Source organism: Anopheles moucheti, chromosome 3, assembly GCF_943734755.1.
Source record: "Anopheles moucheti chromosome 3, idAnoMoucSN_F20_07, whole genome shotgun sequence".
In the NCBI taxonomy this organism is placed as follows: Eukaryota; Metazoa; Arthropoda; class Insecta; order Diptera; family Culicidae; genus Anopheles; species Anopheles moucheti.
In genome coordinates this window covers 15538841-15608909 of record NC_069141.1, presented here as the reverse complement: position 1 = coordinate 15608909, position 70069 = coordinate 15538841, and the positions used below count along the sequence as shown (strand labels likewise).

At 42.9% G+C, this 70069-nt stretch overlaps 5 protein-coding genes across 12 annotated transcripts in view; 3 read left to right on the top strand and 2 right to left on the bottom strand.

The window, feature by feature from the left end:
- Positions 1–1134: 1134 nt before the first annotated feature.
- Positions 1135–10789, bottom strand: LOC128303185 (augmin complex subunit dgt3). 2 transcript variants are annotated; one of them, XM_053040053.1, is made up of 8 exons: positions 10772–10789; positions 10559–10698; positions 10114–10480; positions 9740–10044; positions 9118–9672; positions 8874–9051; positions 8607–8800; positions 1135–1275 (listed from the first exon to the last, which is right to left on the bottom strand). In XM_053040053.1, the coding sequence occupies exons 1-7, from the start codon at positions 10787–10789 to the stop codon at positions 8627–8629; spliced, it is 1737 nt and encodes a 578-aa protein (XP_052896013.1). In that variant the 3' UTR covers positions 1135–1275; positions 8607–8626. The 2 variants fall into 2 exon arrangements, with proteins under 2 accessions (XP_052896013.1, XP_052896011.1); XM_053040051.1 differs by lacking the exon at positions 1135–1275 and having other exon boundaries at positions 8179–8800.
- A 6994-nt stretch (positions 10790–17783) lies between these two features.
- Positions 17784–19810, bottom strand: LOC128301148 (protein maelstrom homolog). Its single transcript, XM_053037482.1, has 3 exons — positions 19663–19810; positions 19389–19584; positions 17784–19330 (listed from the first exon to the last, which is right to left on the bottom strand). Exons 1-3 carry the CDS (start codon positions 19780–19782, stop codon positions 18222–18224), a joined length of 1425 nt encoding a protein of 474 aa, XP_052893442.1. The 5' UTR covers positions 19783–19810; the 3' UTR covers positions 17784–18221.
- A 763-nt stretch (positions 19811–20573) lies between these two features.
- LOC128301147 (HEAT repeat-containing protein 1 homolog) lies at positions 20574–27812 on the top strand. The gene is made up of 4 exons (XM_053037481.1): positions 20574–21733; positions 22318–22583; positions 22654–27382; positions 27502–27812. Exons 1-4 carry the CDS (start codon positions 20574–20576, stop codon positions 27692–27694), a joined length of 6348 nt encoding a protein of 2115 aa, XP_052893441.1. The 3' UTR covers positions 27695–27812.
- A 2223-nt stretch (positions 27813–30035) lies between these two features.
- Positions 30036–57545, top strand: LOC128301843 (proton-coupled zinc antiporter SLC30A2). 7 transcript variants are annotated; one of them, XM_053038490.1, is made up of 9 exons: positions 30036–30206; positions 32070–32275; positions 46967–47151; positions 50508–50612; positions 51054–51174; positions 52023–52202; positions 54797–55046; positions 56497–56644; positions 57290–57545. In XM_053038490.1, the coding sequence occupies exons 2-9, from the start codon at positions 32241–32243 to the stop codon at positions 57430–57432; spliced, it is 1167 nt and encodes a 388-aa protein (XP_052894450.1). In that variant the 5' UTR covers positions 30036–30206; positions 32070–32240; the 3' UTR covers positions 57433–57545. The 7 variants fall into 7 exon arrangements, with proteins under 7 accessions (XP_052894450.1, XP_052894448.1, XP_052894445.1 ...); XM_053038488.1 differs by lacking the exon at positions 30036–30206 and adding an exon at positions 30492–30510; XM_053038485.1 differs by lacking the exon at positions 30036–30206 and adding an exon at positions 30548–30719.
- Positions 57546–64691: 7146 nt separating this feature from the next.
- Positions 64692–70069, top strand: part of LOC128304106 (transmembrane protease serine 9-like) — a 6312-nt gene continuing 934 nt past the window's right edge. The window contains exons 1-11 of the mRNA XM_053041240.1: positions 64692–64803; positions 65004–65045; positions 65110–65317; positions 65378–65542; positions 65627–65712; positions 65777–66177; positions 66985–67077; positions 67331–67431; positions 67749–67874; positions 68566–69471; positions 69623–69784. Coding sequence (XP_052897200.1) covers positions 64707–64803; positions 65004–65045; positions 65110–65317; positions 65378–65542; positions 65627–65712; positions 65777–66177; positions 66985–67077; positions 67331–67431; positions 67749–67874; positions 68566–69471; positions 69623–69784 — 2387 coding nt within the window. The 5' untranslated portion in view covers positions 64692–64706. The remainder of the gene's footprint in view (positions 64804–65003; positions 65046–65109; positions 65318–65377; positions 65543–65626; positions 65713–65776; positions 66178–66984; positions 67078–67330; positions 67432–67748; positions 67875–68565; positions 69472–69622; positions 69785–70069) is intronic.

Genomic DNA, 70069 nt, shown 5'->3' with positions numbered 1-70069 from the left:
ACGAAATTATGTGCGATGCCTACGAAAAGCATAAATGCATAGCAAGCAACTGGGGATCTGACGCAAAAATATTATAAAGTGCTTCATTGTAATTTAGAATACTCATGTTAAAATGATATGTTGCATATGATCCAGATGGGAGCTGAACGCAAACACGACGTGACGTATATTTTTACGATACATTTCATTCGTGATAAATGACCAAGGTTCGGGACTTATCAACCACAAAGATCGAATATCTAAAACACGACGCAAGATGTACAGATCAGAGGAATGGCTATATCAGACTAAGAGAAGAACAAAGTCATCAAGGTTCAAGGTCTGTTAAAACCTAAAACGACAACAAAAGCTCAAAGTGACTTGGAATATGCTTTGCCAAATAGTTTTTATGAGTGCCAAAGGGGCCCGAGGTGAGAAATTTGATAATTTATTAAACTAAATAAAATAAAATTAACAATTTCCTCCAATTGGGAAGAAAACCTCTTTTTAAAACATCTTTGAGTTTGCGTACACAACAAAATTCTGTTGCATAGCCCTGTAACCGGGCCGATTAGCTAGTTTTAGTATCAAAATTGATTTTTTGTGTTATCTTTGTCCTATGTTTATGTTATGCCATATTTTCATGGCTAAGTGTTAGATCTTGTACAGTTATAAAACTTTTTTCTTATACACAGTTAAATATTTGGGACGAGGTACATCCGCACGAAGCATAAATAGGCCTTGAAGCAGACGGGCCTATCCTTACGGAATATGACCGGTCAGTGATGTATGATTTATGTCACAGCAACGACGCAGGATGGACGATGGAACGATGGAATTCCATCAGGATGGACGTCTTCGATTTTTTGGCCATAAACTAGAACGGATGCTGAAACGGGTTCATAGAAGACCAACTCAAACACCTTGGCATAGAGCCAGAGTGATGTGATGCCACGATAGTTAGCGGCTTCCATCTTGTATCTTGTGTGAAAGGAAGTCAGCAAAGGTCATCTTCAAAGAGACTGGGAAATTAGCAGCGTAAATTGACTCACGAAAAATCACGAAGCAGCCGTCACACCACCGGTCCTCGAAGATTGCGATAAGCTTATTAAGCGCACTATTGTGTCATCAATGTGTTTCTTGTGCTTATAATTAAATGCATCTGCACGATTTCGTTGAACTCATTCGACATACTCGTCACAAAGAAGGAAGCTTGCCCGCAGATCCCTAGACGAGGCCCACCAAATGCTGATGTGATTTAATAAGCCGGAAGAGTCAATTTCGCCATTTAGAAACCTGGAAATTAATAAAACATACTATCAGTACAATATCCAAAATTATTTCATACAACATTACATGCTGGAATTAAAGCCACTCCAATTGATGTATGACAACATCATCCGAATGATTTGACATATGTTTGCACTGGTACTTGAGATCGGAGAGGTTAAAAATTTGAGTGAACCTCAAGAAAAGAGATCACCTTTTCCGCACAAATCCATGAACAATGGGGTACATTCTAGCAATACCAAACTCAAACTCAGGACTTATTGTCGGTCTGGAACGTTCATTCATGCCCAATGCGTAGCTCACAGTGACTATAATTGCACTTAACTAGGAGGGGCTTGATCCGATAAACAATTATGTTAGAGCTACTTCTATAAATTGCAAGTTCTTCTCGCTGATAAACTGACACTCATGCCAGGGATACTGATGACTGCTATCATTCAAGAAGTTCTACAGCTCGAAACATTACGCCGGCACGCCAGCCGTATTGCAAATCAATCTAAAGTTCAAAATCCATCTTCGATGCGGCAAGTTTCGACTTCGGCCACAAATGGTGCATCAGCGTCGAATCAGCAAAGAACAAACGGGAAAGTTAAATGCTTTCGAAATAGTGCACGAGATAAACTTACGCGCCGGCGAGTAATACTCAAGCGGCCAGCCCAGTACGTGAAGTTACTGTTCCCGGTTGTGAGTGGGGCACAAGAATGCACAAGTCATTCGTAGCGTTTCGAGCCATCGTCATCCGGCCGATGGTGCGCATCTATCAGCCGACTGGCTGGCTGCATTTGCAACCGAAACGTATCTACACTTCACAAGAGTTTTCGGCAAGCGCGCCTCGACCCAAACCCGGAAAAACTCGACGCAACGCCATGGACGTCAACACATGCACACTCGGACTCGGTAGGGTGTGCGAAAGTTCCAGTAATTGCTTTCTAAACACGTTCCGAACCGAGCCACTCCGGGACCGGGTGGACACGGTAGACAGGTTCCCACCCTTCTCGATCCGTACATCTCTTTAGGCATCACACTGCGCCAACACTGCTGCCACCAGTAGCAGCATCATCCCTTCGGCCCGCCACACGCAAGACGCAAAGCTCACAATTCGCAATTTAGGACACGTTCCGGCGATAAAATTGGTGAACATTTTCATCAGCTTGCATAAATTTGATTAAATGAACTTCACTTTGTTGCCTTCACTTGGTTTGATAGCGCCGGCACACCAGCCAGCAGCAGCAACGGTAACGCTTAACGCTTTCGAGACGCACTCGAGAGCTGCTGCGCAAAGATGGATGAGATCCGCAACAATGTCGTTGTTGTTTTCGTGGCAGATCTTAGTTCCCGGTGCGGCCATGTGCGGGCGTGTGGAAGATGCTTTCTTTTCTATTTCCCTTTTTTGCTTCTACTGCCCGTGTACCAGCTGCACTGGACGCACGAATGATCCAGGATCGTATGTTTGATGGTGGTGCGTTCCGTTCGCTCACGACTCACTGTTCTTTTCTTTTCATTGGAAGAGAAATTTTTCACATTTGGCACGTGTTTTTTGCTATATTTTGGTAAACCCTTTGCTGCTTCTATTTTACTTCATCTTTGCCAAATTTAATATACATTAGTACATTTTATCATTCCATTGCTTTGTGGTTTCTTTGTTCTATGTCGCTTTCTTTATCATTCTGTATGCACTTTATTTGCTCTATTCCTTTTTTTTCTACTTCTATGTTCTAAGTTCTTGTGGCTTTACCTTACTTTAAAGTTACTTTGTTTATTTTCTTCTTTTCTTTTCTTTAGAAAGAAAATCATTTGATAAAGAGATGCAATCATAGTTTTCATGTTTTTTTTAACTCTTCTTGTTAGTAGAACACCTCTAACAATCATGTGGTGTTTGTTGTGTTTACCATTACATTTATTTAAATATCATAAACTTTTATTTTCCTTTCCAAAATAAACTCTACATAATCCTCAAGAGTTAAATCGCATCGTTTGCTCTTCCTTCGTTCTGCAAAATCGTCCATTTCCTGATGGATGTTTCCTGGCTCGTTATCGTTCGCTCACGTCAAGGATGCCCCTCCTCCTTCCTGCTCCCTTTCCCATCCAGTTTTCCTGGTGCTACAACTTCACACGGAGGTAAAACATGCTTGCCGCACCTTCAACAGGCGGTAGGATGCCCCACCCACACCATTAGAGCCCTTTTGTTCCTCTTCGTATACCCAAAAATCGGGAACTAACAGCCAACAGTCGGTGGCGAAAAAAAAAAACGATGTATCCGAAAATCCATCGCAGCTACTCAGTGGCTGTCCGAAATCGGGCCCGTACCGGAGAGCCGTGTGTCGACAAAATGGCAATCATTCGCAAACGCCAGACGGGCCAGGAACTAGGTGTGTGTGTGTTTTTTTTTCTCTTCTGCTTCTTCAAAAACAATCCCAAAACTCTTCGTCTTCTTCGCCCGTCTTGTGATCGCCTTTTCGGACCGCTGGGTGAATGAGGCCAGGGAACAGTATCATCATTTTCTAGGCTTTGGCAGTAATCTAATACATCATCTCATCACGTTTCTGTGCTGCTACAGGCACGGCCAGTGCTTATCCTCACGAAAATGAAATGAGAAGAAGAAAAAAAAATGGAACCATGAGTTGGCCACTTTTGGCCGTTGCGATGCGCTTCTTTTTTTGGTCCGTATCTTCGTCTTACCCCAAGGACACGTCGTACCGAACATTCCCCCTTATGGGATAACCATATTCCCGCAGGAATGGCAGTGGCGGTGGCCGTGGGTGAGAAAATGCGTGACCTGATTTACAATCAGCGAACCAGTGCCTAGCCCTGAAGCAATTTCATACCACCGACCTTAAGGCCAGTAAGAAAACAACGGGAAAATGCATACGCCCGATCCGATCTGGTGTGTGTGTGTGCGTCTGGTCTGGTCCACCGTTCGTTCCCAACTTCCAAACCTAGAATAAAATCTCACTTTCACCCCACGTCGTCCGTTTCATTTGCCATCACACACATACACACTTTGCTTCTATTCATGCCACCGCACGCGTATCGAAAGCAACGAAAGTGGCCAGCAGCGGATGCGGATTGCGAAATTTCCTGCCAAAAGAATGAAAAGATTACCGGGGGGATCATCATCGCCAATAGAACCGACCTGGGGGTCCCGGGGGATGGCCAAGTGGAGAAAGTAAGATGTAAATGGAATGTCATTCGCCGGGAGCTATATTGAGCCCCGATACCCATACCCGGTTCCCATACATTGCAGCCAGAGTAAAAAAAAAACCACCACCACCACCAAACACTATTATTAATAAAAATTGACCATAATGAATATTCAATGAACCGGTGGTGATGGTGGGGCGAATCGGAAGCACCCGGCCCACTGTCCGGGCAAGCGATAATATTAAATCGCGCGAATACTATCCAATCGGTTTCGGGTTTGCTCGGTTATTGGCTTCCGGGCGGAAGATGAACTTCTCCGGTGCCTTGTGTGTGGTGTGTTAAAGCCGGAACGGACCGGCTATTGGTAACACACGAACGATTTCTTGCAATCATTGAGATACCGGAGGCCGATGGTGATTTCCCAAGTCAAATTGTAGCCACACAAACACACCCACACACCTTAGTTAGGGTGACAATTTATAGGGTTTATATAGTGAGAACACAAAAAAAGCACAGTGAATGTCTATAAATATTAACCACGTTTCGCGTGTGAAAACTCATTAAAACGGTAATTGTGTTTGGTAGCGTATTAACTATTATGAAAGGGCAACATCATGATAGTCTCTCCCAGTTAATTTGAGGGAAATAAACTCGTAAATATTCAACATTACATTACAGATTACATCATTCACCATGCTGCTCCGAACTTTCGGGAGCTTTATGTTTAGAAAGAGAAAGCCTTTCGTAAGATAGAATAGATGATCGAGGGAAAATTGAATCAAGTCCAAGTAAACTAACCTTCAAAATCGAGAATTATATTTTAAAAAAAGCGTTAATTAACTCTTTTGTTAAATCTAAGCCCTTTAATTGCTACAATACTTAAGCTTTGATTGAAAGCGTCAATTCCCGGTTCAAATTCAACAAAACTGCTACCAACAATTTAAAGTTTATTTTAAACCACAACAGATAGCAAAACTCCAAAGACTGTTACGGTCTTGATAAAAGTCCTTTGGAGTATGTTGTCTAATGACATGAAACGCTTACTGCACAAGTATCACAAAAAAGGACTTCTTTTAGCAATATTTAATTGAATTTAATTTAGCCTTTTAGGGCAGGTTAGCTCCGGTTGTACTAGGCTTGATCAATTTAACCGCTCGATGAAGCGCCCTCTAACTTCGAACGATCAAAGCCAGCTGTCGCATTTGTATCGATCGTACAAAAGAAGAATATTCTACGCAGATGTTATGTGTTATATTTAATGCTATAACATCCCTTCTGTACATGCGAATAATCTAACAAAGCCTAAAGTAGCATTACCTGGTGTGATTCTCATGACATGATCAACGCGCTTCGGCAATTTGGAGAGTCAAATTTGCTGCAAAATTGCTGCACTTTCTAATTTGATTTGAAGGTGATACTCTGGTGACTCACTTAGAGTGTCATTTATCCTGTCCTATATTCTATAAATCCCATCGCCAACAGCACTATTCCCCAAAGGAATTTATTCCCGAGTCAACTTTATTGCGTTTAAATCCACACCGTTTGTAACATGTTTTAATTAGCGCACACTATTTACCTTCCGCGTTGTACTGTAAACAATTCCACAGCACACTAATCTACCGGCAATTCGTACAATCGAATGAATCTAAATTGCGGAGATACGTTTATCGACGCACTCATGACAAAACAAACACCTTTAATGTGCACCTATTAATACTCTACCCAACGATCATACAATTCCCCTTCAGCAAATCAATCATGTGAGATAAAAATGATGCCACCTTCCCCCATCGGTGTGGTGGAATGATCCTTCTATATCTGCACCATTTAACTTCCCCGGGGTTCGCTACATTCCTGCGGTGCCGCGCTCTAATGACGAATGACACGTCAAAGCGAATGGAGATGGAATTAGTAACATTATTTTATTAGCATACATAATGAATCCTGGCCGACAGTAATCCTTTCCTTCAACAAGTAGCGTGTTTCAGGCGGCGACATTTTTGTCCCTGGCTGGCAAACACGTGCGAATTGGCAACAAAACAAGGGGACAGTAGGTAAAGTTCACTACCGGATAACATCACCTCAACACTAGCTGTCAATCGTTATGTAAATGTATGCAATTAGTGCAACATCAATAACGTAACGCTAAATAACATTATTAATGCAAGATTGCATTTGTGAAAGCATTGCGGCGTTGGCAAGGGTGTGTGGACGCAGTGTTTAAATAATGAAATAGAATTGGAATTTTATTTCCGAGTAAAAAAATTAACAATTTTCTCATGGTGTTTTTTATAAGCAAATTTGAAACATTTGAATTATGAAACAAATTTTTAAAATATTAAATTTAAAAATACGCAACGTTACAGAGCGACTCTTGTACTTTACAACAACCTTACAGAAGTGTAGTAAGTGTTACTTTATCGCTTCTGGTTAGGTTAAACTATCATCTTACTTGTCGGAACGGAAGCTTTAAGATAATGGCACCGACACAAAGATTGAAAACCATAAGTTACGAACCTACAGCGCTCGTTCGCTTTCGCCATATACATATATTCGAATTTCAAACTCCTATCCATAACCGTAAGAATTCGACGAGCTAGCGGTTTTGAACCTCGGTGCCCACCCGATTTTCTCCCGAAATACGACCTCTTCTCGAGCGCAACTGCGATCATACACCCGAACGTGTTGGGTTTCATCAGTTTTCCTATTTGGAGTTGAACCACCATAAAGGGTTATACACGTCGTGCCGTTTATGCCGTACCGCACGCTAACCCCCATCGACCACCGGGAAGACACGGGTCGAGAAGGGGGAACAGTGCCGTTTTTCTCGCGAAATTCAACTTAAACTCAACGATTACCCACCCAAAATGAAAAAAAAAACAACCGAACAGACGGGACCCGGGCGCTGCCCGTACTCGTACCTCATACAAATACGAATTTATTCAAATTGGATACGAAAAATACGAAAGAATCCGTTCGTTCTGTGTGTGTGTGTGTGTGTGTGTGTGTGTGTGTACGCGCATGCATTGCGAGGGAGAATTGTTGCTTCAAACGCAATACCGCCCCAGGAGACCCGAGGACTCGTCGTCGCGTGCTTCTGTTTTCTGCTCCTTCCTTCCGGATCAGCGCACATTTCACAGGAGATGTGATACACAACAACCCACACCCAGCGCGGGTGGGTTTTCCGGTTTGCGGTATTTGCATTTATTGGTGGTTTGTGATGCGATGTCAATTTTAGTTTCACTTCCGACCTAGCACAGCAACACAAAAAACACTCACAGACGCAAATGGATCCGTTTCTTTCCGACATCCTTTTACCACTTCTGTGCTTTTTTTTTGTTTTGCTGTTTGGCCATGATAGATATTAGATTCTTTTCCTTTTGGGTCACATGCTTTCTCACACACACGCTGCACGAAGTAGTTTGGGATACTTCCACGGTTTTGGGATAATTCGATCTTCGAGCGGTGTCAAGTCGCGTGTCGGAAAGAAGACGACGCTGTCGCTCGAGACGAAGGTTTTGATAAAAATAACAACAGGCAGCTACACCGACTTGTAAAGCGAAACGGGTTGTGACCAATGTCGCTAGCTTAACCCCGAAACCCGAAATCGCTAGTTCTTTAACGCAGGAGCTAGTTTCGATAGTCGTAAAAACTCCCATAAAACGCTCCTTTCGGCCAATCGCTTTAGAGCGATAGCGAAGCAAAAATAGGATTACAATCGGATTATGGTACAAATAAAAACAATATTTTAAATCGAATACGGTTCTATTGTGATAAGGTGTGCTTAAGGCATATCGGGACTATTTACTATAATTTACCTATCCAATGCTCTGCATCCTGGACACGAAACAATTCGCTAGTTTTGCATGGTTTTAATTTTTTTTATATTAATTTATCTGGGACTATTCTTAACATTAAATTTCCGTACAGTTTTTCTTTTCATTACATGAGAAACCACAAATTTGATAGTTTTCTTCCTTCGTTTGACTTTTATCTTTTCTTTAAGAGTATTAATTATCGCGTTTATGTTATCCCTTCTTGATGTTCACTTTCAAGTGTGTTCTGCATATTTGTTTATGCGTTATTTATTCCTGGAGTTTACTTACAAACTCATTAAAATGACCCATTTTAAAGCACTTCATCATTCAACTTCTTGAACATTAAAACACAATACTTCCGCGTTCCGTTTAACTTACCGCAAACTTAGCTGAGCATGCTAAAACTTGGTATCGTTGACAATCGATCTGCACTTGATACCGGAGATACTTTTGTAGCTAGTCGTTTTGGACGCTTCGGCCGTTATTTCCTTAATGGCAAAGGTAACCTTCTTTGGTTCCGTTAAGAACCAAATCCAGAGACGTTGATAGTATAGCCAAAACTTTTGATTTTGCTACAATAGACAAAACACCCATTTGGGCATTAAAAAAATATCCCTTTATTTAGTGGGATTTCATTACACTCACCTTCGGTTCTTCGATATTTTGTACGAACTCTTTCCGAATATTCCGAAGGTGTCGCTCCACTTGACTTAAAGCGAATCCGATCTTTTGAAGCCGTTCCAAGTATTTTTGACCGTAGAATTGGGGATATTTTAGCGGTCCATCAAACACGAAGCGTGACATCAACATCTCTTGCTGGGTTCTGAAAGAGAACAACAAATAACTATGCTTAGCAAGGAATTATTATGATAACCCTGTTGTAACATACAGTTGCTTCAACAGTTCATCCGCATTTCGATGATATTTTCCTTTAGCAATCGATTCGTACAGTTTCGAAAGACGCTTGAGCAGACCGGAAAAGTACTGCACACATCCTTTCATTCGGTTGGATTCTTCCGTATTACCCACGGTGTCCTGTTTTACGAGTGCCGATAGCGGGCTTAAGTAATCACTATACACTTCCTCGGGCAGTGAATTCTTTTCGATCTGTTTCATCGTATCGATACGTTTAAAGCATCGCTTTGATTCACCATTCATTTCGTCCGCATTATCGAACCAATCGCGTATCTTCTCCAAATCGAGCTGCATCAGTATCCATAGCAACTCGGCGTTCATCAGCTCGCAGGAGATACTTTCGCACAATGGTTGTATGTATTCCAACCTATTGACGGCACGATCGAGTTTCGCACGATTGTTCTCGTACAGTACCGATTCGATCTTTAGCTCGTTCACCTGCCGGATGAACGTATCGAGCTCGTGCTTTAGTAGATCCATCCTCAACAGATCGTGATCATTTACGTTCTTCAGTTCGAGACACTGTTTCCTACGGAGAAAAGAATAGAAATCTGTCGAATCTCTTTTCAATGCCGTCGTTTTTTGCGAATACCCACTTCAATGCGGACACTTTCATTGGCACCCAGCTATGATTCTGCAACCGTTCAACAAGCTTCATCACCCCGGCGTACTCTCGCTTAGCCTCGAGCAACTTTAACTCCTCCGCGTCCAAGCGCATCTTGATGCCTTCTAGCTCATCGATCACCTGCTGATTATCCACATCATCGGTTGACTTTGAGCTATCTAGCCGTTTCACAGTGAAATGCTTCTTCACGCACATCTCCACGAACTTCAAAAACTGGTCGCCCTTTGCATCGAATTGTTCGATCGGCATCTGATAGATGAATATGGGTGGATTTTGCTAAAAATAAAAAAGAATACTGTATCCAAACCATCCAGCAGTTTGCCCTACGCTTATTTAGGCTCTTACTCGCTGATAGTAGCAATGATGTAAATCCGATATCTGCTGCTGGGTTGCCTGTTGGTTCTCTTCCAACTGTCTGGCCATATCCATACTGTTCGATGCGACCTTATCAAGAACGTATTCCTGTTCGCGATCATTCCGCTCCAGCTCGGACAGTTCCTTCGTGACAGCAATGTTCGTTTTCTTCGCACCGCTAAAAAGTTTTTCATACTTTTCCTCCACCTCGACAAGCTGTTCCAATTGTTGTTCTAATGTCTCCACGTCGCAATCCGTGTAATCGAGTATGCTCACGTACTCCTGGTTCAGTGCATTCAGATGCTCTTCCAATATCTCATCCCCCAACACGGTGCCGTTACGAACGAGTTCTTGATAGCTATACACCAAACAATAGCACCACAATTATTACTGCAGGAATATATTGTCCCACATGAACAATCCCAAAAGAACATACCTTTTGAGCAACAAATCTGTGACGAGATTTTCGTCGTCAAGTTGTGTAAACCATTCGAAAAATTCACGAAACGTTTCTGCGTGAATGATCCAGATATGACGCACATCGATAGCATCAATCTTTTTCAGTGTTTCAAGAACCTGCGGGAAGAAAAAGCGCAATCAGTTTTGTGCTAAGTGAACCTCTTAAATGGAATGGATTCCCTAAACAAACCTTGCTCGATTCCTCCATTATTTCAGGCAGAATATGCTCACTCCAACTCAAGGCACCACCGAAAACGAAAACACAACACACTGCAAAAAGTTCAACGGCAGTTTGATTCAACAATTTGACAGCAGCGCTACGGTTCCCAAGCAACATATTTTAATGCTGCCGTTTGCCTTGTGCGATAATGTTTTATAGCGGGAAAATTTTCAATAATTATCGTACAGTCAGTCCCCGAACTACGCTATTAGAGCGCACTGCTATAACCCGGGAACAATCCGCGTAACACGAATTTCCATGTAAGTCGATTCCTCGTGCAAATTCGTTTATACTAGTAAAAGATTTTGGTAGTTCCCCCCATAGGGTTTGAAGCAACCATTGACACAATTTTGACATGACACTATGGGTAGAGAGCAGTCATAAAAAGGACCAAATAATATTAATAATAAATAATACAAAGAAAAAAGAAACAGAAGTAAAGAAGTTACAGGCGTTTAAAGAAAAAAAAACCTTTTTGGAAAAATTTTGACCCTAAAAACTTGAAAAAAGTCCGAAAATTGTATGGTTTTCTATTGAAATCAGGTCAAACTTTGAAGGGTCTAGGACGCAAAATAAAGAAGTTACAGGCGTTTAAAGAAAAAAAAAATTTTTTATAAAAGTTTTGACCCTAAAAACTTGAAAAATGTCCAAAAATTGTATGGTTTTCTATTGAAATCAGGTCAAACTTTGAAGGGTCTAGGACGCAAAATAAAGAAGTTACAGGCGTTTAAAGAAAAAAAATTTTTTTTGTAAAAATTTTGACCCTAAAAACTTGAAAAATGTCCGAAAATTGTATGGTTTTCTATTGAAATCAGGTCAAACTTTGAAGGGTCTAGGACGCAAAATAAAGAAGTTACAGGCGTTTAAAGAAAAAAATTTTTTTTTGTAAAAATTTTGACCCCAAAAACTTGAAAAAAGTCCGAAAATTGTATGGTTTTCTATTGAAATCAGGTCAAACTTTGAAGGGTCTAGGACGCAAAATAAAGAAGTTACAGGCGTTTAAAGAAAAAAAATTTTTTTTGTAAAAATTTTGACCCTAAAAACTTGAAAAATGTCCGAAAATTGTATGGTTTTCTATTGAAATCAGGTCAAACTTTGAAGGGTCTAGGACGCAAAATAAAGAAGTTACAGGCGTTTAAAGAAAAAAAAATTTTTTTTGTAAAAATTTTGACCCTAAAAACTTGAAAAAAGTCCGAAAATTGTATGGTTTTCTATTGAAATCAGGTCAAACTTTGAAGGGTCTAGGACGCAAAATAAAGAAGTTACAGGCGTTTAAAGAAAAAAATTTTTTTTGGAAAAATTTTGACCCTAAAAACTTGAAAAATGTCCGAAAATTGTATGGTTTTCTATTGAAATCAGGTCAAACTTTGAAGGGTCTAGGACGCAAAATAAAGAAGTTACAGGCGTTTAAAGAAAAAAAAAATTTTTGGAAAAATTTTGACCCTAAAAACTTGAAAAAAGTCCGAAAATTGTATGGTTTTCTATTGAAATCAGGTCAAACTTTGAAGGGTCTAGGACGCAAAATAAAGAAGTTACAGGCGTTTAAAGAAAAAATTTTTTTTTGGAAAAATTTTGACCCTAAAAACTTGAAAAAAGTCCGAAAATTGTATGGTTTTCTATTGAAATCAGGTCAAACTTTGAAGGGTCTAGGACGCAAAATAAAGAAGTTACAGGCGTTTAAAGAAAAAAAAATTTTTGGAAAAATTTTGACCCTAAAATTTGAAAAAAGTCCGAAAATTGTATGGTTTTCTATTGAAATCAGGTCAAACTTTGAAGGGTCTAGGACGCAAAATAAAGAAGTTACAGGCGTTTAAAGAAAAAAATTTTTTTTGGAAAAATTTTGACCCTAAAAACTTGAAAAAAGTCCGAAAATTGTATGGTTTTCTATTGAAATCAGGTCAAACTTTGAAGGGTCTAGGACGCAAAATAAAGAAGTTACAGGCGTTTAAAGAAAAAAATTTTTTTTGGAAAAATTTTGACTCTAAAAACTTGAAAAATGTCCGAAAATTGTATGGTTTTCTATTGAAATCAGGCCAAACTTTGAAGGGTCTAGGACGCAAAATAAAGAAGTTACAGGCCTTTAAAGAAAAAAAAAATTTTTGGAAAAATTTTGACCCTAAAAACTTGAAAAAAGTCCGAAAATTGTATGGTTTTCTATTGAAATCAGGTCAAACTTTGAAGGATCTAGGACGCAAAATAAAGAAGTTACAGGCGTTTAAAGAAAAAAATTTTTTTTGGAAAAATTTTGACCCTAAAAACTTGAAAAATGTCCGAAAATTGTATGGTTTTCTATTGAAATCAGGTCAAACTTTGAAGGGTCTAGGACGCAAAATAAAGAAGTTACAGGCGTTTAAAGAAAAAAAAAATTTTTGGAAAAATTTTGACCCTAAAAACTTGAAAAAAGTCCGAAAATTGTATGGTTTTCTATTGAAATCAGGTCAAACTTTGAAGGGTCTAGGACGCAAAATAAAGAAGTTACAGGCGTTTAAAGAAAAAAAAAATTTTTGGAAAAATTTTGACCCTAAAAACTTGAAAAAAGTCCGAAAATTGTATGGTTTTCTATTGAAATCAGGTCAAACTTTGAAGGGTCTAGGACGCAAAATAAAGAAGTTACAGGCGTTTAAAGAAAAAAATTTTTTTTGGAAAAATTTTGACCCTAAAAACTTGAAAAATGTCCGAAAATTGTATGGTTTTCTATTGAAATCAGGTCAAACTTTGAAGGGTCTAGGACGCAAAATAAAGAAGTTACAGGCGTTTAAAGAAAAAAAAATTTTTTGGAAAAATTTTGACCCTAAAAACTTGAAAAATGTCCGAAAATTGTATGGTTTTCTATTGAAATCAGGTCAAACTTTGAAGGGTCTAGGACGCAAAATAAAGAAGTTACAGGCGTTTAAAGAAAAAAAAAATTTTTGGAAAAATTTTGACCCTAAAAACTTGAAAAAAGTCCGAAAATTGTATGGTTTTCTATTGAAATCAGGTCAAACTTTGAAGGGTCTAGGACGCAAAATAAAGAAGTTACAGGCGTTTAAAGAAAAAAAAAATTTTTGGAAAAATTTTGACCCTAAAAACTTGAAAAAAGTCCGAAAATTGTATGGTTTTCTATTGAAATCAGGTCAAACTTTGAAGGGTCTAGGACGCAAAATAAAGAAGTTACAGGCGTTTAAAGAAAAAAATTTTTTTTGGGAAAATTTTGACCCTAAAAACTTGAAAAAAGTCCGAAAATTGTATGGTTTTCTATTGAAATCAGGTCAAACTTTGAAGGGTCTAGGACGCAAAATAAAGAAGTTACAGGCGTTTAAAGAAAAAAATTTTTTTTGGAAAAATTTTGACCCTAAAAACTTGAAAAATGTCCGAAAATTGTATGGTTTTCTATTGAAATCAGGTCAAACTTTGAAGGGTCTAGGACGCAAAATAAAGAAGTTACAGGCGTTTAAAGAAAAAAAAAATTTTTGGAAAAATTTTGACCCTAAAAACTTGAAAAAAGTCCGAAAATTGTATGGTTTTCTATTGAAATCAGGTCAAACTTTGAAGGGTCTAGGACGCAAAATAAAGAAGTTACAGGCGTTTAAAGAAAAAAATTTTTTTTGGAAAAATTTTGACCCTAAAAACTTGAAAAATGTCCGAAAATTGTATGGTTTTCTATTGAAATCAGGTCAAACTTTGAAGGGTCTAGGACGCAAAATAAAGAAGTTACAGGCGTTTAAAGAAAAAAAAAATTTTTGGAAAAATTTTGACCCTAAAAACTTGAAAAATGTCCGAAAATTGTATGGTTTTCTATTGAAATCAGGTCAAACTTTGAAGGGTCTAGGACGCAAAATAAAGAAGTTACAGGCGTTTAAAGAAAAAATTTTTTTTTGGAAAAATTTTGACCCTAAAAACTTGAAAAAAGTCCGAAAATTGTATGGTTTTCTATTGAAATCAGGTCAAACTTTGAAGGGTCTAGGACGCAAAATAAAGAAGTTACAGGCGTTTAAAGAAAAAAATTTTTTTTGGAAAAATTTTGACCCTAAAAACTTGAAAAAAGTCCGAAAATTGTATGGTTTTCTATTGAAATCAGGTCAAACTTTGAAGGGTCTAGGACGCAAAATAAAGAAGTTACAGGCGTTTAAAGAAAAAAAAAATTTTTGGAAAAATTTTGACCCTAAAAACTTGAAAAAAGTCCGAAAATTGTATGGTTTTCTATTGAAATCAGGTCAAACTTTGAAGGGTCTAGGACGCAAAATAAAGAAGTTACAGGCGTTTAAAGAAAAAAAAAATTTTTGGAAAAATTTTGACCCTAAAAACTTGAAAAAAGTTCGAAAATTGTATGGTTTTCTATTGAAATCAGGTCAAACTTTGAAGGGTCTAGGACGCAAAATAAAGAAGTTACAGGCGTTTAAAGAAAAAAAAAATTTTTGGAAAAATTTTGACCCTAAAAACTTGAAAAAAGTCCGAAAATTGTATGGTTTTCTATTGAAATCAGGTCAAACTTTGAAGGGTCTAGGACGCAAAATAAAGAAGTTACAGGCGTTTAAAGAAAAAAATTTTTTTTGGAAAAATTTTGACCCTAAAAACTTGAAAAAAGTCCGAAAATTGTATGGTTTTCTATTGAAATCAGGTCAAACTTTGAAGGGTCTAGGACGCAAAATAAAGAAGTTACAGGCGTTTAAAGAAAAAAATTTTTTTTGGAAAAATTTTGACCCTAAAAACTTGAAAAATGTCCGAAAATTGTATGGTTTTCTATTGAAATCAGGTCAAACTTTGAAGGGTCTAGGACGCAAAATAAAGAAGTTACAGGCGTTTAAAGAAAAAAAAAATTTGTAAAAATTTTGACCCTAAAAACTTGAAAAAAGTCCGAAAATCGTATGGTTTTCTATTGAAATCAGGTCAAACTTTGAAGGGCTAGGACGCAAAATAAAGAAGTTACAGGCGTTTAAAGAAAAAAATTTTTTTTTGTAAAAATTTTGACCCTAAAAACTTAAAAAAAGGCCGAAAATTGTATGGTTTTCTATTGAAATCAGGTCAAACTTTGAAGGGTCTAGGACGCAAAATAAAGAAGTTACAGGCGTTTAAAGAAAAAAATTTTTTTTTGTAAAAATTTTGACCCTAAAAACTTGAAAAATGTCCGAAAATTGTATGGTTTTCTATTGAAATCAGGTCAAACTTTGAAGGGTCTAGGACGCAAAATAAAGAAGTTACAGGCGTTTAAAGAAAAAAAAAATTTGTAAAAATTTTGACCCTAAAAACTTGAAAAATGTCCGAAAATTGTATGGTTTTCTATTGAAATCAGGTCAAACTTTGAAGGGTCTAGGACGCAAAATAAAGAAGTTACAGGCGTTTAAAGAAAAAATTTTTTTTTTGTAAAAATTTTGACCCTAAAAATTTGAAAAAAGACCGAAAATTGTATGGTTTTCTATTGAAATCAGGTCAAACTTTGAAGGGTCTAGGACGCAAAATAAAGAAGTTACAGGCGTTTAAAGAAAAAAATTTTTTTTTGTAAAAAATTTGACCCTAAAAACTTGAAAAATGTCCGAAAATTGTATGGTTTTCTATTGAAATCAGGTCAAACTTTGAAGGGTCTAGGACGCAAAATAAAGAAGTTACAGGCGTTTAAAGAAAAAAATTTTTTTTTGTAAAAATTTTGACCCCAAAAACTTGAAAAATGTCCGAAAATTGTATGGTTTTCTATTGAAATCAGGTCAAAATTTGAAGGGTCTAGGACGCAAAATAAAGAAGTTACAGGCGTTTAAAGAAAAAATTTTTTTTTTGTAAAAATTTTGACCCTAAAAATTTGAAAAAAGACCGAAAACTGTATGGTTTTCTATTGAAATCAGGTCAAACTTTGAAGGGTCTAGGACGCAAAATAAAGAAGTTACAGGCGTCTAAAGAAAAAAAAAATTTTTGTAAAAAATTTGACCCTAAAAACTTGAAAAATGTCCGAAAATTGTATGGTTTTCTATTGAAATCAGGTCAAACTTTGAAGGGTCTAGGACGCAAAATAAAGAAGTTACAGACGTTTAAAGAAAAAAAAAATTTAGTAAAAATTTTGACCCTAAAAACTTGAAAAAAGACCGATAATTGTATGGTTTTCTATTGAAATCAAGTCAAACTTTGAAGGGCCTAGGACGCAAAATAAAGAAGTTACAGGCGTTTAAAAAAAAGTATTTTTATAGAAAATTTTACTTTTTTTAGATTTTTTTTTTTTATGGAACATTAACGAACCGTTGATAACACACCAACCAAATTGTACATAATTTATAAGTGTAGTATACTCGTTTTTATATATTCTGGGTGCATTCCTCAAGATCGTTTGAGTTTGCGAAAATCATAGTAGGCATAGGAGGCACGATCCTCCGTTACTTCTAGATCGTCCCCGTCAACTGAAACACTACTTCCAACCAAGGTGAAATATTCTGGTACTTTATCTTCGATGCATTGATCATTAATCCAATTCTTAAGTCCTCGCTTTTCAGTCAGATATTCGTTCCCGCGATGCCAACGAATTGCCGTACAGAACAGATGAACCGAACATTCGAGCTTCGAACAGCGAAACAGCCTAAATCAGTGATCGGCAAAGTAAAGCTTGTGTGCCGTATGCGGCTCTTAGGCACGTTCATTCTGGCATCTTCTCATGTAACATACTAAATACTCTGATTCTGTACAAAATACTCTCATTCCATGAGTATTTTTATGATATTTGGGTCTTTGCTCCAAGCAGTTCGAATACCTCTGGCCTGGAAGGCCACGTTATAATCGTTTTCCCGAGACGTTGATTTTTTTATACTCGAAGATGAAATTACTTTACCGAGCGCTGTCCAAACAGTTTCGATCGATAGATTTTGTGGTTGACTAGTTCAGTGAGTTTATTGTGCACAATTCAGCCTAATACCACTGGGAACTGGCCTTTTCTCAAATGAATTGTACGAATTACATGTCCGCACCTCTCTATAAAATTACTCAACAGCGTTGGGAAGGAAAAAGTTGTTAAAATAATCAATTTAAATATGTTCACAGAATTTGGACTTGCAGTTTATTTCACAGATTTATTTTTTGTTACTTCTAGTTACACTCATAATAGTTGTAATAATATTGATCATCGCCGAAAAAAAAAATTAAACCTAACAACGAAAACCCCTGAAGGAAAATGTTTTCTGTATTCTAACCCAAAAGCGTAGGCAGCACAAAGCATGCACTGTATTAAACTATAATTTATTGTAAATGTATGGGATTGCAATCGTAATTATTAAACAAGTGTTAAACACAAACTTTGGTGCCCAAGAACGGCAGAACCGTACACTATTATATCCTGTTTGTGTCAAGAAATAACGCATAGCTAGAAAAAAAGATGTTTGTTATAGAAGTAAAAAAGGGATAACTACATTTTGATTTTAGGCTTAAGGTTGAGAAGCGATGAGAAAATGTTAACACACCGTCGCCAACCTTAATTTCCACGTTGTTGAGCATTGTATCCACGTCCACGTCCACGTCCTCGCCCACGAACAGCTTGTTGGGAATTGTCACTAAGTTTTTCTGCATGTCCACGCCCTTTCACGGAACGTCCCATGGACTGAAGCAATGTGGGGAATACGTTTTCGTTGTTCTGCTCCTGTTCGTAAAAGGAGTCTGTTTCTAGGTTGATGCCGGTATAGGCAACAACACCACCTTTTTGTGGCATGTATGACACACTACCTGTGAGCGGTTTATAGGACGACTCATCTTTAGATGCAGATCGCATTTTTATCTTGTTGAACCAGTTTGGAGCCTGTTTCGAAGATGTTACTTTGTCTCCGGCAGATGCATCATGTGATGTTCCAGGTTTTTCCAGCGAATTTGATTCGCTTGTGGTCAGTGGTTTTGATGCCTTGTTGTCACCTGCTGAAGGATCCGGTGGGATATGCTTTCCGGGAACACATTCAATGCCCATGTGTAGGCAGCAATACTTAGATAGTGTATACGCCCATCGCGTAGCCTGGGACAAGGCACAGTTCAACACATTTAACTCTCTTTCGTGATATTCGCAGCTGATACCTAATGCGAAACCATAGCTATCCATTTTTAGTATATGTTGCGCCGTTAGGGCGGACGGAAAGGTCGCCTTTCCCTCAAAGTGTCGTTCCGTAGCTTGTTTCAAGCGACATAACAACTCTGACATGGGACACACGTACAGCATCTTGTTCTCGATGCAATCATCCAGCAAATCACGAAGCATACCTTCCACTATAGGTAATGTTTCTTCGTCCGTAAACAGCGGTGGTATTTCATTTTCCGCTCCCAAAAAACTAATCAATGCCACAGCGACTTCATTCTTGTCCGTTGTTCCCCAGGCGTCCGGTGGCAGCGGAAGTTGATGTGTTTCTTTCGTGTGGGTTAGCACTGAATGTGCAGCTCCTAGCGGTATTTCACCTGGATTGAAATACATGTGCAGCCGATCTATTACGCCACACTGCAAACTGTATTTAACCACGCCTAGTTCGGCCGGAATGTACTTATTTTGCATCGCATGGCCAAAATACGACAGTGAAATAATGTACACCACTTCTTTTGCCAATTCTGCAAATAGATTGGTGTTAGCATGCATACTGGTTCAGACCATTTCCATCGGTCTTACCTTTCCGAGATTCGGCTCTCGCTACCCGATCCGCCACGAGCTTGTTTATCATTTGGACATGCTCTTCCTTTGAACGCAGCTGTTTGTCAATCTCGGAAATTGCTATTCCTAAACTGTTTAACTTCTCCAAACCGCCTTCATTTTGGACAGACTTAGCCCGGTGGATGTATGGTTCACGTTGTGCGGCGTTCATTTTCTACAGGATGACAACATGGCGTATGTTAGGTTGAGGAAGTGTCTGCACAACTGGAATTTGTGTTTTGTTCACACTTACCTCCCAAATTTTACCCGCATCTGCAGAAATTAGAGCCAAACTAAGCACTGAGCGTCCATCCGCTTGTTTACGCTGTTTGTATTCCAGCATAAAGTAGAAGAATCCGTTCTTTTTGGGCATGTTTATCGGCCAGCGCTCTGAATCAACAACGGTGATATGTACAACAACATCGGATATGATCCACTGCAAGCCGTGTCAAATGTCAGCTGCATAGTTTGACACATCGTTTATACCTCGCATTCAAGGATCATAGCCCTTTTTACGCAATAAAGTTATACATGTTGAAAATATATTAAGTAAATTTGTATTAGAAATTTCTGTGCAATTGCACAGGTAGAAGTTCATCAAACATTATTATTCAAAACACTTAAAATGAGTGCATAAATAAATAACTAAAAATTTGACGCCTGTCCCATCTTGATCATATTCATCGATAATCGTCATAATTTTTCGAAAAAGATGTTAAGTTCTGCACTACTTTAGAATTACGTTAAGTTCAATAATGATGACAAAGAATGGGAGCTCTTTCAAGATAAGCTTAATTTTAGCGATTGGTGTTACTATTTTTCATACGAGGAACGTCGTTTTCCGTGCTCATCGGTACCCAATGAATTCCGGATGATGATGATGATGATGGCCCTACTCATATCCCTGTAGTAGATTGAGATAGTCGGATTATCGGATGATATTGAAAGAAGTTTTGAACATCAATTCGATTGATATTTTATTTCCGAACAGTTCCGAATTTTGTTACTTGGAATGTGACAACTGGGGCATTTCGGCAAACGTCAAACAACAATCACAATAACAAGCACGTGCGTAGTTTTGCCGCATGTTTACTAAACCGGATGGTTGCAGTGTTCCAATTGTTCGAATAAATTGTAGTGTGTTTTGGAAACCCTCCTGCGAAAATGACCACCAGTTTAGCAGCACAGCTGAAACGTTTGGCAGCACCCCAAACGTCCGCGAAGCCGGATTCGCGCAAGTGTGCCTCAATTCTGTTCGACAACAAAGAGGCAGCCTCAAAGGATCGGGAAATAATTTTCGACATCGGTGTTAGTGGGCTGACCGACCTCATTAAGATGCATAGCTCTTTTGCCCAATTCGAGGACACACTGTTCGACAAGAAATCGATCGATCTCCAACGATCGGTCGAGAACCAGGCGGTGAACAAAAAGCTTGACAGCACCATCGAGAAGTTTTTCTACTACCTATCGCCGTACTTTATGCTCCAACCGGCACACCAGTGCCTGGAGTGGTTGATACGGCGCTTCGAGATACAGAAGTACAACAGGGTGCAGTTTGCTCATCTCATACTGCCCTACCATGAGACGCGGATTTTCGTACGCTGTGTGCAAACGATGGAAGTCGAGGAGTTTAACGATCCGCTAGCTTTCCTAGCAGCAGTCGGCAAATCGGGCGTACCACCGTCGAAGCGCACTATCATCGATCACTGCATTCGACATCCGGTGTTTTTAAAACATTACGGAAACTTTATCAGGCATGCGGTAGATGAGTTGGAAAGCAAAGCGAATGCTTTACAGGCCCCGATTGCTTTCTACACTACAACGACGTTGGGTGTATTTAGCAATGTCGATACTATAACGGAAAACCACGTTGGAGCTGTATTGTCAATTTTAAGTAAGGGCATTGCGTCGAGAGCTGTCGATTTTGCTGCTGGTTCGCTTATGGTCTTTGGCCAGATGATGATTAAAACGAACCTGGGAGAAGCTGCGCTCGAGACCGTGTTGCGGCGTATCTGTAGCATTAAGAATCAAGCACTAACAACCGAAGCTACCCTGCTGGCGGTGTTGATCTTCCAAACACAACCAAGCATTACCCTAAGCGAGAGGCTGATGAATTCTGTAATTGACTGCGAATGGTTCACATCGACACTGTGCACCGTGAAGTTGGATGGTATCAATATAATGGTGCTGTACCGGAAGCTGCTGGAAAAGTGTCTGAACGAGATATGTTGCTCCAAAGAATCGATGATCGGATACAGAAAGTTCTGCGAACAGTTAGTGCTGGAGATTCAATTGGATGACGCAGAAGCGGAAGATGTAATACAGTAAGTAGGGGAAAATGGATTAGTTTTTGACCCCAAAACAACACGTGCACGATATTAAAACCGATATTAAAGCTGAAGTTTATATGCTTTGAAAGCCTTGTCCTGCTCTTTGGCCCGGCATTTACTGGAGTATTGGAGGTTTTTCAGCTCGTAAATTTCTCGATGGTTCCTCTTCATCCTTCCTGATTATGACTGGTCCAAGTGTTGACTGCTTAGTATTGGTTCCCTAGAAAATCCGCACTGCTTAGCTCAATCCATATTTGTTGCTTCCCTCTTACTCATCGATTCCGTTGCGTGTTGCTAATCGTTTTCAGCTTCCTCAAATGTTGCATTATGGTAGGTTGTGTAGTGATCACTTGGCACGTAGTCTGCGGTGTTTTAATTTGTCATCTCCTTGCACTTTCACTTCTCATTCAACACATTTTATTACCGCTTAAAATCCTGAATTCATTCCTTGCCCTGGTCATTTAGTTTCTTTTTCGAAAACGTATGCTCTCGTTTGCTTCCTTATTGTTAATTTTAACATTACTGTTGTGATTTAATCCTTACATATGCAATTATAAATAACTACTTTTTACCTGCAGGTGTGTGTTGGATTCGTATTTCCACAAGGGTGCTCGACAGGGTAACAATCGTGAACCAACGCAATCTGAACACGTTAAGGAAACAATTGATTTGGACACCGACGAGGAAGATTTTGTAAACAAGGACCAAAATGTGATCGATTGGTATTCAGAGTTTTTGAAATGCTTCGAAAGACAGTATCCAACTGCTTTTGATAAGATCGTGAAGCGTGTAATGAAGGGTCAATACTCTAGCAAAAAGCGTAACGCATTGCGAAATGTGTTGGGTGAGTAAGGAATTAGCTACTACAATAGTTTTTAATGTCACTGCTTACCTGTGTTTGTGTCGTAACCCAGGCTTTCTGCTGCAAGCATCGTACAACGAGAATGAGACGAGCGTGTTTGAAAATCTTTTCCACTACAACAGCGATCGACGCATACACGCGGTACAGTATCTCGTGGCAAATATGCATATTCTGAAGCAGAAAAGTCATGGCAAGATGGATCTTCTGCGTGACAGTGTGCGGGAGCGCCTAGACGACGACAGTTGCGGTGTTGTGGCGGAATTGCTCCAACTCCCTGCTACCGAGCTGAAGAGCATAGTTGGCGCTGAAGAGTTGATCAACAAGCTGAGCAATCTCGTGCTGAAGTGTGCCGCTAAACAGTCGGACTGGAAATATGTAACCCCTCGGCTCATCCAACTGCTAACCGATGACTGTATTTGCCGTGGGGCGGACGTAAACCGGCTGATCGTTACGCTCTATCCGCTACTGTTCCCGATCGGTGATCATCCGGTGGGCAGGAAAAATGCTGCCGAATTGCTATCATCTAGCTTTGGGCAACAATATTTGGCCACCCAGTTTTACGGAAATGAATCGAATTGTAATGCGATGTTGACCATTCTGCAGGACGCCGGTCAATGCACAAACCCCATACAGGTGTGCTTTAACGTGCTGCTGTTATCAAACGCACTGCCTAAACCATGCACCGTCGAGCAGGCAGATCGCGTGCTGGAATATGCGATAAAACAGCTGGCAAATAATCGATTCCAGTACGCTCAAACGTCTGACATACAGTGTTTGCAGGAAAAGAAACTTCCGCTGGATCTGATTACGGTCCCGATACAGTACATCATTGAGCGCGTCGTGTTCGAACCGATCGCGGTGATGAACTTTGAATGCCAGAACGTCTCGCTGAAGCTTCGTTTGCGCATATTCAACGAGCTGCTAAGCCATTACTGTGCGATCGATGCGAAGCACGACAAATTGAGAGAAATTTTCCATAATCTGTTGAAGAGTTTGCTCGTTCGGCTGTATCCGAAACCGGCAGATAGGATTGAATTCTTATCCAATTTCTACACGGTTCATCTGATAGAATCAGCTTCCAAGGATGAAACGATCAACTTTTTGATCAATACAAAGTTGCAGATACGCTGCCAGCGGCTGCTGCTTGTCATTCTGGAACAGTTGCCCGAAAGTGACTGCAAGATCACGACCAATTCCTTCATTAACATCATGCTTTCGCTCACCTCGAATTCGGCGGTTGTCCGCGAGTGTGGCCTAAAGACGATCGAACGCATTGTTGCGTTGCAGAAGGTTAACGGTCTGCCGAAAGCATCGAATAGTTTCCTGCAAAACTTGGTTAAACGTCGCGAAGAACTAACAATGGATGGTGAGCAGTTGTCGTTGGTGATGTTTGCAGAATTTTCCCTGGAGGATGAGAAATCGCTGAAGCCAACGTTGCAAAGCTTTATCGCGCGTACTGCGGATCCCAGCACACCAACCTACATCGTGTGCGGTATAATGGATTTAATGAAATTGCTCGACGATCCGCTGGTATTGGTAAACTCAGCCTCCAAAGGCGTTAGTATTGTGGAGCGCGTAAACGAAGACAATGATCGCATAGTGTTCGATGCGTACGAGTCGAAGTTGTTGCAATTGCTGATCGGGCGCTTCAATGAGGACATGATTGAGCATTTCGCGAAGAGCGAAATATGTCAGCGTCTTGTTACGCTCACATTGCGTTGCGATAAACTGTTAGTATTACCGACGGAACGTAAACTGTACACACCGGCCATTATGATGATTGAAGGTCTGGGAACGGAAATGTTCGAATTGCTTCCCAAACCGTACGCTAAAGAGCTCCTGCAGGGTATCGTTGAAGCGGCCACACTATCGCACCATCCGGAAACGAACGCGGCCACGAGTAAGTTGTTCAAAAACATTACTGTCGATGCGGAACTGGTGGTGGATATGCTGAGCGCCATGTACGACGGTAGAGCGCAGGAATCGTTTAGCAAAGGTAACGAGAAGGCTAAAACCGGTCGTAAATGCATCATTCCCGTGGCACCGTCGGAGCGCGTGCTTGTTTCGACGGTGTGGAAATGTGGCGTAACGCTGCTGGAACATTTGCAGAACAAGCGGAAACTGGAAAATGCGCACCTGTTGGTACCGAAGCTGTTCGAGTGTTTAAAGTATTGTCTCGATTTCGAGGAACAATCGGCTGTAGAATACGTAAAGCAAATCGTGCTGTCGTTGTTGCTGCACTGCATACAGAAGGTAGAACTGCTGGCTAGCGGTAGGCAAGGCGATAAAGCACCGTTTGCAAACGCGGCTAGTATGTTTCAGGTGGAACGGATTGTTCAATGCATTAGAGGCACACAGAATCCGCAGACGCATCATCATGCACTGCTACTGTTGGCGCACGTTGCACGTTACGTGCCGGATCAAGTGCTACACAACATGATGGAAATATTCACCTTCGTTGGTTCCTCAATCGTACGGCAGGACGATGCGTACAGCTTCCAAATCATATCGAAGATCATCGAAACCATCGTACCGACGATTGCTCTCGGTGGTGCTGCCGGCACAGTTACTAACCCAATGGAGCAGATTATTCCTATTTTGAAAATATTTTCCGACATCATACTGGATGTGCCGGAGCACCGTCGCGTCCTTCTGTACGTGAAGTTACTGCAAACGCTCGGTGCGAACGAATATCTGTGGGCATTTCTGGGCGTGTTGATTGAGTCGGACGTCATGAAAGGTGGCCGCAAGGCGGAAATACGGAAAGCAACGAAATCGCGAGCCGATACAGAGCTGTCGGGAAGTGAGCTTTCGAAACGAATGGAAGTGGCACTGCTGATAGCGAGTGAGTTCGAACCGACCGTTATCATACAGACGTGCACGAATCTGATCGACTATTTGCGCGATCTGCCAATGGAGATCGAAAAGCGCAAGACCGACACGGAGATAATGGAGGTGGACATTGTGGACTCTACAATTTGCAACGTGAAAACGCACACAGGCCGTCAGCTAAAGCATTTCAAATATTCGATCGTCCAGTTCGTCGCGGGATTGCTGTCGTCGGTGTGTGTAATCAACAAAATCGCCCAGCTAGATGAGACGGAAACGCTGAACATGAAGAAGTACTACCAAAATCTGATTGTTGGCATACTAACGTACGTGAATGCGGTTTCGAAAATGCTCGACAAGCTGAAGGATGAAAGCTCGGACGAAAAGATACCGCTCTACTGGCGGGCCATGTTGAACAATTGTTACGACATACTGGAAAGCACCATCTCGCTGCTCTCGGCCGATACTTTGATTATTGTCGTGCATGGACTGCTGCAGCACCGCTTCCTGATGGTACGCCGGAAGGTGATCGAGCTGTTGAACAACAAGCTGCAGTACAAGCAGGACTACTTCAACAGCAACCATTACCCGGGGCTGCTGAAACTATTCGACCCCCTAATGCAGCTGGTGCATCATATGCACGAGGAAGAAAATGTCGTCGGGACGTCGTTCGAGCGGATGGTGATCATACAGCTGAGCTATATTGCCGTGCGGCATCTCTCGAAGATACTGACGCAACACGACACCAAGAAGGTGCAGTCGGTGCTGGCGGTGCTGATGGAGGAGCTGCACGGTTATAAGAAAAACCCCAACCCACAGATACTGTCTTCGCTCATACTTTGCATCGGCGAGTTGTGTAGCAATCTGGGACCATACTCTATCAACTTTCTTCCACAGTTTATGCCGATGGTGAACAAGTTTCTTGCCGCACAGCTGCAGTCTGGTGATCCTTTCGATATTCTCACCTCCAGCATTGTACTGTTGACGGTGAAGATTGTCGATACGCTGGCACGATTCATTTCGCCCTATCTACGATCGATGCTCGTCGGTTTGACGAAGCTGTCCGCCATGATCGAGGAAAAGAATGATCCCCGGTTGGGAAATATGAAGTCGCGTTTGGTGATGATTTGGGATAATGTTTCGAGTACGATCGCGCCGCGTGTGTTGCTGCCAGCGATTGAGCAATGCTACCACACGCTCATTGAGGCCGGTGAGCTTAGCGCAATCGGTCCGCTGATGGCACTGCTCTCCACCATGTTCACCAGCATGAAGTCGAGCAATTTCGCTGCTATACGAACCGAAGTGACGGACCTACTCCTGACCGCGCTCCAGTTCCGGTGTTACAATTCGTCCAAGAACACGTTTGCGCTTACGGCAATCGATGCGGCCGAAGCGCACGTCATCAAGGCGTTTGTGGTGCTGATTCTGAAGCTGTCGGAAAGCACCTTCCGGCCGTTGTTTTATAAGGTGTTCGAATGGTCCATCCGCGAAACGTCCAGCAATGACCGTGCGATAACGTTCTTCAATTTGTGCTGCCACGTAGCGGATGCGCTAAAGTCGCTGTTCGTGCTGTTTGCCAGCGATCTGATAGCGATTGCAGTGAAGCTGCTGAACGCAACCAACAGCGCCAAGGTCGATGGGAACGAGGTGCCGGAGTTGCATTTCGCGGTGGAATCGAAAAACGTGACATTGGTCCGTTACGTTCTGAAGACGCTGTACAGCATCGTGCTGTACGACAACCAGAACTTCATCAATGCGGTACGGTTCGATATGCTGCTCGGGCCGGTAACGGATCACCTGGAAAATGCACTTATTATCGACGAGCCAGAAATTCGCACCCTGGTGATCGACTGTCTCGCTCAGATGGCCGTGGCGGTGATGGATGATTCGCTGTGGCGTCAGTTGAATTATCAAGTGCTGATGAAAACACGTAACAACGATGCACAAGTGAGGTAAGGCACGCCGGCAACGGGACGCTCGTCCACGTGACGACGGTGGCGTAAAAGTGGGGCAATAATCATTACCGTCTTTATTTTATTCCGTTTTTTTTTTGCCTTTCTTTCTAACGCAGACTGTTCGCACTGGAGGCATGTACAGAAATAGCGCGTAAGCTGGGCGAAAGCTACGCGCCGCTGCTGCCGGAAACTATTCCCTTCCTGGCGGAACTGATGGAGGACGATAATGAGGACGTTGAAAAAGCGGTTCACCATTCATGCCGTGAAATTGGCCGTGTGACAGGTGAAGATTTGCAGAAATACTTCTAAAAGTAAATGATTCGAAGGTTGAGGGTTGACTTGTAAAGGGCGGAAAGGCGTTTTCACAGTTTAAACTCTCCCCTGGAACTGCAATGTCGGACACAATAAAGCATCGGTTTAAATTCTTGAAGAAGGGTAAAGCTGATCTAGTTTGTGGATAAGGATGACGAATTAAAGTGCATACAGTGTAGAACGGCAGTGTAACAGCAGTGGATTTATGGTGAGTACATTCCAATAGCTGTCTATTGCGACTGTCCGTATAGCGAATTAAACTTTAATATTACAGCCGGTGGGCAAGAACTTTGTATATTTTAGCATCTTAGAATTTAGTTTACACCATGATCTGGATGTATGCCTTGGAAAGATGCCGTGCTATCGCACAATCTTCTTTTGCCCGAGTCCGAGTACTGCTTCTTAGTTCGGGTCCGGTTGCCAGACATTCCCGCCATTATCCATCGTCGTACCTCACTCCGATTCCTACGTCTTCATCCCTTACTCATGATAGCTATGAGGTAAACTCTCATGGAACATGGAACGACCCGGTTGTGAGAGCGATGAGAAGTTTGAATTGCACCTCATGTTTGTTCGACTTCCACATCTACTCCTTCTTCATCTGGTCTCGCCTTCGAAATTCCTGCACAAACCCTGCCGTTGCAGACCTATCACTTTGTGTTCATGCAATTGCAATCGCAATAGTTTTTGAGTTACGCTCATCGGGCAAAGAAGGTACTTGAAATTTATTGATATTAGACAGTTTCAGACACTTTATAGTGCTTTGATACCAGTTATACGTGATAAGTGATAGGGATTGGACTATATAACAGGTGGGCTGATAATTGTTTGGCCTATGACAGTAAAACACTTTTTTTTGGCCAAATTACTTTTTTGTATTCAACACACGTCCCTTCAAGGGCGATACACCGATTTTAGCGGTCTTTAAATTTTTCGATACCCTTTTTCTAGCAGTATTTGTCCTTTGCCTCAAGAAAGGCCTTAATTTCGGCGAACACCTCATTATCCGACGAAAATTTCTTCTCAGAGGACATCCTTTTGGGATCTGAGAAATGGAGTTAGTCACTGAGAGCCAGATCTACGAAATACGGTGGGTGGCGAAGCATTTCGTGGCCTAATTCATGAATTTTTGCCATTGTTTTCACTGGTTTGTGGTACGGTGCGTTGTCTTGACGAAACAAAACTTTTTTTTCTTCAAATGCGGTCGTTTTTTTTGACGATTTCGTCCTTCAATCGCTCCAAAAATTTGATGTAATAGTCGCTGTTAATGGTTTTTCCTTTCTCAAGACAGTCGATGAAGATTATTCCTTGCGAATCCCAAAAACCTGACGCCATAACATGGTAACATATTGACGCAAAAACTCGGATTTATTTCGCTCAAATAGCTCCAAACACTGCTCCGAATCATCAACTCGTTGTTGTTTTTGGTCAAATGTGAGCTCGCGCGGCAACCATTTTGCACAGAGCTTTCTCATATCAAAATACTCATGAACGATATGTCCAACGCGTTCCTTAGACATCTTTAGGGTGTCAGCTATCTCGATCAACTTCACATTGTGGTTTCTTTTAATAAATTTGTGGATTTTTTTAAATGTTTTCGTCAGTAACCACCTCTTTTGGGCGTCCACTGTGTTCACCGTCCTCAGGGCTCATTTTACCACATTTAAATTTAGCATACCAATATTTGATGGTTGGTTTTGGTGGAGCAGTATCCAAAGACTCTTCATCAAGCCAATTTTTGGCTATAACCATATGTTTCCCCTTCAAAAACTAATATTTTATCATCACGCGAAATTCCTTCATTTCCTTGATTACTCAAAGCACAAAAGTTGCGTCACACAAAATGCTCTAGCTCATTAGGTTGTGGCCCGAGTGCTGTCAAATTTGGACAGAATTCGTTTGAAGGTTAGTACAAACGAAATATGATATGGATAAAAATCTTCTAGCGCGATAAATGTGTTAGGTCAAACAATTATCAGCCCACCTGTTAATTAAGAAAGTGTTGTGTTAAGTTGTCTTGTTCTTAATAATATAATCATAGTTCAGTATGTATAATGACACTTAAAATATATTTCCGATTGCAACACCGTCAACATGGCAAGGGACCGCGTGTAAATTCACTCGGTACCAATGTTGTTCGAACAATTACTGTGTTGTACCTGGTTTTCTGCGCCTCGCAAGACGATGGCCTATACGATCGTACCGGAATGCACCGTAAATGATTCTAGATAACAGCTATCGTGTACGGCTTTGAATAATAAAACTCGTAAACGCTCAACCACAGCCTCCCCAACCCATCGGATCCCGGAGCGTACAGATAGCGCCTCATATTTGCTCTCGCGTCAACAGACCAAGCTTGCCCGTCGCCCGAAGGAGAAATGGCTGTCTGGCAGGAGGAGGACGTGTGTAAAAGTGCGTGCTGCTAAATCGTTCCCAGTTTGAGTGACGACGGTTGTGTATGCCTTGTGGCTTACACATGTTCATCCACACTGAACGTAGCCGTTTGTAGGTAGGGTAGAATGTTCCCAAGGTAAACGACACACGCACACCGTATTAGTGAACGTTTTGTCCAACAGCAGATTGGAGTTTTGTTTGCCGTACGATAATGTTGTTACAAAATTGTTCCACACTAAGAAACGATCACCGACGACAATGGGGATGATGGAATCGCGGGTACGGCGGGTAATCGCAGCCCCTACCGCAAGACGGCCACGACGTGATGCATGTAAATATTGACAAGGTTTAGAAATTTGACTACTAATCTTTCTCCCCACGGTGTAGTACGGTGCTAGCGGAACGGTTTGGTAGTGTTGGTTAGGAAGCTGGGCCTGGCCGTCACCGTTGTCGGTGTACAGGATTGAGCGATATCATTTAAGCGGCTTAGTCACGGTTCTGTGTTCGACCCGGTCGATTTGTCGTTGCGCCCGATGCGGTGGAGTGTTGCCAGATTCTAGTGTACATGTGCCTTTGATAAGCACCTGGTTGTGGATAAACTCGCTTAGTGTAACACACGAAAAAGAAGGTGCAAAATCATCCGATAAGCTGTGTTGTGCGCTTCAATATATCCACTGTTTAGAGGTTTAGATTCGCTTAGGACGGTGCTGCACGAGTAACAATCGCTGTGTGAGAGAGAGAGAGAAGGATGCCATGCTGACGAAAGTGGTTCCATTTTATTAGTACACGCTTTTTGTATAGCAATTAAGTGTCGAGGGTTTTGTCCGTTTTGCCAACTGGTGACACATTGGGATTGAAAAGATGTTTGCACAGCAATCGTAAAACTTGTGTTTGTGAGTTTGGTCCGCAAAAGAGTTGCTAAAGTTATGCCGCGTGTCCGTGTGTCCGTGCCGGTGTTATAGATTTCGTTCTGCCTCCATCGCGGTGTCGCGGGTGTTCGGGGGGGGAACCATTAAAAATAGATTAATATTTCCGAAAGTCCGAGTAACACAATAAAACACACTATCAAGGTTGGTCCAGGCTTTTGGGCACAGAAGGGACAAACTAATATATTTCCGCCCGGCAATCGTCTTCCCCGGGGGTTCTTTTGGCCCCCGTTTTTCGCGATCCATCTTTCTCACCTGCACCAACGGTGAGACCGGCCAGACCGGCTGAATTTGTGTGGCCGAGAGTGAACCATCCGTCCCGGACCGGTGTGTGGGTTTCGGTAGTGTGTGTTGTGTGAATGTGTAGTGTAGTGTTGTTTTTTTTTTCCTCTCTTGCTTTTCTTAACGTTGTTTTCCTTTGCTTTTCCGGTGTATTTTGTTTTGTTTTGCGCCCCAAAAGTAGTGCAGATGCTGGAGAAATTGCGTACCGGATGGGTCACTTGCAGTCATTACTTATGCGGCTCTGATATTTAAATATTTATTACTGTTTAGCAATTTATGGCCCGTAACTAACGCTAGAATCTAGGTGTGTAATGTGGCACCGGAGGTGAACGGGCGTATTAAAGACGTCCAGTGTGTTCGAGTTTTATAGTTGTTTCAAAATAAAAGCGTAACGTAACTTTAGAAATTCAAAAAAAAACATTTTTATTTCGTAATATTACAGTGAGTCTTTAGGATAATATTTTTTGTATTTGAATTTATTTCGTATAATTTTTTTTAGTTTAGCAATTAGTGTCGTGAAATATTACCTACTTTTATAAGGATTATTTTCTAAATTATTAAATTTTAAAGTAAAATATTGTTACACTAGGGAGTAGATTGAGTGACGTACTGTCACTTGAATTGGGGACAGCACCAGCAAGATGGAATTGCTCAAAGAAGAGAAAACATTGACGAGACTTGCGGTGCGACAGGAAGTCCTTCCGGAGCCTCACAAATAGCGACATGTGGTAATGTTTATATTAATTGTTGAACTTTCGTTCGGGTTTTAGGACTTTACTAAAATACATGTAGCGTGCGTGTGCGTGCGTGTGTGATCTAGACAAGTTTAAGATTGTGACTGTGTGCGCGCCGGAAAGTTTTAACGGTCTTGGGTTTTGGACCAGCACCAGCAAAGGTTGAACTGCTAGAGGCGCGGACATACGAAGACCGACTGCACCAGCATGGACAAGGACCAGCAGAAGCAACCGTTGGTTATGTAAGTTTCCTTCATCTACACATCCTTCCAATGTTCGACCGCGGTAGAGTAAGCGGTATTTGAATAGTTGTAAATAAATAAATTTTAATTAACGGTCCACTTCCACGGAACGTACGTAAAGAGTTAAAATGCGTCCAGATAGACCGACCCTGCGCCGCTGTTCGGAAGCGGAAATTTGGCTCTCTACATCACTAGACCGAAATCGGGGAAAGGAGACCCGTTGGAGCCGACCGGGGTCAGCAGGCAGGCAACAAGCGACAAAAGGGCACGGGATGGCGAGCAATGGCGGCTTTCAATCGATTTGCTTCGCGCCGGTTCTGCGAAAGTCGGCAGGTAGATTTTCCAGATTTGATGGTCGGTAAAGTTTTCGGTGTACCCGGCGGACGGCCGAAAGGCTTTGCCGAATGGATGAAGTTGCGAAAATTGTTTCCGTTTGCTCGCGCATTCCACGGTGCGATGGTATTGGTGATTGATTTTCATTAAAGTGAAGCGCATGGAACGCTGGTCGGGCCAAGCGGGCGGCCGAGTGAAATCGTGCAGCTCTAATAGGGGAGGGATATGTTGCTGGTGCAGTGGCGTTATGGGAATGGGTCGCGGAATTTTGGCCCGTTATTGGACTTAGCGCTTATGATTTGATTTTACCATTCCAGCACAAAATAGTTTCCACTAATGGTTGTTCCGATCATTGTGAAATCGGGTGTGCCTGGCTGGCCGTTGGTGTGGGGCAGGATGTACTAGAGAGTGTGTTGCTTTCGGGGATTATGATTTATAAATAGAAATTCCTTGAAACTTTCATTCACCACCGACGAACAACACTAATGCAGTGTAGAGCGAGCGTAAAGAGTAGTCTGAAAGTCATATAATTACGGTTTTGTTCTGCGAAAGCTGCGACCCAATTCGGGGAAGTTTCGAGCCGGAGAAGTTACGGTTAGGTTGTGAATCAATTCTTGAAATTGGACAACATTATACTCATCCTTTCGAAAATTAATTCACATGAATTCCTATGCGAGATACGGTAACATTCTAAGAAATATATTTTATTTGTATTGTCCCTACTACTATCCTAATGCTTCGAAATTTTGAAGAAACGCCAGCAAGCAGTGTCTCCCAGAAGGACATACAAAAAGAAAACAAAACAATAGCAACGAGATCCATCAAAGTGGCGTAAAACGCATTAAACGTCACAGACGAGCATTAAGTAAATCTTTAAAGATTTGAAAAATCAATGAAGACATCGACAAGGATACGATCCGCAAAAACGAGGGCAAAGGTAACAGAACATTGAAAAAAAGGAAGCTCCAAACGTATCCACCTGGCGCGCTGCATTCGAACGATCCAAATGGACCCTTATCAACGATAATTGATTAATCAAACATTCTTGACGGTGTGATGCCGATAGACGAAGGGCAATCACTTTAAAAGTCAGTGCGCGCCCCATCGCGCTCGTGTTCGTGTGCGAAAATCGTTGTAAACCTGAGGCATCACAAACAAAGAGGCTCTCCCGAAGGGTTTACGATACGTTGCGAAGCGAACACGGCACGGTATCGTCTACGGCCAGTTCGAAACCGGTCAATCGCTCAATCACATTTTCCAGAACCTCCAGCACACCACCCTTGGTTGGAGGAAACCTGTCCGCCAGGAACGGATGTTGTTGTTTGGCTGGATGTGTCTTTTACCCCGGGAACGGACAGACTAGGTTTGTCTTCAGTAGTTCTCTGTGTTTTCCCCAGTTTCAACGGTTGTCGCAAACGGTTTGAAGGAAGAAGCATTCAACCTTTTTGCAGCGTTTAGTTTCCAATGATTCAGGTTCCTCTGAACTCTGAACGAGTGAGTGCTAGAGCACTGCGGTATGTTTTTTTTCTGTTACCGTATCAGACAATGTGTGATGTCCATGGCAAAATACTTTTACCTATGAATGCGCCTTTTGGATTTCAACGTGTGATTAATGACTTGCGTAGTAAATTAGCCTTGCAATGCTATGGCAATGGATTTGGTACACAACCCGGCCTATGATATTGGAACTGGGTGAATTATATACACCTTGGTCGATCGCATACTCTGTGGTAAGTCAAGAAAACAGTTGTTCTGTTGTACCAACCTACGGTACGTAGCTCAGCAGTGGAACATCATTCGCACAGCTTGTCTAAGATGGGCTTTCTAGTGTGGTACATCATTTCCCAGGGTGTATCGGTTCCGTTTGGGAAAGACATCCATCCATTCGGCCCAGCAGTGTTCGTTTCGTTTCGCTCTAGCAACCGGGCACCGGGAATCAACAAAACCTCGCCCTCCAACACCCCGTCGTTTGCACCGCTTCCGGATCCGTCCTTCGCTGCCAAGGTCTTGGAACGAACTAAGCACAGCATTAATTACCGCAAAACTGCAGAGCGATAGTGTGAGCACTGGAGAAAATCCAAACACTTCAACACGATGTCGATGCGCGTGCTGTAATTATGCTGTAGAATTAAAACCCACCCCGGGGGGAAAACGCCTTGCGGGGGAGGGGGGAGGGGGAAAGATTTTCGTACTGCAGCACTAATACCGCAGCACTATCGAGTTTTGCCAGCAAATGTACTTGAGTGCACTCCTCAAACACCTTGTGTAGAATCCGGGTCCCGGTTGGTAAAAACCAGTTCATCAAAAATGCTCTCAAAGCAACCAGAGCAGCAACCGTGCCAGCATGGCTGGGGGTGGTGTTAGAAAACACAAGCGGAACTCGTAAATCTATCGGCTGCGGTGCAACGCCCACCAGAGGCGTTGGGTTTTATTTTCTTCCACAAACGTCCTTAAGCCGAACACAGAGAATCGAAAAATAAAGAATGGGAAATGGTGTTTTTCTTTTTCTCTTGTTTCAACTGCTTCTTTCGGGAAGTTTCGTCTCGGTGTGGGAGGAACGATATGCGAGTGTTGTGCATAATCCACGTGACCGACCTTGCTGAGTTGTATTCTATGCCGCAGTGTGAAGATGTGGAGATGGAATGTTGTTTCGAGCTCTTTTCCTGCTTGTTAGTTGCTCACCTATTACCGATGGTCGCACGGTGCTGCGATTAAGTCACACCGCTTAGTGAGCGGCCTCAAGGCACACGGCACCCACTTCAAACACTGCACAACACCAAGAAGTCATTGGAAAGTTTGCGATTCGTCGATGACCCGAACGTCCATGTGGCGCGGGAAGTTCCATCAGCTGCTTGCATCTGCTTTGAGGTTAGGAATGCCGCGAACCGGCGCGCGTACCTCAGCACACTACGACACATGGCTACGCACGGCAAACCACCCGGGCCCGGGGTTTCAAACTTTGCTGACCACAGCTAGCAAATAGACAATAGACGGAGCAGTTCCGAAAGTCAACCCACCAAGTCACTCACCACATAAATCACGCTCAACACCGAGACGCCCGAGCGCGCGTAACCCGTCGGTCGGGTCGCTTTTCGGTCGATATTCGTCTTTGTGCCTGGCGCATTAAAACTTATTGAACCGGCCATCGAAGGCTGCGTCAAACATTTCCGACAACCACACCGCACGGTACGGTATTAATTAAAGTTGTGTGAACTATGTTCTGCGACAGGGCGCAGTCGGGTCTACCGCATCACGCGCCGGTCTCGGTTGTCGGCTTGGTGTGGAGTCACACAAGTTATGCGCTGCCGAGACCGGCTCGGCAGGGTCACTGTGCCAGAGGCTGTGCAGATGGATGACCGAACTTAAATGCGGCGGTCTATAAGTGGGTGGAAGTATTTGAACTTTAATCATAAGAAAATGTGTATGCCAAACATCCGTTAACTTTATGGTTCTGCTATCATGAAACATGCTTCTATTACTTCTTTAGTTCTAGGAATAAATCGTTCTAATAGGTGCAGTGTACAGGGGACAACAATTTCATATTAATTGACAAGCATATCCATACTCTTTTTATGATGGCCGAGAAGTACAAACAAAAAAAAAATAAATACTTACAAAACCATCTAGAAATATAATGAATAATTCGCATGTTAATCTATATTCTTATATTTTGGGGTTTCTGTGTGTAGATTATTTACTATCGATGTATTCACATAAAGTGACATCAAGTTCTAGCAGTGATAGCCGGATTTTCTCATGTGATATCTATGGAGGCGCCCAGTACTTCATTAAAGTAGATAATACAGGGGTTTTCAAGTACGAACAGGGCAAGTTATAACTATTCTTTGAAATCCTTCAAGTTGAAGTGGAAGTTACGGTGGGTAGATAAGGAATCTTTATCACTTTCTCGCTGTTGGAGAAATCGGTACGAAACATTTACAACCGACACATCCACCATGTTTGAAAACTCTCCGAAAGTGTGAGTGATGACATCGCTTTACACAGCAACGATTTCACCCTGCACGGGAAACAATATAGATCTGCCTCAAAATAATTGAATTCAACATAAAAATATTTCAAAAATATGTCCAACGTTACTATTTCATTGAAATGTAACTTGTAATTCTTCTGTTAACTTTATTCCTGACAATCGACTATCCGGGTAGGCCAGGCGTTTCTATTCGCTTTTAACTTATTTTTTCTACGAATCGTAGCTGTTCAAAACTTGGAATATATGCGAAATTCACGGTAATTTTCCGAAAAATGATTGGGAGGCATTTTTTTTTAATTGTTTATCCACTGTTTTTCGATTATTTTTTTTTTGTTCAATACTCCTAATCCTGGCAACCGTGCTACACGGGTAGTTAGAAAGTTTGGAGGCTTAGAACTTTTGAAAACGTAATTCAATATCGCTGCAATGTTCAGAAGCAAATTAATTTAACTCTTCTAGTTTACATTGATATGTTCACTCAACTGAAACCCGTTTTCATTTTATGGCTCTTCGAAGTTGGCATGTTTTATTTTCGAACAAATTAAAAAAAAACGTCTGCGATGGGTGGTTGTTTGAGCTGTGTTCCACGCGTCTAATATAATTTTTTCAGAATCTTAATAAAAGTAAGTAAAAAGTTATATTTCACAATAAAAATTGAATTAAAACCGTTACTAATAATTCATAATTAATTATAACGGATAATTAATTTAATGGGTTAAAATTTAATTAGTTAATGAAATATATTCCGTACATAACCGTAACTATATTCAAAGAAAGCCTTAGATGAAAGGTATAAATTTCTTGAGGTTGTTATGCCACTGAAGAACATATAGATATATAGTTATTGAATTGTTCCCAAGGTAGAGAACATTTTTAATTGTTTATATACATTACAGTATGAAGATTAACTTGAGAACTTTAGAGGGAAGCGTTAAGAATACTTCCTTATTGGTAAATCGAGCTAGTAATGAAGCAAACGACATTCGACTCTCGCAAATTAATTAAAAAGTGAATATTTTAAAAAGAGCTTTTCTTGTTTATGGCACGATTGTGTGTGCACATATACAATCGGTATGACTTTTCTGTTGAGTGATGAACACAAAGAAAACAATGTTAATGTTGCTCGAATAACAGTAATGCAAGGACAATACAATCGCCACATAAACTGGCATGTTTGGCGTTTTGCACATGTTACACATGGATAATTTTATGTTATTAAAAAAAATACAGAGAAACCGCAGTAGGTTAGCAACCTTCTGCGCTCGGGTGAGTGGTGGCCACAAAATAAGAAGAAAAAAAAAACAATACGAATAATGGACATTTGCTCCCCAAGGCGAAACACGTCCTTTTCAATGGTTTACGACAGTTTCGTGTATCCGTTAAGTGCCTGTGCCTCCGCTGTGCCAGCAATGTGCATAGGGCCAAACCGACAGAATGAGCCGGTGCCGGTCGGAAAAGTTGTTTCGCCGCGCCTTCATGCACCAAGTGGCAAATGCAGTTTCCAGCGAAGTGCATCAGCTTTTCCGAGTCGCATTCCAGTCTCCGAGGGAAATGGGCAGGCAGCGAGAACTCATTTCAGTCGTTCACATTCGATGTATCGATGGAGCGAACGTACGATGGCACGTTCCCACATTGCAGCAGCGGCATGAGCTGCTTTCGGTTCGGCGCATTTTGGCGAGGTTCTGCGGTCGGTGGTAGAACACCAACCCAACAAGCAACAAATTGTACTTACACTTACTTCGATGGAACTAATTCCGCAGCGCGTTCCCTTTTGACTCGCAGGGCAAAATCAACTTTGCTGCATCTGGTGCTGCTCGGGGGCTGTTGGCACCCGGGCCGCTTCTGGGACGAGCTCGCTGTGCGCTCAAGTTTCCTTCTGTGTGTGCCTTCCTCGCTGCCAAACTCCCAAAGTAATGTAATGAGTAAATGAAAATGAAACTTTTCGTCCTTTCTTCGCTTGGTTCACGCTTTCTTCGCGCGGTACACGGTTCACACCGTTGCGAACAAAGAAACGCTACGGCACGGGATGGGTTTTTGGGGGTGGGACGGACGGGCAGAAACACGCGGCCAAATGCCAACCCGAATGCAACGGATCTCGTCTTCCGGTTTCGTTTATCCAGCGTTTACCGCTGCGGACGGTTGGTTTTCGGTTTTTCGGTCGAACTGTCAGGCGTTTCTGGCACTGTGTGTCCGTGCAGTGTGGGTCAGAGGAGAATCCTTTTTAGCGACGTCAAGGATCTCTGATATCACAGCGATACGCGCGGCAGCAGAAGCCGGAGCAGATTGCCGGAGCGTAAGCCGAACCGTGCCGAAGTTTTCAAAGTTATTTTTAATTTAGGACAAACGCAGCACGGAACATGACAGCGCATTCGGTATGGCAGGTTGTTGGGGTGTTTTTTTTTTTTATTTTATTTTGACCTTCTTTCCTTGGGAAGCTGGTGGGCGGAAAACTCTCGGGATCGAGGATGGATTAAAAGTTTCACGAACGCCAGCCAAAAGCGTGGTTGTTACTTGTTTTGAGAGTGAGGACTTTTTTGACAAGATCCGCTCGAAACACAAGCGTGTGGTTCCGTGGTCAACGGGTTATCGCGTGAATTTTGGTACCTCGCGCGATTGTATAGACTGTAGGCGAAACCATTTCGATCGAACCGGGGCCATGTGACTTGCACCGGGAAGTTGTTGACTAATGGTGGTGAGGGGTTGAAGTGTTTGTTCTAGCTAAAGTTTGTGGCATTCCTTCGGCCCCGGTTCGTGCGACGGCTGCAAAACCGAGATTGTGAACCAGTGGCGGCGGAAATACTAGCTGGTACTACTAGTACCAAGTATAGAGATAATGATGCGAATTGTTTCCATTCGTGGAAAAGTGTGATCGTCATCATCCGGACCGTTGTCGAAAGCAATTAAGCAATGGAGTGAAGTACACGGACATTACAGTATCTGAAGGGTAAATCAGTGAGGAGATTTTTAAGTTCCGCTTTGCGTGTTTGATGAAACATTTATAAAACGCACCCTGATGTACCTAATTTAATTAGATAGAAATTCATTTACGGTTACACGACCTTTGCTCTTAGGTTAAATAATAGAACTCTAAATTGATTTGAACTCTGTTTAGATGAAATCAGTTCGCTTGCAATTTGATTTATTGGTTTGTTCAGGAGATAGAATTGAATGATAATAACCTTCCATTGTAGAAGCAAATTGTAATTTTAGTTGATAACATTAAATTAACGAGTTGCCAGAAGTTAAAAGAATAGTTCCTAGCTTATGTTGCAAAATGTATAAATAGAACGAGCAATTGTTCAGAAGGCCTTTGCGGTCTGTACACATGTACCTGTGCTATACGTCAGTATATTTTCCGGGTAATTCTTGCTCTAGTATAATACAGCCCACGCAGAGCCCAGAGCCGGAAAGCTATTTATGAACAGTGGAGTATACGTGGAAGGGTCAAATAACAATTCAAGAAACAATTTCCGCACAAATCACTTTGATTCTGTCTAATTAAATTTCTATTCATTTGATGTTAAGTTCCTATTAATTTCCATTATTAATTAAATTCCTCATATGGATATTATTTTGCTTGAAATTTGCGGTCAATCATTACGTCGAAATGTAATGTACCTTTTAAATGAAAAACGTATTTGGTGTTTGTTTTTTTTTCTGTAGAAATATCATTGCTTTTTTGTCCTTATTTTTTGTCCTTGCTTTTGTGCAATACCGATAACGAATTCGAGCCGACCGATGGTCGAGTGGCATCTTGTACAATGTAAATGTAAACTATTTGTTTGCACTAACAAATCGCGCCATTCTTCACTTCGCTGCTAACATTCTTCTCACGTTCCATCGCTAACCATGGCCGCTGATGTTGGGCGAAACGCATCGAGCAGCAGAACCGATTTGCAGCGGACTTGCGTGAGTTACCCATCTGTTCCCTGTCCGTTCGCGAACGGAAGGGTCTCGGTTGTAATCTTCATTCGCCCACGGTTTACACTGTGTTACAACAAATTGATTACATTTTCATAAATTTGCTTACCAAGCACACTGCTGTGTCCGGCTGGTTCCGATAGGCTACCGACGGTAAGTGTGGTACCGCCGATTTCTTGGACGGTCCATTCGTCGGACTCCTCGGCGGTTGTTCGTTCGGACGGTATCGATGGATCATTTCACCATAAACCCGTCCTGCGCCCAACATCCGAAGGATAGTTCGTTTGGGTCGCTTTTTTTTTTTTGCTTCCCTTTTCTTTTCTTCGAAACAACTGCTCCAAAGACTTAGTTGCCTCCAGCTGTCAACACGTTACGCGATGGCGTATCTTTCGATCCCGAGAGGGCCATCTTTACCTTCCCATCATACTAAAAGGTTTATAGTTTTTGAAGAGGTTTTTGTGCCGAGTCCATGCCGAGTTTGCCGAGTTACCACTCCCTCCCTGTGTGAATCTCTTTTGTCAGCCCGTGCGAATCCATTTAGAGGGTTCCGCGGACGCACGGTGCGGAAGGTTGGTGGTGCACGTGACGCTTCGATGCGTTTCGTGCTGTGTGAGGACCTAGAGAAAAGGGACAACGTATGGGTTACTATTTTACGAGATTACGTAAACATTAGCATAAAACGTGAGCATCTGCAAATGTTTCTATTCATCTGCAAGTGTGCACGCCCTCTGCTACGGTGGTGCACAGGAATTTGGTCGATTTTCTGTGAGTTAGAGTTAGAAGTTTCTATTGAAATGTACTAATGGTAGCTTAATTACACACTTTACGTAGAATAAAACACAAAACGAAAGGGAAACGAAACTGTAAACCCGAGTTCCATTAGCAAGCGCTTTATAAATATGGTCCTCCAACGCTCTCCTGGACTGCATACGCTTATACGAAGGACATCAGTGTGTTACTCTCACCGACGACACCCCGTCGTTTGGCAGTAAGCCGAACGAGTGCACGGACTTCACGCTTATGACCCATCGGAGGGTATAAAATTCGGATAATCCTAAACAAATGCTAATAAGACTCTGGGTCAAACACTGGACTGGGCATAGAATGCTCCACCACCTGAAGTACCCTTTGCTGGATGTGTTGAACCGAAGCGCTGCCCCTTTTTTTTGTCTGGTCGTCGCTGGCAGGCAGGCAGCACCAGCAGCAGCAGCACGGCGCAGCAAGGTATTCGTGGCAGATCAGGCGCGGAGCAAACCCTTTTCCAAGGCGAATCATTTGAAAGCCATTTCCAAACGGCCCCCTAGAGGGCTGGTTGATGTTTTACATTCACACTGATTATGGAGGGTTCGGTATTTTACCGAGCTATATTGCTCCGGTCCTTCTGATTATGGTCGGCAGAAGAACTTACGATACCCTGATCCCGGGGCTACCCTTCGGAGGGCCGTAATTTGTTAGCGCACTCGACACTTGAATGGTGCTCGCACTGCGTTTCGAGCATCATTACACTGATGGGATTGACTCATAACCTCATTACGGGAGCATTAGATTTCATCTAGCACGAAGCAGTACGTATGGAGCTGGTAGGGAACTGAAGAAGATATGTCGGATAGTATCTATTCAGATGGTTCTGTTAGTCGCCGGACGGAGGGCTTGTGCAATGCAATGCATATGGTAATTCAATGAAATCTAGAAATCTCATTTGTGTTGATAAGGGATGGTAAGTACTTTGGGTAACTTAAAAGCGTTAAAAAGGAATAACTTTAAAATTGTTGATAAGGTAAAGGGCAAAGGTTTTTACAAATTTAATTTCATAGTTTAACATAGCAATTTGACACTTATGACAGTGTATCAAACACCTTCATTATTCAGGAATAAACAGACCTTTTTCAATCTTAAAGACCCTTAAAGGCATCTGATCTTCCTCATAGCAAGGACTTAGAACTAATAGTATTAAGCTTAAAAATAAATACCTTACTGACCAAGACACAATAAAGGAATAACACTCTTGAACACAGGAGGAATAAATTAATAATACAATTACAAATTACTAGTTTTAGTGTTTACACTTTACGAAGAAAAATAAAACACTTTACAAGGTATAAGGGAACATTTAGGGTATTGAACTTTCTTTTGGAAAAATTAACTTAATTGTTCAATTAAACAATAATATTGACCTATTTATGATATTCGGTCGATATCTGCCGCAATACGAGCACAAGAATTAAAAAAAAAAGAAAATTCAGAAAAAAATTTTAAGATTGTTCCATGTTTGAGGAACTTTCAAAACCGCACAACTTATGCAATTTTAAAAAAATTTATTTAATATACAACTCGAAAACATTCAGAACCTTTCTATGCAGTGGAGGATCAATCCCCTTGGAGGCCCAGGGCGGAATTTTTCAAGTGGGCCCATAATTTTGCTACGGCATTATCGGTGTTAGGGAGATGTACTTCAAACATGATGTAACAACACCAGCAAAGTCTTGGAAAGAAAGCTCCCTTGCGTACATCTCAGAGTTCTGTTGCGTAGCCCTGTAAACGGGCCTAGTAAGCTAGTCTCTATATATAAACGTTTGTATGCGCTAAGGAGAACGATAACGCCACTACTTGGATCGCCATTAGCTGGTACGAAATTCCATACAAAACCAGCTGTTTTCAGATTGCCGATACCAGGAGAGCATCCACGGAAGAGATAGCACCTAGTACAGCAATTTTGCTTGAAAACCGCCGAAAGGTATGCAATGTTTAAACACTAACTTTCCCGTCGGTGGAGAAAAATTTCTTCGAAAACTACCAGTTTCTGAATGTATAGTACCAGGAGAGCATCCACGGAAGAGGTAGCTCCTGGTACTGCGCCGTAAGGTATGCAATGTTTATACACTAACTTTGCAACCAACTTGCAATGCGCCGTCAGGTATGCAATGTTTATACACTAACCTTGCAACCAACTTGCAATGCAAGTTTGGTGCAAGCAAGAAACTTGCAGCAAGATGGCGCGCAATATGGCGCCCAACTTCGTACTTGCATGCAACAAACTTGCATGCAAGCTTGCATGCAAACTTGCATGCAAGTTCTTGCAAGCAAATTCTTGCATGCAAACTTGCATGCAAGTTTGTATGCAAGTTTGTATGCAAGTTTGCATGCAAGAACTTGCATGCAAGTTCTTGTATGCAAGTTCTTGCATGCAAGTTCTTGTATGCAAGTTCTTGCATGCAAACTTGCATGCAAACTTGCATACAAACTTGCATACAAACTTGCATGCAAGTTTGCATGCAAGAATTTGCTTGCAAGAACTTGCATGCAAGTTTGCATGCAAGCTTGCATGCAAGTACGAAGTTGGGCGCCATCTTGCGCGCCATCTTGCTGCAAGTTTCTTGCATGCACCAAACTTGCATTGCAAGTTGGTTGCAAGGTTAGTGTATAAACATTGCATACCTTACGGCGCATACCTAGTGTATAAACATTGCATACCTTACGGCGCAGTACCAGGAGCTACCTCTTCCGTGCATGCTCTCCTGGTACTATACATTCAGAAACTGGTAGTTTTCGAAGAAATTTTTCTCCACTGACGGGAAAGTTAGTGTTTAAACATTGCATACCTTTCGGCGGTTTTCGAGCAAAATTGCTGTACTAGGTGCTACCTCTTCCGTGGATGCTCTCCTGGTATTATACATTCGGAAACAGGTAGTTTTCGAAGAAATTTTTCTCGACCAACGGGAAAATTAGTGTTCTTGTACTGGTGCAATTTCGTTTATACTTTAAAGTCACAAAGTCGATATTCTTCTCTGCATTTAATTTATCACATAGAAACAAATGTTTTATATAACCAAGGAAGATATTTTTGATCAATTTTCTACCTTGTAAATTATTTTTTTTTTTGCTATAAATTAACTTTGTTGTAAAATTTTCAAAAATCGCACAATCGGCAAAATTTTTTTGGGGCCCCCAACACGGCGAGGCCCTAGGCGACCGCCTACTCCGCCTACCGTTTGATCCGCCGCTGTTTCTATGTTTATTAAAATGGCTGAATTATCATAAAAGCAGCGATGGGAACGTATTGAGTTTAAATTTCTCATACCAATAATAAAAATCACTTCTGAACGACAGAAGTAAAATTTACGACCACAATTAATCAGAACCAACGATTCCGGTTTACATTTGACAACTGTATGTCCGGCATATTCAAGTCTTTTTTGTCTGATTGCCGGGATAGCCATAAATGTGATAGAAATTAACGTGTGTTGAGTCGAAATGATAAAAAAGCGCCTGAATTAATACAAAAATAAATTGAATTCAACACAGTTGACAGCTCGACAGCTGCTCAATCCCGTGTGCCGGCGTACCAGCCCGGGACAGAAAAGTGTCATTCTTGGCCAGGAACGCTCAACCCCGATGCAGGCCAAACGTGTCACGATCACGATCAGGCGAATAATGCACACAGATTGGGGTGGCGTTCGCGCATGTTGTGATTGCGTGTTGCAGTTCATCAAAATTCAAACGATTGTTGAATTTGGTAATTGGATTTATTTGATTTGCTTTGCCCATTTTCCGATGCCACACCGGTGCTCATTAATGTTTTAAAATGATTTATGAGATACCACACGCTCCGGCCCATGCGGAACCACCGGGGCTGTGACTGCGTGAATTGCAGCCGCGCCCCCGGGGAGGGGGGGGGGGGGGGGGGGAAACGGCGCGCCGAATGGAATGGAATGATGCTCGAAATTAAAACTCGGAATGTCCGTTGTCATCAGCATCGGGTGGATGGAATAATCAGACGTAGAAAATAAAAACGTTCTCTTGGCCTTCCCGGTGCCGTTCGGCTGTGCAGCGGCAGTTTTGCCCCACAGCGACAGCGAGCGCAGCCCCGTACTGGAATACCATTAGCAGTGGCACCATTTTTACAATTCATTCATTTATTACCACAGCTGTGGCCAGGGCTTTGTGCGGATCCGCTGCCAAAGTCATTTCATTAAAAAGAAACGTCTCGATCGTGCCGCCCGGTATGCGAACACCCTCTCCCGCCGTACCGGAATGGGTGGTAAACGGTTTTTTTTTCTCTCGTCGGCATCCTCACTCTCGTCTACGGTCACGAGGCATTTGGGGAAAACTTATGGGCACTGCAGTAAATTACTGTCCATCCGACCACCCCGGAATGGGTTTTTGGGGATCGTTTGTTGAATGTATGCCGAACTGCATTCATTACATTTCCGGACAGTGCATTCAGGGGGGGGTTTTTCCCCCCGGTGGGACATGGGATGTTCTCTACCGTGTGTTCGTGTGTGTGTGGTGCCTCATTCGGTGGAGTGGGCACCACACAGCAACCATGCATGCATAGTAGCGCGGGTAACAACATAATTTCCCAACCCGGTACCACTCAAATTCATCGGCAGCAGCAAAAGCAGGAGCCCCAATGGCAGCTTCCATTCATTCTCCTGCCGATCCGATGCGGGAAGATGAAGTCGGCTTTTTTTTTCGAGCAAGAACCGGTTTGGCAGGTTCCGTACCCTGGGTTCAGAGTGCCCCCCAAAAAAAAAAGGGCTACAAAATTTACGATCGGCTTGCAGCCGAGGCCCGCGCTGTGCGATGAAATAGTTTCAATTTTTCTCTGCCCGTTAGAAAAAAAACACCCTTTTTCTAATCCATTTTTGGCAAGCATTCCGGCGAAAGTTCGCTTTGGGGCCGAAATTCCTGGCAGAAATGTTTTACTTCGAAAATATTGAAGGTTTTGTAGAAATTTAATCGGAACGTTCCCAAAAAAAGGGGGGAAAACGAAAGCATAATAAAAAAAATATTACAACACTAGCGACACAATCAGGAAAATGGTTTTTGGTGAAACAACACGGAAATCGCCGTCGAAAAGAATATTATGCACTTAACATAAATAAACGCTGATCCCGTACCAATTTGGCGCACAGCTTATGCAGCATATTTTCGCTTCAATTATAATGCTTTTGTTTGTTTGTTTGTTTTGTGCCTCGGCGCTGTTTGGGTCAGTGGGTTTTTTTTTCGAGTTAAAGATTTTACTTTAAAATTTTCCCCTTTGTGCGCTGTTTTGCTGTTACGCGTTACGCACGCATTTCATTTGTCCCAGCATGTTCTTTGTCTGTCCTCATTCTATAGACGATGCAAAGTGTAAAGTGAGCGTCTTAAACATGGAATGGCAGCGAGAGTGTAAGGCCAACCAGCTTCATTTTCAATTTATAACCGGGGCATGTTTGACTTCACTGTCTTGGCCATTTGCCCCGTGCAAACGCTTTCGCTGCAGCGCAGAGCGTTTGCACAAAACACGCGCGGCAACGCAGGAAGGAACCGGAGCGCCCTTTTTTTGTTTGATTTTAATTCGCTAGATATCGTGGCCGTTTCGTAACGGCCAGCGCATCTCGGCGCCCATTGTCGCAACGCCATAACTAACTGCTACTCTGCTTCTCTGCTTTTCTTTCCACCAGCGAGTACCGGAAAAACTATGGGACGTCTGCCAGCTCGCAACCGTTCCTGCCCGCGGCAACACAACCGACCGACGCGTCCGAGCAGCAGCTGCCACCTCAGCGGTCCATCATCTATTGCGTGCACGGACAGCTGGCCGATTCCTGCTGCGAGCTGCCAAACGAGCTCAGCATCAGAAAGATTGACTGTAAGAGTTGACCGTTAACTTACCTTCCGTTTTCGGTTGTAGCCCCCGGTTTTGTTGTGCTTGATATCTACACCGCATTTATGCTACTTACCGATTGTTTCCAGTCCTTACAAAACCTGCCAGTTTTAGTTTCATGATGCAATGCGGAATCACAATCGGCAGTGTATCTGTGTGTGTACTGTTGAAGGAATTGAAGTTTTAAAAACAAAAAACGCGAAGAAAACAAAACAGATTTTAAAGATAGCTTTTATTCTGCGTTATTCTGCGAACGTTTTGCCAACAGACAGTTCTAGAAAAATTCAACACATTGCTTTGTGTGAAATGTAACAAAAAGCACAGAGCTTTCCCTTCCTCTTATTCGCGTTACTGGTTCTTGAAATAGCGAATTAATTGAAAAACCTCAGACTGATGATGGTTTCGCGCAGGTGGACGGCCAAAATTTGACCTTTTCATCCGACGGACGACGGAATGTTGGTAAACGTAAATGCGTCTAAAATGTATTTCATTCTTAAACGTTCGGTAATTGAATTTTTATCACCCCCGAACTGGGCGTTCTCTCGCTCTCTCTCTTCTTCTCTATCTATTTCTGGGTTCATAATGCCCATTTTGCCTTCAGAATCATAGCTGCGTCTGTGCGTCTGATCCATTGTTTTATAAGCTTTCTTTTTTCTAGTTCTTTTCTTGGTAACGGTTTGTTGGGAAAAGAGAGAAAAATGTCCGACGGAGTGTGAATGAAGGACGACCAGCGCTGTGTTTCGTAAGCGTATTGAGTGGACAGTTATTGTTGGTCGAGTAGGCGTCCATTGTTGGATGGTAGCAGGATAGGCGATATGGGGTGTCATGGGCGATGGGAGGCGTGATGGACATGATGAGCAAACAGGCACCCGGACCATCGTTGAGTTTATCATTTGCTTTATTATTAGTATTCCCTTTTCTTTCCGCACTGCTAGCATTGATGCAAAAACCGCAAACACACAGCAATGCGATCGTTCTGTATGGCTACGATGCCGATTAATGGGGAAAATTGGTTTTACTTCGAATGGGCTAGACTAACACAAGTCTGCTAGCGCTAGACTGACGCCGTTTGCAAATATTTACGCACACACACACACACACACACACACACACACACACACACACACACACACACACACACACACACACACACACACACACACACACACACACACACACACACACACACACACACACACACACACACACACACACACACACACACACAGACTCGCACACGTAGATTGTTTGTCAGTCTCAGGCCACTTTCTTAGGATGCTTTCACGATTTAGTCAAGCGTCCACTTGTCGGACAGAGCTTTCCGCATCATAATCATCATCCCATGCTCCCTCCCCAAGTCAGCCCCATTTTGTGCTGCATGAGTGGTTTATTAGTTCCTCTAGGGGGTTCCCAGCCTAAGCTTATGATTAATCTCTCACGCTGACTTGCCCAATGAATTCTCCATCGTTCCAGTGGATACTTAGATCACTCGATGGCTTCGGAGATCTTGAGCCGATGGTTTGTGTAAGCACATAATCCATGCATAATCTTTTCAACGCACGGTTTGCAAATACTAGCGTTACGGCAAGCTGCATGTACCGTGCACAGGATCGGTCAGCAGTTGTCAGCTGCAACAGCTCAGCGGCAAACGGGTATTATCGGGAAAAAGGATACAACGGTTTTCTGTGTGCAATCGAGGATTTCTTACTGGTTTTATCAAGCACGGCTTTCAGAGAGTTTCAAGCTGATTGGATTAAAGGGAACGTTCGGAAAGTTTTCATTGTTTCCAACGAACGCACTGTAACGAATGCATTGATTTAAAGCCCGCAGTGCCGCACTACAAAACACAGCAGCACACAAGAGGGCAAAACACTTTCCGCAACTAAACTTTCCGCCGACTCGACAACAATAGTGTTAATTTGCTTCTGGTTATCTCTTTCCGCCCGGGGGTGGGGTTTTTGTTTTCCCCCCTTTTTTTTGTGCTGCTACCGAACAAAGTGCAACAGAGCAAAAGTTGCTTTTCCGCGCCACGCCGTGCGATGCAATTTTTGGTGGACAATTTTTTTGCTCGCTCGTTTACGATCGAAACGAAACGAGCTGTACGAAAATCGTTGCTTACCACTTCTCAAATAGGCGATTTTTTTTGCCGGCTAACCAAGACTGACGGGTAGACGCTAGATGACGACAATTCGACTGCCTTAACTACACCGGCGGAGCTTTCCTTCAAGCCGTTGTAGTCGACTTTTACCGGAGGGGAAAAAAACGTTTATTTGCCTCAAGAAGAGATTTCGCACGACGTATAGCGTACGGAAATAGATCTCGAGTGAGAGTGAGAGAGACCTACGCAAATGAAAATCAAATAGCACAACAAAAAAAAAAAAAAACCCCAGCAGCAGAAAAACTGATCGGTGAAAATCGCTGCCCGAAGACGATCGGAAAAGTATTTTCCATCACAGAGCGTGACATGGAGCAAAAGTTGGCAGCAATGGCAGTTTTGTGGAAATCACAGCACACGACAAAAGCCCCGAACGGACAAGACAAGCAGAGTAGTACTACCTCGCGCACAAACCGTGCCATTGCATATATTGGCCCCCCCGGGGTAAGCGCTAAAACGGTGCAATAGAAATGCAGCAACCGATCGAGATTTTGTGATTGAAGTTTTGGATTGCGGTTAAATGTGCACATTTGTATCTGTGTGTGTGGAAAGGAATTTTCGCCTTCAGTTTGAGGGTGTGAAGAATTGTGGAGAGAATTCTGGCAAGACGGCGGCTATCAGGCAACTGTTACGCTATGAGGAGGGAATTTCAAATCGCATTTTTTGTTGTTGCTGCAAGTCTTATTCAAGTTTTCAAGTGTGATGGTTTTGCTTTAATTACCGGGACAGTGTGGAAGTGGTTTAAGTAGAAAATTAAATTTTATATCACTCTGTTTTTATTTTATCAATCAGCTAAATCGCTTAACAAAAAACGGGCTATCAGTTGCGAGTGCCTAATGAGGTGGAGCTCTTATTTTAGTGATTTTTTAAGCGCCACTGACGTTTTTTTTTTGGTGCAGGAAGTTAATATCAGTAAAGTAATAAAACAACATTATTGTTTTGCGCATTTATGTCTCTGCTCGAACCTAAGTTTTCTAAGAATTCTACAGATGAGCTCGCATTAGTTTGTAATAGCATCGGTAATCGTAACGATATGCATACCTGAGTAGCTCAGCTTTGATTTATAATCCGTACTAATTCACCGTGTCAAACACATGCACCGCACTGCTAATTGCTCACCCATCATTGCACAACCCACCATCGTATCGCCCACTTATCTGGCCGTTCTGACCTTTCCTCGTTTCAGCGCATTGTCACAAACCACGGCCGGAAGGGATCGATAAGATAGCACGGAAGAAGCTCATGCTGGCGAGTGTGCTGTGCGTCATTTTTATGATTGCCGAGATAATAGGTAGGAACTAGGTTGGTGAAGCTCGTTTTTAAAGGACCACTCGGCTGAGAACTCAACTGCATGCACTACACACACACACACACACACACACACATCGACAACGAGGGTGGAGTCTTTTACTGCAAGAATGTACGTTGCTTCGAAAGGCGAATGTGCAACAGCTCAAGCCACGAACCCAAGCCAAAACCCAAATCGACAGAACGACGATGGTTTGTGTTCGACGGAAATGCTTTATTGTTTCCACTTGTTGGACGCAATTTCTGGCCAGTGCACGTCGGCCGACGAACGCAATGCTGAGGCCGAGCTTAAGCGCAAAGAGAGAAAAGGTTCCCAAAATGCACTTCTACCTTCACCCTGATTAACAGCAAACGCTGGCCTAAATTCACTTGCTGCGCCCCGTTTGAATGGAGGTACCCTGGACTCATTCGTTTCCATTTTCAGGTGGTATTTACTCGAACAGTCTCGCAATCGCGACAGATGCAGCCCATCTTATGGCGGACTTGGCCAGCTTTATGATATCCCTGTTTGCGCTATGGATAGCGGCAAGGCCGTCGACCAAGCGGTAGGTAGTTTGTAATGTTCCGGGCACGGGCAAACTCGTGCAGCAGCATGGTGCTGTGAAAGGAAAAACTCTCCGCTGGCCCAAGTGGCTCTTGTATCAACCGGACAACGTACTCGGGGTTTACTCGCCACCCTCAAAGATGGGATCGGGGTTGGGAAAAACTTTTAATAACTTTCCTTCCATCCGCTGCGCTACCTTCGTCGGCCTGGGTCAGTGCGTCGTGTCTTGTTGACGGTGCCGGACGGTTCCGCCGGATCAAAGCGAATATTATCCTCGGATAGCAACCGTGGCCAGGGCACCGCCAGTTCGGAGTACGATCTTGGGCAAGTGATAGATTTTTTGCCTGGTTGATTTTGCCTTAGTGACCGAAACTCGTTGTAATATAATTAGGGTGAAGTAGTCTTCCCGTGGCCTTTTCGGACTAGGGGTGTAATAAGCAATGATACGGATCGGTGGCGGTTGTGCACTGGTGCTGGTGCGCATCCAGTGAATGCAACCGGCGAGAAGTTTTGCAGCTTTTTTTATTTGCGCAACATCAAAGGCACAACAACAACGGACCAAGAAGAGATGCATTTAACCCGCTCGGCAGTGATAAAGTGAAGCAGACGCTGCGAAAGTTTATTGTCTATACAGAGGAAAACTTTGAAATTGAAATATGTTTTGCAGCAAAGTTAAAATCTCTTGCCCGGGTTATGAGTTCCGAATTCGAATCGGTACATAAAATGTTTGCTGCAAAGTTGTCAAATGTTGCCAGTTTTGTTGTTTTGTTCCCTGTTTTCCCTGTTACAATTTACCCAATCGGTGTACATTTGCAACCGAACCTTATTTCATTCGCTGTACAATTTTAGGTTATCTTTCGGCTGGTATCGAGCGGAAGTGATTGGCGCGTTAGTGTCGGTGCTGATGATTTGGGTCGTAACGGCAATATTGTTTTACCTGGCAGTGCTGAGAACAATCAGCAGAGACTTTGAGCTCGATGGGGAAGTAATGTTGATAACATCCGGCCTGGGAATATTGGTAAATGTGATGTAAGTATACGTGTTGCTATATTTGTTGCGTAAGTCATAATAGTCTGTAGTCGTGAGTATACGTGTACAGTATTTGATTCATTTGTGAGAAGTTTTATTTAGACCATAAAGTTGATTGTCAATACTTGTTTTAATTGAACTTTAAAAACAATTTAAACCAGTAACTGCTATAATATTTCATTAAATTAGAAATTTATTGTATTTTCATATTTCATAAATAATATATTGTATGCCTCTGGGGTTAATTTGGTTGCCTCTGAGGTTAATTTAAGGAAAACTGACAACAATGAAGTAGAGAATCTCGTGAAAGGAAAAAGGAAACAGGGTAAAAAGGATAGAAAACTGAAGAAACAAAAGAGAGTAAAAATCAAGAAAGAAAGAAAGTAAAAGAAAATAAGATAATGGATAGAAGATGGAATAATTGAAACAACAGCAGAAGACAGAAATATGGCAAAAATGGCCTCTTATGAGAAGAAAAAATAGAAAGAGAGCAGAGCGAATGGAAAAAAAAGAAACATTAAAATCAAAGGAATCGGAGACATCGTTGAATCTTGTAGTGATTGCATATGAATTGTTTTAAAAGTTCATCCTAGGTAATATTAAACAATATTTTATGTTGTTTACAAACCTGAAATATGCTTATTGAGAAAATGTTTTGTAATTAAGAGATAGTTGATTGGAGTCGCAGAAAATCTAATTTGGCTATACTGTTCCTATCATTTCGCTATAGTTGTTCTTATTATGGCTACACTTTGTAAAGAACTGAGAACTGCAACTGCGTTTCAAGCGAAGCTACACATGAAACATTCGATTCCCTGAAGTTTGGGTGTTCCAATTGAGGACATACATTGAGAAATTTTGCAATTTTTATATCTTTAATAATAAGAAATAAACTGGTTGGAGTAAAGACAACTGTATTTGTTCGACAACATTCAAAATTTTTGAATGAAAGTGGTTTCCATCAGATCATCAGATCCCAAACGTCCAATTTAATTGAGTGTTTCTTATGTGCCACAAGCATTGAGAGCGGATTGTTGATTTATCAACCTATTTGTAGGTTAATGTGTATGAAGTAATGCATAAAAACACATCGGTGCAGTCGACTCATATAAGCACGATGATTGAAACCCAACTATGATAGGACGATAGGACCTATAATCCGCCATAAATCCGTGACAATCCTGGCTAGTTCCCTTATCGTATCATATATCAATTTGCTAGTGCTAATCACATTAAATCATTTGCGGTATCAGAAACAGCTACAACGTCGACTACAACCGTAGCGTCTTGCGGTTGCTCGTTCTTCGATTTTTATCGCCTTTTTTCCCACCACCATTGCAATAGCGCTGGTGGGGTGTTACTCTACGGTAAGACTTTACTCACGTTGCGAACACACAGTGCAAGCGCAGTGCTTCGCAATGGCGGTACATTTCTTGCAACGGTGGCCGATTGGTGAGCTGAAGTGCTCGCAGCCAAAGACAAGACCCGCGTAATCCCATGTTGCGTCAGTGTCATTTGATTGTGGCAGATAATCCTTCATTCGTAGAATTAATGGGTGGCATTATCCTCCATCTTAATCCAGCGCAGTGGCGTTCTTTCTTCGCCGGTACAATCTGTCCGCGCGAAGCACTGCAACTGGTTTCTCGGGTTGCAGATAAAGGCGATAGGAAATAGTTTCGCCGTGGCAGAGCGTTTTCCTTGGGTTCGTTAGGCGCGATAGGCGCAATAGTAGCAATGGTGCGACGAGTTTCCAATAGAAGCAGTGGAATTTATTGGTTACGGACAGGTTTTACACCGATTGCGCTGAACGACTTACCGGTACCCCGGGTTTTTCTTCCACTCAGTTAAGCTGCTTGCAAAAGGTTGCCTTAATTCGTTGGCAACGGTCACCGTCGCCAGCTGGATAATTGAATTGGGTCGCTCCAGAGCGTTTGAAACCCCGCTGGAATTGAAATAGAGGTGTACGTGGAACTGAGAAAAGAGTAATTCCAAGCGCAGGAATTCCTCTGCCGCAGAGGTGAGTTATTGATTTGGTTCGTGTTTGCTTCTGTACGGTGCCACAGCCACATCCGAAGAGAAAATCCTCTGTGAAAAAGCGGTGTGGTGGGAGTAGTTAAGTAGCAAATTTCATGTGAGCTACGTAATAAGCTCAGCGGCTACGGTGCAATGGCGTGCTTTCTTTAACGCTTCAACCTACCACTCATGGTGCTTCTCGGTTTGGTACTAAGGCCGCGATAATCGGGTCGCATAGACGATATGAAGATCTTCGCCTTTCGGAAGGCCGAACTGCTTCTTCGGTAATTGTTTGCCACATTTTTACATCTAAGCGTTTGTCACGCTTCTCTTCCACTGGGCCACATTATGAGTAAGGCTGCAGCCTTAAGAGACACCGCCTGCTTGAGCACAGGCATCTCCTGTTGATGCAGGCGGCAATGATCGCGTTGCTCTGCGGTGAAGCAAACCCCATTTCGCTTCGATGCACGTGTTCGAGCGTGTTGTTTGCTTTGGATTTAATTTCTCGTAACGATTCAAGGTTTTCACCAGTCGGATGACGTTTTGCGGGATTTCTTTTCTCGCTTCTTTCCATTTTGCAGCATGGGCGCAACGCTACACAACCATGGCCACAGCCATGCGGGCGGTGGACACCACGAGGAGGAAAACATCAACGTACGGGCCGCATTCATCCATGTGCTGAGTGATTTCGTGCAGAGCCTGGGCGTGTTTATAGCGGCGTTGGTGATTTATTTCAAGCCGAGCTGGAACATCATTGATCCGATCTGCACGTTCGTGTTTTCGCTGCTAGTGCTCGCCACAACGATTGCCATCATGCGAGATGCAATTGTGGTAAGTATGGTTTCGCAAGAAGACATAAATCACGCTATGTTTAGCATTTTATGTGGGTTAATGTCTACATCGCTATCGATAGTTGTTTTGGATTTCATCAATGACCAGGCGTCTCCATCGGTTAGTTTGTCTTCAGTAGTAACTGGGTGGGCTTTCTCCACCAGGCGCCTCCACCGTTTAGAGAATTGATTTAATAAAAAGGGAATTTTAGGTGTTTGATATTTTTGAACTGCTATTCGTGTTATTGTTTTAAAAGAATATAATTTTCTTAATTTTGATTATCAGTTTTACGAGTAATTTTTGTTAATTATTTGCTTGATTGACGTTTAGTGTTATATGCTTTAAAAAAGATTTTGAAATTGATTTCTTCAAAAGCAAGAATAAATTTTGAATTAAAAATGAGGAGAGTTACAAAAAGTTGTAAATAACGATGATTTTAATTTGCAAGATTTTCAAATAATACTGATTGAATTGGGCAAGATTTCACAGTATTTACCGAAAAATGCAGTTGAAATTGAAATTGCATGGAAAAGCCTCTTTTCTTTGAATATTTCTCACGGATGGAACGCCACAGAAAAACACTACCGTATCACTTAATTCGTTCGTAACTTTCCCGATCGGTTGGTATATTATTTCGAGTGATTTTATCAATCGGTTAGTAAGCCGTCAGGAATTGCGATGGAAGTGAACACCGGCTGCCAAATGCGGGGGGTTGGTATGAAATTACTTTAACACACACCCAGCAGCCCATCCTAATGAATATTGTATTTCAATTTGAAACAGTTAAGCCACCATCTTGGCTTTCGTACGCGCTTCCGCTCAAGCTTCATAATTTTGCTTTAGCCTTTAGCACATCCTTCTGCTACCTGCGCTATCCACCGTGCGGAAAGCAAACGTCCGGAGAAAGGCTCAATAAAACGGGAACCGATTTAAGGTTGCACACTTACTTACTGATTTTATTTCCCTTACCCCGGGCCATCACGCTCGAAAGACGCACCCCCGCACGGGGGAGATGATTAGAAGATGGCGGGTGGAGCGATCGCGCGCTCGCTTCGGTGGAACTTTTTCTTTCACCAATTTTTCGCGCTCGGCCCTAGTTATGTTTCTTTACTGGCCTCCAGTGTCGGTGGGGTCTTATTTTTACCCTTGCAACCATACACTCCCAATGCTTTTATGTGCGCCATACACGAAGGATTCTTTAACCACTTTCTGGAATCAGCAGCAGCAGCAGCGTTCCATTCATGCAAGCCGCACCGGAAAACACTTCACACTTACTCACGCACTTTATTTGTCCGCCCGGTTTGCCTGCCTGGTGCCACCCCTTTGCCAACGCTTGTTTTGTGACGAGAGATATCGTCGGGCACAGTGCGCTATTATCATAGCCTTCCTGGGTTTTTTTTTGTTCTGCTGTTGTTGCCTGATCTGAAACCGTATTTACTCCCCTTCACAGGTTCTTATGGAGGGCACCCCGAAGTATCTCGATTACACCGAAGTTATGCAAACGTTTCTGCAAATTGAGGGCGTCGTAAGAGTACACAATCTGCGCATTTGGGCTCTCAGTATCAACAAGATAGCACTCGCTGCTCATTTAGCTGTCGGTAAGTAACAGCAACAACAACAAAGTGTGATCTTGTGTATTTCGCGGCTGCTCCTTATTGTGTGCTGCGTGTGTATCTAGTAGCAAAAAAGGGGTTTTTCTGTTGTTGTTATGGTGCCAGTTTGTTGGAAAAAAGGAGGCTTGCTGGCACGAAAGTTTGTGTTGTTGTGTTTGTTTGTGTTTTGCAAATTAGCTTACCAAATACTGTTCATTAACAGGAGGAGTGTGTTTTCCGTTAAGCGTGAAATAAAATTAGTTTTTAACACTAGAACTACCAAGCGTTTTAAGCGTTTATTTGTTGTTAATGGTTTCTTTATGTACAATTTCGTACTGCCGGGTTATGTTTAAATGTGTTTTGAGGATCTGTTTAAAAAATATGTAAAATTCATGCACCAAGAGCATCAAATGTTTATTAAAAAAAATTGAAGTGATTTAGTGAAACATATCGGAAATTTGATGGTTATTAATACATTAAGCTCCTATTTCTCAAAAAGCGGTATGAAAATGTTAGGAGATAATTTATTATAACATTTTTGCGGACATTTAGTTACTCGTTAACGTAGCGGAAAAATCACAAACAAAACTGTTTCTCTCATGATTTTTGTTGATGTCTTCATCGGTTTAATTTGATATCGTTTCTTTACAGAGCCAACCACCAACACGGAGCTTGTGCTGAGGGAAGCCACACAAACGGTACACGCTAAGTACAAATTTTTCGAAACAACACTGCAGATAGAAGAGTTTCAACCCGATATGGAAGATTGCAATCAGTGTTCGAATCCAATTTAGCGCGCCAGAGCGCCAGGGAGAGGGCGAAGTGAATCTCGCCCGCACGCAGCACTGCTGGCAGAAGGACAAACGTTAGCTATCCGCGTTAAAATAAAACTATAAAACTGTCAAAGACCCTGAATGTTGTGTATTTTTGTGTTGCCTATATGATTTTGAATACTGAAAAACAACCTTTAGTAACCTTACGTTAACATTTTGATTTTATGTTAAAAAAATCGTAAAAAGTCAAAGATGCAAAACGATCAACAACAAAAAAATACGAAACAGAGATTGAAGGAAGAAATTCCTTGATTTCCATCAACCTCCCGAAAAATATGCGATTTGACCCTTCCAGCTCGTGGTTTGTTCGGAAAACAACATTTCCACAAGTTTTGGCTTGACGCTTCCGGGAAGGAGCATAACCGATTCCACCAAACACGGCCTTTTGTTTGAAGGAACATGATTTTTCCAGCGAACGAAGGATATGCTTGAATATTTATAATGTCTGGCCAGGGAGTGAAGGAATGGATAAAATTGACAGAATGGAGTGCGGTATGCGAAATGGTCATTCGCTTTTTCAACTTTTGCCCCCGGTCCCCCTAATTGGTGGCAAGAGATTGGCATTTCGTATTCAGCACCAGGCCACACTGGCTGCCGGCCCGTTTGTGCAATGCTCATTTCTCAATCTGAATGATTAATTTCGCCTATTTGTGCGCTGGTATCTGTCGGCTGGCATTCTGTTCGGCTCGTCCGCCAATTTCCGGCCAACGCTGCCAGCGGCGCCACCGTCTAACAGTTCTGCGATTATACTGACCGCGGCGATATAAGAAGCACATTGTCTTCACACGTTTCGTAAGTTGGGTCATTCTGAAGATTGTTCTTTTGTCGCTGTTTGCTACAGTTTGCCCATCGTTCTCCGTTGGTGGACCCGGAGCAATTGCCGGACGAAGTTTGCCGGAAGTTAATGGAAAAGTAGTTATTTTCAATTTGCTTAACTACCGAATTCGGACCACGATGATGCGGGGGGGGGGGGGGGGGGATTGGATGATCGTTAGCGGATGAAGTGTGACGAACGGAGGTGGAAGCTTTTATGCAAAAAAGCTGCCACTGACAGAAAACATCACGGTAGTGAAATCGTAAAAATGGCATTCTTATGTTGATGACTGTTTTTCTCTGGAAGCGGTACAGCTTGTCATAACCGATGCGATTGTTTCATTGGATGATATCAATGTTTTTTTTTGTTGTTGAATAAGTGAGCTTGTTTATTAAAGAAGGAATTTAAAAAAGGACTGATATTCTTTTGGCTGCACACTGCCCGCTATTCTGTTAGTGTAGTGAGGTTAAGTGAATGGTTGAATATAAAATGCGCTTTATTGGAAATGACATGACTATTAATATCCTTCTTTTCAATAGTTTTATTTTAAGCTGTTAGAGTTTTTATCTAGAGTTAGAGAAGAGTATTTCAGAAATTGTGGCAGGTATCACTTGATCTTGGTCTGAATATTTGTTTCTTCTACTTTGACTAGATTCGTCGATCTTGGTTGTCTAAGACTATTTGAGATTTTAATTCCTAACAAATCAGTAGGGCGTTTTGATAATCTGTTAACCTTCTTAATTAAAATATTAGAGAAGGTTTAGACACAATTTTTTAGAAGGACGTATTGAAATTTGTTATAAAAATGTATCTCAAAGATCATAAAAAAAACGTTACTTAAGTTGTTTTGTGGAAAGTTTTATTTTACCTTAGTTCTTTCCGTTTACGCAACAAGCTGAAACTGCTGCAATCAACCCAAGCACAAATACCCTCGTGCTGCAGTTGTGGCATCGTTGCAATCCAAAAACATATAAACGACAGGAAACGCGACGCAAAAGTGTAAGAAAATTGATAGCGTTTCATCTTGTTGCGATAAACAAAGTTTCTCCTTCTGTCGCACGACTCACGGCCCCCCCCTCACCCCTCCCATTACCAAGCCACGGCGGGGAGCGCAACTGGCAGAAATTTGCCAGTGCCACGAGGACACGATCGGTTTCGGAGCGTTTCGTGAGTGCGATAAAATCACTTATCACCGTTGTCAGTCACGTGCCGTTGTTGCACGTTCGTGTGAAGCCCGTCATGGGAACGAAATTGATTCGATTCCTGATAGCGCGACATTCGTCCCGAGATTAGTTGCTGCACGGTTTGCCGTGGTACGCGTGGGACTCACGTCCACCAGCCGTGAGCCGTGAGGGTTCGATTTGTTTTGCCGATTCCACGCTCGACTCGTGCAGCGCATCGGTGGAGTGCTGTTATGTCTTCACGTTTAGAGACGATTGCATTGATTGAAGTTACCGTGGAAGATTCACAATACGGGCTGATAACTGGTTGGCACGGGGTAAAATGTTTCGTTTGAAACAAAGATTTCCTCCACGACAGTTCCTGGACCTCTGGCGCATAACATAAAAAAAGAATCGACAATCCCAGAAGCAATCTGCAACGCGAGCATTTCGTTATTCACCATTCGACGATCGTCGGGCGGTAGTTGTCCGAGGGTTTTCAAAGCGGTCCTGCGACACGTTGCATAGATTTCGGACACCTGTGGGTACTTGCAGTTTGGAGCGTTGTTCGCAGGATGAGGAAGTTTATGAGAAACAAATTAATTTTCTATCGAACAGAATCGATCTCGGGTGCGCATCGTTGCTGCCCAAAACTTGGACGATCGAACCGGTTCCGTCGATTAGCTCGTGTGAAGTTCAAAGCGTCTTCGCGTTCCTGTACGTTCATCGAGCGAGCTAATCAAAAGTTACTCGTTCGCAACACCGGCGCGTCGCTCGGGGAGAGGATCGCGATACAGGTCACCTGCCACGACGATACGGTTTCGGCTCCTTTGCGACATAATCAACTGGCTGGTCGGGATGAGGCGTTGCGATATTCATCCGCGGGTCGCACACACTGTCCCACGTGCAAGCATTTGCTCATTCGTGATTTTCTAATAAGGTTAAACATTAATTGCAATTCCCTCTTCCGACCACGGGCCACTGGGTGGGGGCCGTTTGCTGTTAAACGTTTGCTCGTTGTGCAGCGTCTTCCCGTGGGTGGCACGTGCACTTCCGTGCACTGACGTTGCAAGTGGTTTCGCGTGCCCCTGCCCCGTGGTGGAAGGAAGAATGATGGGCGCCGAAGTGTTGCCAACAGAATGGAACAACTTATTAGGGCGGCCAGATCTGTTCCGTGTAGAGCGGAGGTAAACTAATTGAAGGAAACACAGCACAACAATGTACGTACGACAAGGCCACTCGGTGTAGTCACCGATCTTCCATGTTTCTTTCATGGCTCGGGTTGGAGAGAACCCATCACATTCGTTAATTCAGCAGCAAACATGTGTGGTTGTTTTGCACGAAGGTGTTGTCTTGTGTGAAGTGAAAACAGTTTCTTGAGAAAGTTGGAGCAGAGTATGCAGTCTGATTTGAATGTGTATTCAAAATGAAATTGCCTTTTACAATAGTGGCCCAAAAAAAAAAACACAGTAAGACCTGACAGATCTGAATATATATCCAGAAATTTCAATTACCGAGGACACCCAGGTAGCTAGAAGGACCTTGTGGACATTGTACTTACATCACACAACGCCTAAAAACCTTGACAGTAGGAGAAATACTCCAATAAAATGTTTAAAGTATGTGCTTTAGTTTTGCTTTATCGGGAATTTTTCATCTCGGCAAGGATTATACACCTATCTACAATCTACGGAACCCTTCCACGTTGATGCTGAGATTGACAAATTGAACAGAAAATTGATGCGTCTAGAAACACATCACCACACACAAAAAAAACCCTTCATCACTCACGGTTGAACACTATCACAAATGACTTTACTGTGCATGCAAATGTTTTGATGCACTAAAGTGGCCCCGACTGTACGTGAGGCACCTTTAGTACCTTTGTCCGTACGAGAATCGAGCTATTCGAGCCGCACTGTCTCCTATTACTCCACTACACTACAGTGTCTTGGTCGCATTGTGAACAATATCCTACTTGTACCCTTTTGCAGATGAAGTACACAGCAAAAAGGTACTTCTAGTCAATGCGACACAGCGCCCCCGTTCACTGTGCATTCTTTTCGGTCGTTTCACAACTCGCACTCTCCCATCCAGGCAACCAGGGCAACAGCCATCTCAACAGTGACAGATGAAACGCTAAGCTGGAAGAGCAATTTGATTCCATTTTGCTACGAGGGCTACGGTCGCGCAACACACGCGCCACGTTCTTCTGCCTAGCGTTTCAACGGTAAAGGGCCGTGGGGAAGTTCAAGGATAATAAGAGATACGTGCAGCATTCGGGCGGAAAGTGCATCGTTGTGTGTACGATGTTTTCTTTCTATTCCTGTTGTGTGTGTGTGTTTTTTTTTTGCTGTCATATTCGGTTTCGCAAGGCGCAGCACCGTACGGCGGTGTGTGTACGTTTCAAGGTTGCGGTCGGCATCATGCCAAGCCACACTTGACTTACGGTATGATATATACGAGAGGCTCTGGAGATGGAACAAAAAAAGCCACCTTTGCACTTTTGTTACAGGACATAAGCTTATTATTTCCTGTCCGAATACGTGCAGTTGAAATGAAATTTATATAAATTGGATGTTTGTTGTGTTTTTTCGTATGGTGAGTGCGTCAGATCTTTATCGTCTTATTTTTCATATGGAGTTTTCCGTTTTTGTTTTATATTTTGCGGGAAGAAGCTCTTCCGTTGTAAATACAAGCTTTAAAAAACTCAAGTTGCACTTATTATATCAAATATTTATTTCATAATAAAAAGTTCTCTTTATCCTTCTAGTTTAAACAACACCACTAGCGGAATTAATCATTTAGTATGAAAGAGCTGTAATCAAAAACTGAACAAACAATCTCAAAAAGATAAAATACTGCTGTTTAAATATAACGGAAATTACTTAACGAACTTTGTACTAGATTGGGCAAATTAAACACCTTCCTTTCTGACGTATGCCTCGTGCAGCATTAAGCACCTGCACTGGAAGCTGCACCAGTTTCGAAATCGCTTAAGCATGCATATGCAACGATACTAAAGTTAGAACCCTATGGACGGGGGAGTACGAAACAAGAATGGCCAGAACCGTTTCGCAACACAGTACATCTTACGTTCATTGACCCGTTTTGCTGAACCTTGCGGTTTTCAACTTTGATCATTCTCGCTCACAGCCTTTGATTGCCAGGCAAGTAATGAAGGGGCGTGCCTGGTAGTATTCTGTTTCCCACCGGTTTGACCTTCCAGTTTATCCTCGTAAACCATCACAATACCGCACAGGGACTCGCCGGTACGTGCCACTCGCATCGTACCTGGCAAATGGTAAATAGTTTCCTTCCCTCTACTCTCACGCCGTTTTTGCCACCATGTGCCCAACCAGACTGGCTGGTTATTCTTTCTTCCGCAGTTTCGTTTAACGGGTCCGTCAAAACCGGGTTCGCCAAAGCTCCAAGGATTTCTATGCGCTAGATATTGCAGGTGTGTGTGAGTAGTGTAAAGCAATCAAGACAGAGAGAGAGAGAGAGTAAGAAAGGGAAGAAGATCAAACCAAAACTGAGCAGGGAAAACTGGCTTGAACGAAAAGCTCTGGTTGTGCCACCCGTTCCACCCCACAAGCCGTAACCGGAAACAACATCTGATTGTGGAGTGGAGTTCCTCAAAAAACCTTCACCGCATCCGACAACATCTCGCACACCATGCTTTCGCTTCCACCGGCACACGCTGTGGCGCTATGTAACTATTCAAACTTCAGCGAACTTTGGACGGAAATCGGCCAGTGTTTGTAGCGCACGAACGGAAGTGAGCGTGTACTAGTTGTACCGCAAGGGGGTCGGTGAGCGCTGTAGTGAGCGAACTTCTTTTTTTTTTCCTAGTCGTTCCGATCGCCCAAACCCCCTACGGTGCGGTTGGTTGGCGCGTTTCGTCACTAGTCTGGTGGTGGTAGTGTCCCGTTTCTCATGCACGGCATCGAAAAATCACTTTTCTGAAATTAGATTCCGGTTTGAAAACAGCCAACACCGGTGCTGGCCCGCGACTGGGGTGTGCGGGAAAGCTCAAGGATACAAAAGGGGTGTGAGACCATTGTGCCTGTAGTTCCCCTGCTGCCGGTGGTGTAAGAAGCAATTGCGTGGCATCACGTCTGCCGCTACGACATGCTGGATAATTCATGTGGAAAATTGATTTCCCCTGTCGATGTTAAAATTACAAGGTACTTTTTAATTATGGGTATAGCGCGATAAAAAAATGAAAGTGATTTGCAATGGAGTGAACACTTATTTCGTAACGCCATTGTCACTACACTACTAAAATGTCACTACACACTTCTCAGAATGCTGCAAGGTTTTAGAGCAGTTTTTCATTTCTATCCTTAATCCATTGCCTGGTTTTTTTTTAATTTATATCAATTTCTTGGAAAAAGTATTATAACTGCTTGTAAATAATGTTTCAGTAGAGCTGCCAGTATACTTACTTTAATAATGTTTAATAAATATGAAAAAAGTTGTAAATGTTATAATAAATTGTTGGTATTTTCATGTTGGTGTTTTTTGTTGTCTTATGTAGATTTAATCTAATAATATTGATTTTTTCCTGAATTGTAATAGTTACTATAATTTTAATGAAGATATCTTTGTAACTTGGTAATACTTCGAAATCTTCCATGAATATAACTGTTGTTCCTTGAGTGCTTCATCGAAGCTTCGCCAGAGCAACCTCGAAGACATAACAAGAATCAATTACCAATCGACCTGCATAACTTAAATTTACAATGGCTTTAGTCTAAACTTAATTAATTCTAAAAATATAATGATAAGGTAAAAAAGAGATTAATCTTTAAGAATTAATTAAGAAGAGAACACAACTTAAAACAAAAACAAATTGCATGCAAATGTTGTACGACATTTAGCTTGTAAACACGTCTTTTATTTAATTTTTCTCCTAATGTTGCACTACACAGCATGGTTCAATCCCTCGCTGCAGCAACGTATCGCACGGTCTGCGCACCGTGCGATTTCGGTTCGTTCGGTTCGACAAAAGTGAAAGTAAGCCGGCATCGAACTCTCCTTCCCCGTACCGACGCCATGATGGCTCGCGCGCAGAGACTTGCCGATCGGTGTTTACAACAACAGACAGCGAACCCCCCGCTACGATTGTTTGGTGTGCGTTTCGTGCTTTGGCGTTATTTGGCGTTCGCTTCTCACCAACAGTACAGTTACATAAGCTCGTGGTGTGTGCGTTTTACGCTTCGTACGATCGACCGGCACTCAGTCGCTTCGATACCATGCTGGAACGCGGAACGGTAACGCTACTGGTGCTGGTCGTGATCGCATCGTCAGCTGATCGGTCGGTTGTGCTGGCATTTCGCAAATCGTTTGAAGGTTAGTTGGTTGGGGCTAGTGCGTGTGTGCTTTTAAGGTGGTATTACGTGCGGACAAAGCTGGCGATCCGATACACTGTTTGAGGAAGTGAAATTGGCAAGAATTCATAACGGCAGTAGTATCAAGGTTATGGCACGGTGAATGTCTAGTAATTCCGTATGTTTCGTTGTTGTTGTTTGTCGTTTCTGTTCCAATTTCAGAGCTTAGCGTCCATACACTTCCGGATTCCGGTTCGCTAGAGGGTAAGTAGCAGCATCAATGCCAAAGCAATAACAAACATTAATGAAGATCCTTTCTCGCACCCAGATTGTTCTCTTCGTATGCAAAAGTTGGCTCATGATGAGCCACCAGCAGCACCATTGCAGGAATTCCCATCGTTTTCGCGAGAGTTCGCTCATCTGGCAGCACTAGGATGGAAGTCTCCAAACGGAGCAGATATTGAGTGGCGTTGCAGTGGAAGTCTGATAGCGGAGGACTTTGTGCTTACTGCTGCACACTGCACGCAGGATGAAGGGTAGGTGAAAGATCAACGTGGGAGAAATAAGTCTGTATGTCTTGTTGTATGCCCTTACAGTGCGGAACCTACGGTCGTTCGTGTGGGTGATCTCGATCTGTACAGCGCCAAGGATGACCGATTTGTGCAGCAGATCGAAATAGCCGAGATAATACGCCATCCGGAGTTTAATTTTAACAGCGCATACCACGACATAGCGCTGCTGCGGCTGAAGAAATCCGTGACGTAAGTCAAGACGAGGGTGCTCGGGTAACGCAGAGCAAACCCATTAACCGGTTTTTCGCTCCGACTGGCTGTGTCGTGTTTCAGTGTCACCGACTTCGTCACACCGGCATGCCTGTACACGAACGATTCCTTAACGTTCGACAAGCTGCACGCAACGGGCTGGGACTTTTGTGAGTAAAACCAAGGGCCGAGTGGTTCAATTTAACCTTATCGATGCACCTTATCGCTTTGCAGACGCCGAAGTATCGCCACCGATCGTTACGACGCCGCTCAATCCGATCAATCAAGATCGCTGCAAGTTTTGGTATCGTGACAATAAGGAAGCTTTCCGGAAGGGGATCAACCGTATGCTGATGTGTGCGGGCGATGAGCAGCTGCAGAGTTGTCCCAGCGATACGGGCGGTCCGCTGCAGGTGAAATTGCTGTCTAGCTCTCGCTACACGCCGTTCGTTGTGGGTGTTTCGGCGCTAGGTGTACCGTGTGGGGCAACGACGCCGGGCGTCTATGCGAAGGTGCCCCACTACATACTGTGGATCGAGGCCGTAACGAAGCTCGTGTATCATCCGCCCGATTGCGTTATACGATACATTTCCAGACGGGAGTTGGATGCGGCGCTGGTACCACCGGAGTTAAAGGTGAGCAGAAGGGTGAAGCCCGGTGAAGCCCTAATAGACTGATGAGGCATTCCATAATCACCAACAGCCTGATGTTTAATGCTGTACGGGAAGAAGCGTAAACCAAATGCTAGACAAAATGGTTATTTACTTTAAATAAGAGCACTCCGGCTTCACTCCAATGTGCAAATATGAATGGAGAATTCTCATCTAGCATGTTGCGCTCCGCTTGCCGTAAGCTCTTATTCGATGCAATTCTTTATTATGAACACACAATGAAACGTGACTTCGGAACTGATTGTTCCCTATCGAGCATCTCATTTGCTGGAACTGCCACAATATCCTGTGGCAAGACAACACAGCCCTGTTGGCAGATTTGAAGCTTTTCAGGCATTAGATTCAATAGCAGCCTGTAATTAATTGAATTTATTTACTTCGGCTCCAGACATCTACCAGCAGCACAATGAACGCAACGCAACGACGCACGGGAGCAGCAGTTTGTTGATCTTTAATAGACAGCATGCTCAGCAAAACAGCGGTGGAACAGCAGGAAGGGGCAGGCGATCGACGAGAATGGGTGCTGTGTTTGATTCACAGTGAATACTGTGTAAACGATAAGCAAACGATACGTAACAAATCGATCCCTTCGTTAACAGATTTAATGCTCGTTATGTTACGCTTCTTAAGCTTCGGCTGTCGGACCAGTGCAAACGGTGGCGTTACCCCTTGTGTGTAGCCCTACACATATGTACGCGCCCACTAGACACTTTACGGCTTGCATGTACACTCATCGTATTCTGCTCGTTCGTTTTTTTTTCCTTTTTGCAGACCACCGCCCTGGAAACCCATCTGACCGGCAAGAAGAGTACGGTGGAAGCAAATCCGTTGCGTGCTAAATTGCACGTATTCAAAGAATTTAAGGTTAGTTAAACAACGATATTTACTTGCATTGGCTTACCAGCAGTGTGCACCCATACCGGGGGGTGGTCCTGCAAAGAAGGTGCAGCTTTGCACTCCACTGCTGCATCTGCACACTCCGGTCGGCCGGTGTGTCTTGAGCGTTTTGCTAGTAAGGAGTTAACGAGAGCATCTTTTCGACTTTTCGTTCTACGATTTTTGGACCATCGCAACGTTCACCCGTACACGGACATCCTTTCCGTTCCGTTCCGTGCAGTGTGCCGTGGGGAAGGATGGCGAGAATGTGGAGTGGCTTTGTGGTTGCACAATTGTTGCACAGGACTTTGCACTGACGTCCGCCCGGTGCGTCAAGGATGTGTAAGTGGAGTGGCTTCGAGGGACCGCAACCGAATCTTGCCGGTTCCCGGGAATGATTTGCCGTTGGGTTTCAGCTTCATCCCATTTACCCACACCCACTCGGGAATCGATGCTCTGCGGAAGGTTGCGAGTGTGTGTGTGTGTGTGCATGGGGGGGGTGAAATGGTGGAGCTTTAGCACAACGAGGGGTTACAAATGAAAATGTTAACAATTTTATCTACATTCATTTCATCCGTTCCAATGTGGTACCGCCCTGTGGATTGACCGGGCCCTGATCCTCGAACGGCTTTCGCCCGAACCGGGAAACACCGAGACAGTGATGTCGATGTGGTAAACTATCGCAACGACTGGAAAAAGATAGCCGAAGTAATCTTCCACCCGGAGTACGACAGGAAGACACTGTACAACGATCTAGCGCTGATTCGGCTGCAAACCGACAACCGGTGAGTTGTGATGTTGCTATATTTATTTCCGGTTCGTTCTTCCGTTTTGCTGCACCGTATTGAACTCCGATTGTTCTGAGTGGCTACTCACGGTGGACGGTCCGCGTTGTGGGTGCTCTTTTTGCCCAAGCGGACGAGGTACGACAGCCAGGAAGCAGTTTATTGATGGCGATTATGCTGTGCACGATGTATGCGCTGCTTTGATCGTATTATAGGCAACGACTTAAACGATTTGCTGGGAGTAGCATTTGTTATTCAAGTTTGTCCTTTTAACCAGCTTTCGGAGCAAAATTTGGAAATCAGATTAAATGAACCTTAAAATATTAAATAACTCTTTTTGGGTGTCAGTTTGAAGAAATGTTAGAACGTTGGAAATAAGGAACATTGTGAGGATATTTTCGAAACTTTACAAAATATTTGAACTACCTTACATTATATTGGAGAAAGATAAATATTTTGTTTGTTTTGTTTTAGGTTTCGACCCAAAATTACGTATTTTTAAATTAGTAAAAGAGTCCTCGTTTTGCTCAACTTTTTTGTGTTAAAAATGGAGTTTCTTGGGGGTTGAGGGTTAATTTCATAGATCGATATTTATCAAAATGTATTAAAATTATTCTCATCTAAAACATCTCAATTACAGAAATTGTATACGATGTCTAATGATGGCTTTTTTTATTTATATTTTTTCCAGTAACCGATACGACTGGAAGGCAGTGTCGTGCATTGGAACAGCAAACGAGGACGATCAAAGAGAATCGTTCCTTTCGTTCGGCATCGGGCCCTACAATCTGAACGACAACGGGCTCACGGACGGCAACTCAGACGCGACCGAGCGGTACGTAACGGCCACCCTCCAGCTGGTGGCAAATGCAAACTGTACCGAATCATACAAGGGTTACGGCATTCTGAAGACCGGTCTTAACGAAACCCAATTCTGTCTCGGCTCCGGCGAAGATCATCTCGTGCCCGGTGCGTGTGAACCGTGGAACGGTAACGAGGTACTCGGTGAGATTCGCCCATCGGTCGATACGAACCCGTTCCCGGAGGATCTGATTGGTGTGAGTTCGTACGCGCCGGATTGTGGGTTCGGCCGGCGGCCACTGGTCGCCACGAGGGCAATCGCATTTCTCGACTGGATGAACAACGCCGTCTACAAGACGATGGCGGTGCACACCGTGCCGCAGGTGCTGATGGAGAAGGAGCTCGCGCTGGACTACATCTGCGAGGCGTCGGATCGTGAGGCGGGTGTGTGCGTGCACATTGACCACTGTTCGCACCGGGCGCTGGCCAAGGATGTGATCAAGGTGTGCACCAACGAGACGGCACCGATTGTTTGCTGCCCGGTGAATTCCTTCATCGCGACCGCCCACCTGCCGCTGCTGACCGAGTGCGAAGCGAACTACCAGCGGTTCCGGAAGAAGTACGCCGACTTTGTCGGTGAGCGGTCGGGCCAACCGCTGGTAGCCGGTGACCATCCGCACGCGGCCATGATTGGCTGGAAGGTCAACAAGACGGCCACGGCTTGGCACTGCATGGGAACGTTAATTAACCTGAACACGGTCCTCACGACGGCCGGTTGCGCTAACAGCGTGCGAAGGTACGTGTCCTGTCCCGGGTCGAGCGGAAGGGGTCCGTCGCCCGGACACTGCCAGCATAAATCGTCGGGTCGGGAATCGTTTTTCGCTCGAGTCAGGCGATGATAATTTAATTACGCTTTACCGTACGCTCTCGTCCGGGGGTTCTTTTAGACGCAGCCCGGAAGTGGTGAGCATCGGTGAGACGAACGTCGCACGGATCTACGACGGTGCAGCGCAGCTCGTACGCGTAAAGGAAACAATCCGCTACCCTAGTTACAACCCCAAAACGCATGACAATGACATAGCGGTGCTGAAGCTGGAATCGGATGTACTGTAAGTAGTGCTGCAGCTCGTTCGTAGCGCAGGCAACGAAGCGAACGAATGCAATATCAATGTTGGTTCAATCATTTGCTAATAATACGGCTTAGATAGCTGCCCGGGGTGTAGGGAGAGCAGTCGTATCGCTAGTGATTGGTGCACACAGTAAGACACAGTATGATCAAAGCTTGGTTAGCGCTTTCAAACCACATGTAGAGCATGTGCGCACACTGGCAGGTGCGAAAAGATGGTACTTGAAATTAGATTTTAAATAAATTATGCTCAAAGGGCTGGTCGCAT

Coding starts and splice junctions, on each gene's coding strand:
- LOC128301843 (XM_053038490.1), top strand. CDS start 32,241: ATGGACAAGGACCAGCAGAAGCAACCGTTGGTTAT. Junction 51,175..52,022: donor GCAAGGCCGTCGACCAAGCG/GTAGGTAGTTTG, acceptor GTACAATTTTAG/GTTATCTTTCGGCTGGTATC. Junction 56,645..57,289: donor CGCTGCTCATTTAGCTGTCG/GTAAGTAACAGC, acceptor GTTTCTTTACAG/AGCCAACCACCAACACGGAG.
- LOC128301147 (XM_053037481.1), top strand. CDS start 20,574: ATGACCACCAGTTTAGCAGCACAGCTGAAACGTTTGGCAGCACCCCAA. Junction 21,734..22,317: donor GAAGCGGAAGATGTAATACA/GTAAGTAGGGGA, acceptor TTTTACCTGCAG/GTGTGTGTTGGATTCGTATT. Junction 22,584..22,653: donor CGCATTGCGAAATGTGTTGG/GTGAGTAAGGAA, acceptor GTCGTAACCCAG/GCTTTCTGCTGCAAGCATCG.
- LOC128301148 (XM_053037482.1), bottom strand. CDS start 19,782: ATGCCCAAAAAGAACGGATTCTTCTACTTTATGCTGGAATACAAACAG. Junction 19,585..19,662: donor ATGCGGGTAAAATTTGGGAG/GTAAGTGTGAAC, acceptor GTCATCCTGTAG/AAAATGAACGCCGCACAACG. Junction 19,331..19,388: donor GAGAGCCGAATCTCGGAAAG/GTAAGACCGATG, acceptor ATCTATTTGCAG/AATTGGCAAAAGAAGTGGTG.
- LOC128303185 (XM_053040053.1), bottom strand. Junction 10,481..10,558: donor ACAGATTTGTTGCTCAAAAG/GTATGTTCTTTT, acceptor TTTGGTGTATAG/CTATCAAGAACTCGTTCGTA. Junction 8,801..8,873: donor AAAATATCGAAGAACCGAAG/GTGAGTGTAATG, acceptor TGTCTATTGTAG/CAAAATCAAAAGTTTTGGCT.